At 38.8% G+C, this 72,089-nt stretch overlaps 1 protein-coding gene across 1 annotated transcript; it reads left to right on the top strand.

Moving 5' to 3' along the window:
• Nucleotides 1–12,599: 12,599 nt before the first annotated feature.
• On the top strand, nucleotides 12,600–70,657 carry LOC139711365 (arf-GAP with coiled-coil, ANK repeat and PH domain-containing protein 2-like). The gene is made up of 25 exons (XM_071623256.1): nucleotides 12,600–12,697; nucleotides 15,146–15,203; nucleotides 16,715–16,773; nucleotides 17,917–17,977; nucleotides 19,089–19,142; nucleotides 20,529–20,587; nucleotides 21,200–21,383; nucleotides 26,968–27,012; nucleotides 28,590–28,685; nucleotides 44,486–44,560; nucleotides 46,671–46,768; nucleotides 50,552–50,603; nucleotides 52,263–52,363; nucleotides 54,005–54,133; nucleotides 56,897–57,027; nucleotides 57,858–57,991; nucleotides 58,741–58,835; nucleotides 60,628–60,845; nucleotides 62,363–62,446; nucleotides 62,969–63,063; nucleotides 63,921–64,037; nucleotides 67,302–67,411; nucleotides 68,435–68,495; nucleotides 69,536–69,585; nucleotides 70,135–70,657. Exons 1-25 carry the CDS (start codon nucleotides 12,600–12,602, stop codon nucleotides 70,289–70,291), a joined length of 2,421 nt encoding a protein of 806 aa, XP_071479357.1. The 3' UTR covers nucleotides 70,292–70,657.
• The last annotated feature ends 1,432 nt before the right edge of the window (nucleotides 70,658–72,089 follow it).

Below are 72,089 nucleotides of genomic sequence, written 5' to 3'. Positions count from 1 at the left end.
AACTGAGGCATGAAAAATTGATGAAGTGAGTGAAACTGTAATCCACAACCTTTTCTCCCCTTCATCTGCAATACTTCTCTTTTGTGTGTGTGTGGAATAAAAGAAGATTGACATGCACAGTCATATCAGTATGTACTGTAGGTTGTACAGCTGCAATCATGAAAGTATGTATTTAGACAAAAAGAAGAGGAGGAAAGCTCAGTTGCTCAAACAGCGAACCTTAATATGGTGGGATATATAGTTCATCAGTTGTAATACAGAGTAGGGATGGCAGTGTCAAAGTCTTTGCAAGCGATTCAAAGCTACATGTACACTGTATACATTGTACATACGGTACGTCATATATTTAGCGAGTCTAAATTTTCGCGAATCGGGACGTCCCAATGATTTTGCGAGTGGTTAAATTCGCGATCGTGGAGTACTGTACTGAACGGAGAAATGTATACGTGTGCGTCACATGATCATATCGGGATCAGAGTCATTATTTTTCTTGTCTTTAATTTCGCGAATAGCACCTGACTCGCGAAATTCGGGAAAATAAAAACCTCGTGAAATATTCGGCGTATACAGTACTCCATATGAGTCTAGATAAAGATGCAGTGAATATGTGTGTACAAATTGCAGTGTGTGTGTTCTCACAAATAGCTTCAGTCAAGGGTATTGTACCATACATTTCACACCAGGCATATGCCCATTCTGCATACTAATACCGAGGACCTGTATGTACATGATGTAGGTGAAAAGTTTGCACACTACATCATATAAGGGGAAATTTGAAAATTTTTGTAACACATATCATCGATTGTGGTGTATGCACAGGTGTACTGCAGGTACACTACATGAAACCTGATTTTTTGTACTTTATGTCTCAACTGAATTTAGGTATTTTTATGCCTCCGCCACGAAATGGTGCCGGAGGCATTATGTTTTCGGGTTGTCCGTCCGTCCTTCCGTCCGTCCGTCCGTCCATCCTTCCGTCTGTCCGTCCGTCCGTCTTTCCGTCCGTCCGTAATGAATTTTGTAGACAAGGTAATTATCAAAACCTGTTGAGGTATCCTAATGAAACTTAGCATGTATGTGTATTAGGGGGTGAAGTTGTGCCTACCATTTTTTGGGTGCACGTGCTCAAGGTCAAAGGTCAAAAGGTCAAGGTCAAATACATAAAATTTCACTATTTCCACCATATCTATGCCATGCCTGAAGATATTTTCTTGAAACTTAGTGTATACATGTATTACCCAATTTAGATTCTCTGGTGAAAGTTTGGGTCATGAGGTCAAAGGTCAAAGGTCAAAAGGTCGAGTAAAAGTATTGAAACTTCTTTTTTTTCTCCGTAAATATGGAAATTGTTCAAGGTATCTTCATGGAACATAGTATGTACATGTACTGACTGGCAGTGATTATCTAGAGAATGTAGGGTTCATGGGGTCAAAGGTCAGGGGTCAAAGGTCAAGTGCAACACTTCAAAATTTTACTATTTCCCTCATGTTCATGCAATGCCAGCAGGATTATTATTTTTTTTTTACACTTGGTGTATGCATGTGTAACCTAATAGAAATTCTCTGGAGAGTTTTTTTTTTCTTTTTCTTTTTTTTTTTGCCTCAAAGGTCAAAAGGTTAAAGATCAAGTGAAAGTGCTGAACTAACTTTTTCCTCCATATCTCGGAAGTGGCTCAATTTATCGTGGAACTTACTGCATATTTATGCATGTTCTACCTGAACGTGATTATCTTATGAATTTTAGGGTCAAAGGCCAGATGAACATGGTAACAATTTACTATTCAGTACAGAAATTGCACTTTTTCTCCATACCGGTACCTTGAAAATTACTGAATGCATAAATGTATGAATGGGTCAAAGTCAAGTTAAAGTCCTTAAATCCCCAAATACAATGTACATGCTCTCCTATTCATCCAATTAAACCAAGGTCAAGGAAGGTGAACATTCAACACATTTGTGACAAACTTGTCATTTCATTATTTTGCCAGTTTTGTAAAAATGTAATCACACATTGTCCACATGTACTATCTAGACCTATTAGGAGAATCATGCATTATGGCAGAGGCATATCAGTCGCCATAGCGACATTTCTAGTTTAAAATGTTTTTCAAATTCAATTCCTCAATTTATCGGAAAAAGAAAGTTTTTTTTTTTTTTTTCAGAGACAAATAATAGAAAGTATGCCCGTTTACTTTGAGTGAACGTTCATATCTCCAGTTGAGGCCCCAATATGAGTGTGTTTGTACTTGCGTATGGTACAAGGGTCTGAGAATTACAATGAGGTAATTTATGTCATCACTTCAGCTGTCACTCACTGGCCTGCACTCAAATTTTCACTCCCTGACACATGTTCCCTTTTTAATAAAAAAAAAAACAAATCAGGAATACAAATTTGTATCTTCTGTCGGAGCACATTACTGTGTGATAATTAAGCATTGATGACATTGAAAGGTAAAGCAGACTGAAATTCCTAAATCTTGTCACAAAAATACAACATTTTCATGTATTTTTACAAGAACTTTGTGCAATATGAATTAATTACATCATCACCATGTCTAATTTGCATATTTGCATGGATTGCGATCAATATCTCTGTTCTGTGAAATGCGAGAAACTTTAAATGAAATGTTCTTCGTTTCATATCTGAATAATGACTTGGACACTTCATCAATGTAGTGCTCACTCTGTTTGTTCAAGTTTGTGCTGTTAGTTGTAATCCAGACTGTTGACTGCCACATATGGAAATGGCACCATGCACTTTGAATATGGGGCACAGGAACAACCAACCGTCTCATGATATCCTTCCTCTTTGCATACATAGGTAGTTTTTAAAGGTTCTGAAGCTAAAGCTGTCTGCCGGTAGTGCTTGTGCACTTTTTTTCAATGGTCTACTTGAGGGATCCAGTGCAGAAGGCTACTGGATCTGTAACCAAGGAGGTACTAGTACCTCCTTGCTGTAACTACACATTTTATGCAGAGCTTTACAGATGTACAATTATGTACATTGTACAGGGTGTACACTACAAAGCACTTCACATAGTAGATTATAAAAAAGTTACTTTTTTGGCAGTATGTCATAATTTACCATGTTCTTTGCTAAAAGGAAGTCACTGCAAGTTTCATTGAAAATATCATTTTTCACAAACTGGATGTGGGTGCATAATACAACGTATACTGTCTATAGATTGCTTTTTTTTTTGTCCTTAAAGTATGCCTTTTTAGCCTTGCTCTGGATATATTGCAATGCTGCTGTGTAAGGGTGGCATCTCTGACTTGAGTACCAGGGGTATACAATGTTAACATTTTAAACTGTTGGTTTGTATGATGATTTTTGTGTCCTCTGATCCCAGAAGCAAACTTAAAATGTAAATGCAATGCCACACCATGGTCAAATTAACTTGAGAAAATACTGAATGAAGTAAAATCAAAGATTAAGGAAGGCAGAAATTCTATCCAAATTGAAACATAAATTGTCAAAGAAGATGGAAATGTGTGCAGAGTTTCTCATTAATAGTATAGAGGATGTTACTGGGTAATCATTGTGGTGAGTGGATGAAAGAAAATCAAGGCAGTCAACTTGACTTTCTTTCAAAGTTTCTCATGCTTGACCAAGACATTGACATTCATTGTACCTACACATGTGTATCCTTCAAGCACTAATGCAAATTAGTACAACTGATGGTGTCATCACCTTTTGATACATGTAGGCTTACAGCATGTATTTTAAGTATTTAAAAAATACAGTACATAAAGTTTACACCACTTTCCCACTTGAAAGTCACCATTTAGATGTTCTTAAAGTTAGAACAACGTGACTGTAATTTGATGCAAAGAGTACAACTCAGCCTGCTTGATTTGTGTACAGATCAATTATCAGTGATCCCATTCTTATATGGTCTACAACATCAGACTTGCAAAGTGATTTCATGCCATCAAAGTTGACATAAACGTATGGAGTGGATTTTATTGGTCGAAAGCAAGACCTGAAACCTTGTTCCTGCATACCAAAAAATAAATATCACTTACACGCTGTATGGAGCATTCGTGGAACTTTCCAGTTTTGGTTCCTTTAATCTATCTTCAATTTTAGTGCAGATAGCAACTTGATTCACAACATTGTGCATTCAAATTCTAACACCAAGCTTTTTATGAACTCTCTTCAAGTATTGTGTGAAATATGTGCTGTGGTACAGTTCTATCATGTGTTGATACTGTGCTGTGCTGTAACATGATATCGTCTGAGAGGCATACATAATGTACTGTAGGCCTTTGTTAACATAACAGTTTAAATCCTTGTGGCTCGGGATGACAACATCTCACACATGATGAGGATGCCACGCTTGGTGCAGCTTGATAAATGGTTCTGGCATCAGCTTTATGTCCTGTCGAGACTGCGCTGGCACTCCAACAAATATTATCCGCTTTAAAGGGGTACTTTCTTCTCTCTCCTTATTTTTTAATGATAAAGTACATGACTGTTGTCTTGCCTTGCTGCTGAAATATTTTTTTAAACTGAAATGTTCTCCATGCCTTCTGGAGGAGCTATGTCTGTAGATCAAATTCTCTAGCAATATCCTAGAAATATTACAGTAATTTTTATGCAGTGCTCTTTATATTTTATGTAGATGTTGTTCTACTTTCTCACTATGACATCACAAATTGTGGTGCAGTAGGTTTCTCACCTAAAGAGGGCATCACATGGAATCATTACAAAATTCTAAAACTTGCACAATAACGCTTTGAATTAGATGCTTCATTTACAAAATGTACTTTTGTATCTTTCTGCTTGCACTTTAGGAAATCCATGATAGGTCTTACGAAACTTTCCGTTGAATATCATTGAGAATTAAGTTTCTGGGATGAACACTGCACTAGGGCTCTCTATAGCTCAGTTGGTAGAGCACAGAGCTAGCATCCGGAGGTCACTGGTTCAAATCCTGATGGCATCCCATTATCTTCGCTCATTTTTCCACTTTAAATGAATATTAAACATCACAAAGTAACCACAATCAGGTATGCTCTGAGATGGCTATACTTTTTGTGTACCTTTTGAGGTAATATTTTTGCACTTTTGTTTGGTACTTAATTTGAATCGTGCTATCACAATGTTATAATAATTCAATCATTTCTTATATGTCTGCATATTATATGCATACAATGTCTCTATTTTAGAGCAAAAATCAAAAGTTTCTGCAGTATGTCCTACCGTTAAGATTTCTATCTCGGGGATCTCCTCATTGGTTGTTGTTTTTGTTGTAAGGAATATGTTATCTAAACAGATGCACACACTCATACATTTTACACAAAGGAAACATACAGCTGTACTGTAAAACAATATTTTCGCGGCATGAAATTTTCGCGAGTTGCCTCTAACATGCAATGCATTAGTGTAGACAAGAACTTTCGCGTGCATTTTGATTTTTAATAGCGAATCTTGCCTCTTGAAATTTGTGAAATTAAAATGCACACGAATATTCTTCATTTTTAATACAGTACATTGTTCAGAGCAGGAACAGTATCGACATTAAAATCATAGAGATCTAAAAAGGGTGTGCCATGCTTGAAGTCATATCCAAAGGGTACAAGCTGTATGTATGCAATGCATCTAAAAATCCCTCCAGTGTATACATTAACACTAAAAACTAACAGTAGCGTGGAAACACTTAAAGTCAGTAGTCATTGATTTGAAACAGCTGTATACACTAAATCATCTCACTCTAAAAAAAACAATTTAGTGCCCAAGCTATTTTGACCCTTCCAGGCCTAAGGGGGGGGGGGGGGGGGGGGTGCTACATTGAACCCCCTGTATAAACTTATAAACTTGTTTATTATTTCATCTATCACTGTCATATTGGCACATGGGTAGAGCAACTTTTAATACTCTACATACTCAAGATTTTAACTTTCTCAAGGTTACCCATTGAGGGCACTATTCACCCAAATATAAAGAAATACATAGGAAATATAATAAAATTATGGTTTTTCTTTGTAAATATTTCTGTATCCCCAGTATTGTCTTTATTTTAGACCAATCATTTTCATAGGTGCCCTTTTTATATGCAGGTTTAAGAGGCTACAGTACTACATGTCCATTCTTTCCATTTTTTGAACACATCAGTGCCAGATAAACCGTGTGTTCAAATGAAGAAAAAAAAAAAAAAAAAAAGCACAAGAAGATAAAGGAGAACAGGAAGTCCGTGGAATTCCAGTACTTGGGCCGAAAGCTGGAGATGGCTGGGACTTCCCGCCACAAGCACAAACATACGACGTGCCCCCTCGGGAAGCCTGGCCCATCTGTCAGCAGCGAGGACAGCAATGGGCACGCGAGTATTTCCAGAATGACGAGAATTTCGATCCCATGGCTGCCGGTCCCTAGCGCACACAGTCACCCTCTGTTACCGTCGTAAAAAAATTGCCTCAGCGATGATTACGAATGTGTCCCTGTGACGTCAATGAACTGTACAATATTGTATACTGCGGTAATGATAATATTTTAAAGGTCTGTATTAACAGTGTTGGGAGGGGGGGGGGGGCAGACAGAGAAACAAAGTTGCACAACCAAAGGATTTTATCAATTAGAAGATGCACAAACAGAATTCCGTTTTGCAATAGCTGTATACAATTTTGAAAGTTTAGAAAGTTTAATTACCAACCTCCATGAATCTAAACCAGTATTTTGATGTTCTTGAATTTCCTGCAAGGAAAAAAAGAGTCAAAGCGCAGATGTACTGTACGTACAATAGATTCTGTTACTTGCACGCTAAGAAATGAAAAAAAAAAATGTCTGTGCGTCGCTTAGCAGCCTCTTCGGATCAAGTGGCAGTCTTCGTTAAAACAAAAACAAAAACAGAGGAATTGAAACAATGAATCAGTGCAAGTTTTGAGAGAAAATACGATAGAAAGTGCGTCAATAACATTAGATGTGAATACCTGTACTTTATAAGCAATCATATTGCTCATCAGCATCTTCTGCCAGGCTTTTAACAAGATCTTGATATTGTTATATTTACAAGTACTTGTATGCTGAGATGCAAAGAAGGTCTTTTTCCCATGCTTTGCCTTTGGATAAATGTTTCTCTTGTATTCATTTCATACAATTTTTCTGTCCATGCTGATTGAATGATTTGATTTGAATGCAACATATGCTGCCAAAAACAGCTCTTCTTCATGACAACAAATTATATAAAGATATACATTATATATCATGTTAAAGGGGTTGACAGTGACAAGATCAATTATCTCGATACTCAGATAACGTAACACTGTTTGGAATGGAGAGCCAAATGCAATTGGATGCATACTGTATAACTGGCTGAGAGGGTTGAGAGTAAAATCTATTCTTTCCCATAAAAACTGTGAGGTTAAGTTGAGAGTACATATATTTGCTTTTCATTGACAGCGGGATCACTTTTAAAGTTGCGTAGACTTACATTGTCCTGATATTACTTCAGTGTTCTGAAAAAGTGTTGTACATTGGCACTTTAATGTGATTTGGAAAGGTTTCATTCACATTATGATACACCATGTCTAACTTTGTGAGATACATTATGCGTGGGTGATAATTAATTCTGACTATTAAAATGGATTCTTGTTGTGATTCGCTCGGGCTGCTATCATTTTCATGTGAGTAGTCACTTGGCAGATTTTAATGAGATGATTGATAAATACCTGGGTAGTATGTTTTCATAAACTGGTCTTTGGAAGCAACAATTAATGATGTGTGTAATTAATGCTGGAAGGAAGCAGGTAAAGTGTGAATCTCTCTCTCTCTCTCTCTCTTACAGCACTTCCCATATCAATGCAGAGTTTGATTGCAAAACGGGCTAAGTGCCCATTCTAAACATTTTAAAGTATTAGTCTATCATCAGATAGAACAAAATAAAACCTTTCCAATGATACTGTGCCTCACTTGTTAAATTACAAGGAGTATTTTAAAATTATGATTCAAAACATCCTATATTGGTATGTATAACTTTCTGTGTTTTTAGCAGCTTTAATCACAAATATCAAATTAACACGAGTGGAATTACCTCGTTTTGCAATCAAACTTTTCATATGTTTTCTGCCATTATAATGTATTTACTGTCTGACCCATTGAAGGTGGACATATGACTGTTCAATCAAATGGTGCCGTTTTTTGTAGTCTGTCTGCCATCCATCATTACGTCCTGTTGTCTGTCACTAATGTTGACATTTGCTACCAAACTGTGGTTCCAGATGCACTTGTATGAGAGCTCTTTATGTTTGGAAGCTACAGTACAATGTTGTGTGCTGTGGTCAAAAATACAGATATCCACATAAAGGTCACAAAATACCAGGTATATGAAAGTCTCTTTTATTTTGTTTGTCTTGTCCAGAATTGTTTAATGCTGTGGTAAAGGAGTTGCCTGCACAATGTGTGCATGCCGAATGTACAGGAAGAAAGTATAGGGTAGATTACAAATGTATACTGTAGTGTATCTTGTGCTTGATATGAACCAGCAGTGGAGCCTACAAAATTGTGTGTAATGAGTCTGGCCGTACAATCTGCTACAGACACTGATATCTCCCATTGCTCAAGATTGTTTCAGTCACAGTGATAGGCTCACAAGGTCACCAGTGGGATAGGAGTATATTGTATTAAGCAGCAGTGAAAACCTGTATCCATCAATTGTCAATGTAAACGATGTGTCCCAGTTTTCATCCGATAAGATTCGACTCAGAAGCCCTACATACACTGTACTTTAAGTACAATTCCATATCATGTTCCAGTGGGCTTTTGATATAAAAAGTGAGTAAAAAAAAAAATCAGATGACCAGAACAGTTTGATTTGAATTGATTTGTTATGGCATCTTCTGTAAAATCAGGAATATTCGCGGCATGAAACTTTCGTGAATGGCCACAGGTATTCAATGCATTTTGTAGACAAGAACTTTAGAGTGCATTTTACTCTGAATCTTTGCAAATTTGCAAAAGTTCTTGTAGTACTCCTAGCAACATCAATTTCTTACTGGGGAAGAGAGGTTGCAGTCACTATATTTCCCCAAAAAGTGATTCCGATAATACTTGTGTACAAACCAGAGATTATCAGGGAAACAGCAAAAAGAATAATCTCTGTCATTACTTCAGGCTTCAGGGCGACATCCACTTTAATAAAAGACAAAAGTTAACCGGTTCCAGACTAAGTCCAAAATCATTGCACATTAATTTTTGTAACCTGTCGAAGATGATTGACACATTCATTATGGACCCCTCAGGATAACTCCTGCTGTAATGAAACTGAAAGTGCAATTTTCATCCCATGTTTAAATTGGCCTCCGTCTTTTAAATGTGCCCAGGCCTAGGCACTTACAACTTGTCAAAGCCATTTTCATTTAATAGCATTCAGTAATTCAGCCAAATTTGACCTGATTGCAAAGTTTAGAAAGCTCACTGATCAGGTGTAGCAAGCTCACTGATCTGATAGCAAGCTCGCTGATCAGGTGTAGCAAGCTCGCTGATCAGGTGTAGCAAGCTCGCTGATCAGGTGTAGCAAGCTCACTGATCAGGTGTAGCAAGCTCACTGATCAGGTGTGGCAAGCTCACTGATCAGGTGTGGCAAGCTCACTGATCAAGTATAACAAGCTCACTAATCAGGTGTAGCAAGCTCACTGATCAGGTGCAGCAAGCTCGCTGATCAGGTGTAGCAAGCTCGCTGATCAGGTGTAGCAATGTGCATTAGTCCAACAGGGAGATCATGGTGCCAGTAGTGACACATTAAAGGATTCTGGAGATATAAAGGTAAACTTCTTTTCATTGAAAGTTATCATTTGCCACTAATAAATTATTATTTTCCATACATCTGCTCCAGTCAGCCAGAAAGCACAGTAAAGGATTAATGAATGGAATACGAGACCAAATTGCTTACAGCAAACAAACTTGACCATGGTGTGGGATGGTTTGAAAATTGTTTTTAAAACCTTCATCACCACTAGCAGCATTGTTTCTTGTACATTATTGGGGATCGTATTACACTTTAATACAGAGAGGAGCTTTCGAATACTTTTACATGGTATTGTAACAGTACGTATAGACAGGTACTGTATACAGGATAGGCCTACAAAATGTAATTGTACATGTACAAGTGTACATATGTGCATAACAGGGAGGGCCATATATAGGCCTACCATGTAAAATTTGATGGATGGTCTAAAATTTCCTCATGAAACATGATGCCACTTATTAATTCCTACGTATATTAAACTGAACCAAAACAAAGAAATTTTTTATAGCTTGATATCTGTGTGCAGTTTTATAGTCTAGTGCCTACTTGATACTGTAATAATATACACAGCAATACAAACATAAAATGATATGCATTAACTTCATGAGCAGCACAATAATATTATTCTTCAGGGTTGAACATTAACAGTCTAGTATTAATGCGCACCAATGCAGATATCTGTAGTATTGATGGTCATTTCGTCACAAAATTCAGTGTACATTGTAGTTTAGTCATTTTTCGTGCAGTTTAAAAAGAAAAATATGAAGTTTCATTGTGTGTGACACAACTGTGTTTCCATTCTAAGGTACAGGGAAGTGGTTTTCTATCCAAAGTCAGCTGTCTCTGATACTGTAGAATGTGTGACAGGAAGTGGGGGGGGGGGGGGGGGGGGGGGGGGGGGGGGCGATGAATTCATTAGACACGGGATTCGCAGGTTTGCAGCAGATGGCTCTAAGAGCAGTGAAAACAGAAGAAATTGATTCGCTTTCACTGTAATTCATGGTTGACAGTCATCACTCTATATAGGCAGTGACCTTGAACTGTCTGAATGGTTAGCCCACAATGGCTATAACATGCATTGTAAACTGCCATTAACATACGAGATTTGCCTGGCAAGCTTGCAGAACATGAATGTGTGCATTCTCTTTCTAAAATAAAAGGCATTTCCTGCCCATGCAAAATGCATGAGTTCATGCCAAGATTTATTGAATCTGTGCATTTTGATACACTTGTAACTTTCATCCAGCCCAAATTACATACAATAATACAAACGTGTGTACGATATTGAATGTGAAGTAATACAAAAATTGAAGCATAATGATATTCAAGTGTACATTGTAATTATTGTAAATACCCATATTTTGTAGCATATATTTTTATACCATGTATTATTATTTTTGTATCATTTGTTTTTGTTTGTTAGTTCGTTATTCTTTTTGCTGCTGCTGTTACAATATACTCTGAAATACACCGTACAAGTGTAGATACTAAATATTCTTTAGTCTCAATGCAAAGTACAATGATTTATATTCACAAGACAATGTAGGTCAACTCTCTTTTGTTTTTATCATTTGTGTTTGTAATGCAGGTATGTGTTTCAAGTGTTAATCTTTTTTATGCAGTCCATGTTCCCTATTAAAAGGAACTCTCTTTCTCGTGGTGCCTAACACTTTCATGTAATTTATGTTGTGCACCAAATGCCTTTCATTCATAGTCAGGGTGCAATGTTAGTGGTGGCCCAGGGCCACTAAAAGTTGATGTAGGGCCGCCAAATTCCCTAAAAGGTTATCTTGAATATGGTGGCCCAATTGGGCATCTGAAATTCAAAATGAATTTCCATACTTCCTTTTTATTTTGAGCCACTATTTCTTTTTTGGGCCACCAAAATCTCATGTATATTTCAAAGCTTTTTGTGGCCCGAACAAGCCACCAGAGAAACAAGTTTGTGTTGAGCCCTGTCATAGTGAATGATGTCTCATGCATTTGTTTGAATTTCATCTTTTACTGTTTTTCGTTATGTTTTAACTGAAGTGCTATTTAAAATAAAATGGAAAAAAAAAACAGGCTAAAACAATATTTAGGTCTGGAACTGAGACTAATGTAGAACACATACAGTAACTCTAATAATGGGAGGAACCGATGGATGTAGAATGAGCTTATCAATTGCAGATTGCTCATTGATCTTATGTCATCAGACTAAAGGTTTTCATGCTGTTGTGTTGGTAGAAGCAGGTGGGTGTGTTGCCTTTGATCCTATCAGAGGGACTGATTACATGTACACTGAGTTCATGATAAATGAGTGTGATCGTACACCGTGTGTAAATTTTACACCCCGTTCTGCGTCTGATTTGGCAAGGTATTTCTGTAGCATGGGAAAACCCACAGTGTAAGAAGAGCAAATAAGGTACGGAAGGTATTTTTAATCAATCAGCTTTCATTCTCTGAAATGATTAAAAAGAAAAAAGTATACACTATACATCTCTCAGCTCAGATTTTGCATTGTATACGGTGTATAAAGTCAGAATCACTGGTATTCTATACTAAGTGTAGATGTTCTGTATGGCAGATGTGTATTTTGTGGAGTATAATCACTTTTTTAATATTCTTGCATATATACACATGTATATATATATACTTGATTAAATGTAGAATATGTGTCATTCTAGATACAGATTAAAATACAATGTACGCGCTACTGATTAAAAGATTAATGAATGCTTTGAAAAGCCATGGTTGAGAGGTTGTTGCAGACCATTGCTAAACTCTGGAGTGGCTTACAAGTTGTATATACTTTCTGCATGCCAGTTTGGCTACGTAAGTCCCATTTCCGCTGAAATGCTACCACCGCTGGGTGATAATGGCTCTGACACACAGAAGTAGCAAAAGTCTGTGGAAGGCCCTGACTGAGCTGGAGACCGGATACACCCTATGCCAATGCCTACTGGGGGATTATGAGTATTATGATATCCTATCCTGAGTTGCTGGTCCTTTTCCCCTTTCATATCAAAGTCCAAAATAGACATACACTGTACACACACACACACACACACCAGGGAGGTCTCTTCCCACCTCCCTGCACACACACATGCACATATATACACATCCATCCACACCCCGACACACACATACACACACACACACACACACACACACACACACACACACACACACACACACGCACACCATATTGTACATATCTGTAGGTAGGGGGCATACTTGTGTATGCATGGAAGAAACTTTTAAAGGTCGTACATGATCCTTTCGTTAACATCACAAAATTTTTCAGGGTCAGAAAATGATGTCTCCCAACATCATGTATTAAACCTTACTGTAATACAACTCCGAGTTTTTACAAAAGAAATAAAACTATTACTGTACTAACCCCATGTCATTCAAGAATACACCTCCGTGTCATAGTGAGGATAACCAATGGAATTTTTTTCAGGGTCTGGCTAAATTCACTCGAAATCCATAGCATTCCCCCTCTATCATAAGGCGTGTCTTCATCAGCCCGAAGTTTCAAAATAGCGCGCTATCTTGCGGTTACCAAACTAGTCCGATGTCAAAATAGCGCGCTATCTGTGTAGTGAAGACGCAGATAGCGCGCTATTTGATCGGGAAAATTTCCCCCAAAATCTTGGTCTACTATATGTAGTTCGTCAACTAGAGCGCTAATTCGTGAAATAGCGCGCTATCTTGGGTGCGTCTCCATCAGCCCGAAATTTTCTCGATCCCTCCACGCTTCTGGTTAGCCAGCTGGCAATGGAAAGCGCATGTACAAGCAGCTAGCGATTGTGTATAGTACATTACATGCACGGTGTATTCAAGGATCACATGTGTGTACTATAGGCCTACTGTTGTTGTCATCTTTAAAACCAGGGAGGTGATTTCTCTCACCTCCCTATTAAAACTCAGTGCCGTGCATGCTAGCTGTTTTTTTGTAAACTTCTTCTTCTGGTCCACTCTACCTTAGCTGAAGATTCTTGCAGATTGTGTGCATTTTGGATTTGTTTAAACATTGCAATCCGTTAATTTCATTAAGATGCCTCACTGGACAGAAGAAAGAGTAGCGTTATTCATATCCCTTTGGAGAGAATTTGCTGTACTGCTCACCTCCCTGGTTGTAGAATCGTACATACGGTGATATAGGAGATTTTGAGCGGGGAAATCCACTTTCGAACCGCGAGCCAGGCAGAGTAATATTGCAAAGTGCGCATGCGTCAATTTTCGGACTAATTTCCCGAAGCAGGCTGTTCGAACTGATGAAGATGCACATTCGCTGTATCGGGCTATTTTCTAAGACCGCAAAATGTCCCGCTAGTTTGAACTTCGGGCTGATGAAGACACGCCTAGATAAAGAAGTTTCCAGTTTTATAATTCTGAGTCAACGTCTGAATTACCTACCTCTACAACATACCAGCTAATGAAAGGAGTCTACAAGTAATTTTAAGGATGTACAGTTGCAACTGAGACACACTAACTTTAACATTAAAATGTCTTTCAAATGCTGTGAATGCAGAGACTCCAACCCCAAGCACCTTCTGATTTGAAAATTTTCCCGGCAGTGCCGCCCTAAACCCCAAGCAAATGGGAGACTCCAAGTTGATGTGTGTGAACCGCGAAGTTCCTAGGTTCTAGATGTTCTCTGTTGCTATCTAAGGCTAAGTTTTTCAACATACGATAGCAATTAAAGAAATCCTTTCCACCAGGAGACACAGAGCCAGGGCGGGAGAAATTAAATCTCAAGCAGGAGAACGGGAGATTCTGCAAAAATGGGCTTTCGGCGGGAGATCTCCTGTCGTCGACAACGGGAAAGTTGGAGTCTCTGTGAATGTGCAGCATTTGACCTGTCCTTGATACTGTTTGATTGTTGTTTTCATCTCCATTGCATGAAGTACATGTTACAAAAATTGTAGTATATCCAAAGAGCTACAACCCCACAGCAGTAGTAGCTCTTTGGTATATCTTATACTGCTGTATATGTATCGTAAAACTCACACCATAGGCAAAGTCACTTTGTACACCGCAGATACAATTTATATGTACTTGCAGGAAATGGATATTTTTAGCATTACCAGCAGCCAAACTTTTCTTTGTACACTGTGCTGAATTTGACCCCTCTTTCGTCTAGACAAAGTCTCTGTTCTGATACTGTAGTTTTCTAATGTTTTGTATTGAACAAATAGATTTCTGTATTAAAAATGCAGTTACTTTTTCATGTTGGCTAGTGACAAAAATTTGGGAATATTTGATGCACACTATGATGCATACTTCATATATTTAAGTGATGGCAACACAAGCAGACTTTTCAGACAAGGTTTTAGAAGGTTTTTGTTTTTTTCAAAGGATATGAAATTCAAAATATGTTTATATTTCCTGTTTTTCTCTTTATATTCTTTTCAGAGCTTCTCTGGAAGATGCAGAGACAGATATTGCTGATCTGGAGCACAAGCTGGAAAAGGTGCGTACCAGACTCGACAATGGGAATTCACACTTTAGAGAGTAAAATACCATGGTATTTTGTTTGGTAATTCATAATGTCATTAACCCACTGGGGACGAGTCCCGAGTATACTCGGGCAAGCGTCGTGGGAAATGCTTGTTGTAGCAAAATCTCTTTCCACCTCCCTGATCAAACCGTCCTCAACACTAAGGTTAATATGCAAATGCACCATAGAATACACCACAAAATACACCGCAATATGTCATGTTATTTAGGGTGGTAAATTTAATGCAGATACACATGTGAAATTTGAGCATGAACGGTGTCACGAAATACACGGTGTACTATCCATCACATAGCAGTGTATTTTTTTCAAGTGGTCCAACATACTTCCTACTTTGTGCTTACCTCTGAGAGATGTACTTTCAGGCTAGAAATATAAAAAAAAAATATGAAAATATCCACTTTTACAGTAGTGTAATATTTAAGGGCTATGAACATAATGTATTTTTTTTTTTTTTTTTTTTTTTTTAGGGAGGGGGGTATCTTGTGGAAGTTTCATAGTGTTTGATAGTTTATCTGGTATCCCAACTTAAACATGTTGTTTGATACAGATCAAAACATACTTTGGGAAGTGTGCAAGTTTTGCAGTGACATACATGTACATGACACATTGTACATTCCTGTTTCATCTACCAGTAAATGTTTTACAACAATGAGCACTGCTACCTCGTATTATCACTTTACTAAAGTTATCTCAGAAAAAAAAATGCTTAACTTGTTGATATTTCTCTGTATGAAATTCCCTGAAATTACCCAAGATTATCAACTAGCTACACTGTAGCATATCATTCTGTGGTATCAGTAGCTATAGTGTAATAGCTATTAGATGGGCTACAGTGGCAGTTGTGTGCAAATGAGGAAATAGAACAACGATCTCCTCTTATCCTTTTCCCACAAAGTTCCCCCCCCCCCCAAAGAAACAGTTGTGGTTAAAGATGATCTTAATGTGCTCTGTGTTATTGTAGCAGGAAATGTACTGTTTGGTTGTGTGTGTATGTGTATAGATGAAGAAGTTTGATGGATACAGGTACATGCACAAAGTATAGAATATACTGGGATGTGTTTGTTTAAAATAGTTGAGCACTTTATAAAAATTTTATGGCGATGGGTTGTGTCGACTTGTGGGTAGTGCAGTTACACAATTTGCTGCAAAATGATTGTGTGTGTATACTTGATTTTTGCCTTATAAACTTTATCAAGAGTTAGGCTGGCCTCTGTGGATCAGCAGCATGAATATATTGAATAAACTTGTGCCCATTTTCCAGTGGAGAGAGAGAAAAAGAAATCTGAAATACATGTACGTCTTGCTCGAGGTAATAGCAGAAAGCAAGCAGTGTGCTCCCTAATTTGAAAATGTGACTGTAATATCAATTCAACTAATATCCATCTGTCTACACTGTATCTATTAATCTGTCTTGTTATGCTCTCTTGCTCTGTTCTGTTCTTCCCTCATGTGTCAACCAACAGCTTGTAAAGTTGTGCAATGCCATGGTGGAAGCAGGAAAGGCCTACAACAATGCATTCGGGTGAGTTGGAAAAAACTAGAGGTAAAGTGTTCAGCTTTTTGCACCTCACACCTCATGCCCCGCCCCCCACCCGACCCCTCCCTGAAAGGAGGGGGTATATTCAGAAGAAAATCCAGATGTAAAAACTGACCAGATGGGATTATTCAAATATACAAAGTTGCCAAGTCTAGTCCTTTATTCTGTCTGAAGGAGGCCTACTGAAAACATTGACATGACATTTACTCCGGTCTTATTTTCTCTAAGGACTTGGGGTTTAAATAGGGTTAGGGTTGTGATAGGGTTTTAGGTTTAGTTTAATGTGAGGATTATTATAAGGGTTAGGGTTATGATGTTGGTAGGTACAATTTATGTTTGGCTTAGCATGCAGGTGTTTCATGAGAGCAATTGTTGTAGGAGCAAATGTCATGGAGCCACTGAAAACATCAACGTCTCTTTGTGTCTAGATAAGAGAATATTGGAGTCTCCCTGATTTGGAAATTAGTTTTGCCCATTGAAATGAATGTGACACTCAGGACTCCAGAACCTGATCACTCTGAGAAATCTCCGTGAGTTATAGATGTGTAAATTTTGGATGCCCTATGTACATTGCATATACAAGTGTATGTCCCCTTTTAGTCATGACTATGGTAGTACCACAGAAAAAAAAAAAGGATAACATGATTCTCAGAGACTCCAACCCTAAGCACCTTCTGATCTGGAGATTCTCCCGCCTGAAACTCGTGGCAAACGGGAGACTCCAACTTGATGTGCGTGAAGCGCGTATCACGAGCGCAAAGTTCCTTGCAGCCGGGGTCCAGGGCCCGCTTGGGCCCAGCGGAAGCTCTAATAATTAGGGTTCTTGATGCTCTCTCGTGCTATCTAAGGCTTATTTTTCAACATACAAAGACAAAAAGTAAGACATCATTTCAAACGGGAGACATTAGAGCCAGGGCGGGAGAAATTTAATCTCAAGCGGGAGAACGGGAGATTTTTCGGTGGGAGATCTCCCGTCGAAAGCGGGAGAGTTGGAGTCTCTGGATGCTTGCATGCATGTAAAGCTCTCTCACACCACTGACAACTCGAGAACTGTGACAATCTTTTATAATAAAGGACTTTACAGTGTGATTCTAATCGAGTGTTTGCTGATCGCTGTCTGTCACACAGGTCATTCATCACTGGTACCAATGAGGTAACAAAGTACTTCAAAGGAGATGATCTTGTCCAGGTGAGCGCAGCAACCTTTGAAGATGATTAAGAACTGCTTACTCGAGCCCAGATGGGTCATTGTTTCAAAGGGACTGGGGTTTCTTTGAAAGAAGAAATCAGCCTGTCATCTTTAATAGCTTGTATGGGGTTTTCCACACTGTGATTGAGGAACCATTTGGCTTCTTGTACAAAGGATGGGCAGGGCCCTGTTTTATCAAAAGACACAATCAATTTTAAATTTCCTTACCACACAGGCTGCCATATACTTACAGTTGAAATCAACTATATAATCAATTCTTAACTCTTCATAAAACAGGGCCCAGGTGATATAGTACAGTATATGGCCCTTGAGAGAAGCTCAAGTTGGTAAAATGCTATCGGGGGAAAAATGCACAGGTACATGTATGTGAGATTGTATAGGTTCATGTACATGTACTGTATTTATCTCTTGTGAAGATAAGAATATTCTTTGGAGAGAGGGTGTTGCTTAAGTTGGGTTTATTTTCATGTCCATTTCTTGGAAACTGCTCCTTAGATCACTACAATGTAGAAAGTTTATGGAGTTCCATTTATTAGAGTTTGATTATGAGAAGAACAAGTATCAATAGATTCCAGCACTTGAGAGTAAGAGATATTAAGTATAAAGTGTACAAAAGTATGTTTGATATCAAAGTACCATTTTGAGCTCTCAAAATGACGGGAAGTCATTATTTTCAGAGCAAAGTACAGAGTAGCAGTTTAATATTATCTCTCTCGTAATCTGTACAATTGTTGTCAGTTAGATGTACACTGTGTACGCCCTGCCACATTCGTCACTGCTTTAGTGACCTCAATTCAAGCATATCAAAGGTTATGTTTTTATCTGCATAACACTGTGTCAAGCCAGGAGCATTAGCTTGGGAAATTGTACTACCAGTGTGAGCTTTATTATTCATCATCATTAATAGCGGGGAGGAACAATTCTACAAACACGTGTAATGAAGATTTTTTTTTTCTTTTTTTTAAAATCTGCTGCTCTTGTTCCATTTTCATTACCAGCAAGTATAGATTACATAACGTAATGTTGCCCTTTTTTTTCTCTCTCTTTCTTTTCTCAAATTCCTGGCCCAATGTTGTCTTTACATACTCAGGACTACCTTTTGAAATTTATGGGTGCAATGAACGAATCCAGGAACTACCAAGCAGTAAGTTATTTCTTGTGTTTCAGCCTGTCCATTGCATCTTGTGTTCCTGATTTTTGTTGGGTGAAATGTCACTTCTATATATACAAGTAATTTGTGGTCCTCAGGATGCTATTCTGTATATTGTTCAGTTTGGTGATGACGATGGTGAATATGGCAATGATGATAATGGGTTTGAAAATTATGATGTGGTCTTGTTCACTCAAGGTAGCCTCTTCATTTGCAGACTTCATTGCTCTTAGAGCCGTGTTAATTTCATTGCCCCATTAACCCATGGAGGACGGGCTGATTTTGTTACAACATGCATTTCCCATAGACTCTTGCCTGAGTACACACAGGACTCATCCTCAACGTATTAATGCTAGGTATCCATTTATATACCTGGGCTATTAAGAGGGACACTGTTGTGAAAACATCTTGTCGAAGATGCACATGCTGAGCAGGGATTTGAACACAGGTTCTGGTGTTTTGTGACCAGAGCTTTGTCCAAAGGACTACAGCATTTTCATGTGGTAGTTATGGCAACAGTGAAGATGGTAGTGATGAAATCCATGAAATTATAGGTGATGAGGGATAGAGGGATGATGAAAGAAGGAGAAAACATAGGAGGAGGACCAGTAAATGGAAGAAGAGGAGGAGGAGGAGGAGGAGGAGGAGGAGGAGTAAGAAGAGGAGAATGAGATATAAGAGGATGTAGAAGAGTCAAATGAGGATGGGATGGATGAAGAACAAGATGATGAAGAAGAAAAGAAGATGAAGGTAAAAGAGGATGAAGAAAAGGAGGTTAAGATTATGGAGGATGAAGAAATGATATATGGTGTGACTACGGGTGCGTTCGAGCGCTCTAAAGCGAACTGTACCGAACTGAACTAAAGTGTACTGTGCCGTACTGTGCTAGTTTTTGAGCGTTCGAGTGCTCTGTTGAGAAAGCGTACCTTGTGAGCTACTTTTAGAAGAGGCCAAGCATTTTGTAGCCAAAGGGTCATTCACCTGGTGCGCTTGAACTACTTACAGCTGTCCCGAACAAAGAAACTGATGTCTTTGCATTGTGACGTATGCGCATGATCTGCGCATGCTTTACAGCAAACTTTTGGTACGCTTTTGGTACGCTTTTGGAGCACATCGGGAAGTGGTCCACTTTTGGCTCGGTACAGTACGGTACGGTACACTTTAGGAGCATTCGAGCGCTCCTCTGGCGCAGGCACGGTACAGTGCGGTACGGTTCACTTTAGGAGAGGGCTCAAACGCACCTAAAGAGGAGGAAAATATTTATAGTAATATGCATCATGATGATGATATGATATGAGAGTGTATTTGAAAAACTCTTTGTAATTTTCTTTTGTTATTCTAATTCATTGTGTCCAATCAATTCTTCTCTCAATTTTATAGATCCTCGAAGACCAAGCGCTGAGAGCAGTTTCCAAAAGCTTGAGTGCTTTTATCAAAGGGTGAGCACAGTGTTGGGTTATTCTGTAATCTACCAGTCGTGCATGTCATTTCACAGAGCATGATTTTGGGTCTCAATAGATTGTTCAGAGTATGTGGCATTGCTGGATGACTGCTTCTGTAGCAGCAAATGTAGAATGGTAGTGAAAATTAGACCGTACATGTAGGTGTAAATATGCGCATCAGTTGACAGGGAACTGTCATATAGCCTACTTAATCTTTGTAGTGCATTCAATATATGCATGGCCTGTCACAGCTTCGAGACCTAAATGGCCAAGATAATTATGCTGTGTAAAGAAAATTGCTCAAATCTTTATTTTGCCAGTTTTGTGAAGTGTACAATCAATTACCACTTCGTAGATTGTACTTCATATTCAAGGACCTATAATACATTATTTGAAAATACAAACACACATACAACGTGTATTTTTATCTATGTGTACATAATGGCAACAGAAAAGGCCTAAAGGATATTTATAGAATGGAATGGAGCACTGCTGCTTCTCAAATTAAATGTCTTTTTTTTTTTCTTGAGGGTAATACAGAGTAAGCAATACCTTCATATTTTTTTCTTGTTTATTCCAAATTTTCTGTTGTGTTCATTCACTTAACAGAGATCTAAAAAAGGTAAAAGAGGCCAAGCGTGTCTTCTACCGTATCAGTGACGACTACGACAACGCCCTGAACAAGAATGCGCAGACTGTTCGCACCAAACCCCAGGAGGCGGAAGAAGCCGTCAATGTTCTCACAGCAACCAGGTCTGCCTTCGGCCACACCGCTCTCGACTACGTGTTCCAGGTATCACAAAAGTACTTCCAATCAAAAGTGGCAGATGCTGACCCTCATTGTACTCTCTCTCTTTTTTTCTGCCTATTCCTTGAGGGCTAGATATTAGCCACATTTTTAAACTCTTATTTTGATTCTTCTTTTGTGCGTCCTGGTAGCAGAAACTAAAAGATTGTAGCCTGAATTCACACACTAAAGGTAACCTGAATCTTGTCTGTGGATTTTGCAAGTTTTGATTTTGTCATTGCATCCAAGCATACAACCAATAGTGACAGTGTGTTGGTGTAAACAGTGTACATGTTGACGTGATGTAGAAAGTATTATAAGAATAAATAATATGGAAAATTTATATAGTGCTATTCAATAAGACAAACATGTTTCTTAGTGCTTTTAATACAGTTATCAAAAAAAGAACAAACATATAAATCAACTACTAATGCAATAATAACTAATAACCTAATAAACTAATACTGTAAAACATGATATATTCTCGGCACGAAATTTTCGCGAATTGGAGCTGACGGCCTTTTTCATGGCATGAAATTTTCGCGAATTGCCACTGGCGTTCAATGCATATAGTGTAGACAAAAAATTTCGCGTGCATTTTGATTTCGCGAATCTTGGCATTCGCGAAATTTGCAAAATTAAAATGCATGCGAACATTCCTCATTTTACTGTAATCCACAATACATAATAATCAGTTCTATTCTTAAAATAAATTGGTTTTGAGTTTCTTTTTGAAAATGTCAATGGAGGTGGAGGACTGAATGTGAATAGGGAGGTTGTTCCAGAGAAGGGTGTCACAAACGGAGAAAGTGCAGTCAACATTTTGGTTGTAGGTGCAAGGGCCAAGTTTGAGCTGAGCTGTATGTAGGTGATGCCCAAGTCATACATGATTTAGTTCATGGACTTAATTCAAACCATGGATTAGATTTAAACTGCCCTTGCGTCTTTTAGCCTTTATGTCTCTGGCCTTTTCAGGGCTCATCATACCAAAGTTTGCCCTAGCTTCTGTACCCCCCCCCCCCCCACCCCCGCCCCCAACTTACCCCTGCTTCCATGTGATGCCTAGTGACAGGTGGTTTGGTCAGCAGCAGTGTGGCAGTAAGGATTTCCCCCCTTACTTGTCATTTGTTTCTCGGGCTGTCGCTTGAACCCTTGACCTTTTGACCGATGGTCCTGTGATTCAGTCACCAGGTCATGTGATATCGAAAGTATGCTTCCACATGTTAAAGGGGATGGCTAGTAACTGATCAGTGGGAATCAGTGGGAATGCTTTAGGATGATTGTTCCAATCCTTGTGGGATTCATTTAAGAGTACACTATATATCTATTCTTGTGTGAAAATTATTTGCTTCAGAATGGTCTCATATTCAAGTAATGTGCAGTTTAATGTTTCCAGGTAAGCGTCCCTGGTCAGTGACGGGGCATTAATCTGCACATTACTTGAATATGAGACTGTTCTGAAGCAAATAATTTTCACACATCAGTAGATATAATGTACTCTTAAATAAATCCCACAAGGATTGGAACAATCATCCCTCAGCATTCCCACTGATTCCCACTGATCGGTTACTAGCCATCCCCTTTAATTGTGGGCTTAATTTAGCTGAATTGACTTTCATCAATTCTTCAGAATCATCACTTCCCCAGCCCCGACCCCAAAAGGTGTAACAGGCAATCAAAAACAATCAAAAGAACTATGAAAATGTTAAGGTAAGATATTATATCTAGCAAGAACGTAAACATTCACACAATGGATTTACAGACATGGAAATATCAGTTTAAACAAGACTATAGAATTTCCTGCTATCATTCACAAACGGTATGCTACGCCACTGTGACATGGCGGGTAGTGTCACAACTGTATCGTACCAGGTACATATACATTATGTAGTGGATCTTACCAACGTTAAAGCACTCTGTTCCGGGTACTGGTATATCTGACACCATTTTTTATTGTTTTTATCAGTGAGAAGGAAGTATGCCACCAATCAAATGTGAAAGGTTGTGTGTTGGAGTAGAAATGTTTTAAATCTCAAAGGGGAAATGAGTCGTCAGATTACGACGACTGTAACTGTACACTTGTATGACAGAATGAGATTGAAACTTTGGTCTAGCAAGCAAAGCAAACAGATATCACTAGTATTGCTCATGTTGATATTTCCTCAAGAAAGTAATATATATATTATGTATTTTTTATTTCACACATATTTCCAAGTAGATGTATTTATGGAGATTTGTTTGACCAGAAAGTGCCATTATTATTTCTTTTTCTTTTTTTTGGGGGGGGGGGGGGGGGTGGGATGGGAGATGAGGGAATCCTTTTGACTTCCATTTGCTTTGATTGCTCAAAGTTAGCACAAAAGATGCTGCTTTGCATTTGATCTTGTTGTTTTTGTTGATTTGCTTAATGCAGCCAAGGAGGTATCACAGTTCAGTGAAAAAACAGAGAGAAAGAATAGTGCTCACCAAATTCACTTCGGTGGATTTCTTGAAGTAAAGGAAGTATGCTAGTGTTAAACTTTCAAGGCATTATTTATCATTTGCAGATGAATCAAAAACCCAGCTTTAGTGCTTCAAAATAGTTCTAAAATGTGAGTTAGGGAGAGAAACAACCACTGAGTGTAAAAGAGGGAATTGATATAATCAGTCTTTAAAAGTATCGTTAAATATACAAAATGTGAGCAATAGTTATGATAAAGTTGTCTCCAGACTAAACCATCTACAGTTACGGTTTAGTGAGAAAAATGGTGATATCTCCTTTAATATATCTTAGGCTTTATTGCAAATTTTTTATTTTGTGGGTTGTTTTGTGATACAAGTGACCTACAACTTTCCCATGCATCGAATGTGATAACTCGAACATTTTTAAAATCACAGCTCCCAATGGTAAACAGTACCTTTAATGTTCAATCTGTTTGGAATTCTTTCCCCATGTTTGTCTGTGATAGACTGCTAGCAACTAGTTTTGATACTGAGATCAACTTACTCATGTCTGGGCATTATTTTATCTTCCCATGTAGCCCTTAAGAAAAATGACCCTTATCTGTCATTGCTGTCCATGTATTTTTCTTTCTCAAATGTTAAAGGTACAAGGATGTACCTTTATTTAACGATACTTCCTGTTTGAGAAATCTTAGCTGCATGGTCCTGCATTATTGAGAGCAGTGATGGATCCAGAGGGGGCGCACCGGGGGTATGTGCACCCCCTTTAATGTTTAAAGGTGCCTCCCCTTTATGGAATTCCTGGATCTGCCCCTGGAGAGTATCCTTGATATTGTGTGTAAAATGAAAGCTGCAAGAAAATTGTGGTTGAAAGTGATTGTTAAAATGCTGCTAGAAAACATATTAAGATATATGACCAAGAATTCCTCAGATTATCCTCAAAGGCAATAGTGATAGAATGAACCTATTTTTTAAGGTGTGGGTAATCAAGCATGCTGGTATTTTCTTTCATCCATTTTATAGATATTTTGTAATGGACAGCTTTCTCAGCTTTTAAATTGTACTTGAAGGTTTTTTGGGGTACTTTTTAAATCGATGTAAACATGATTAACAACTCGGTTAGGCGAGTATGTACAAGTTGAAAATTGAGCCACCAACATACGACACCGCAGTATCTTTAAGATTGACTCACACGATAGTTTCTTAAGTAGACAAACACTTACTTTGGTTTCGCTTTTCGGTAGCTTTTTGCTCGCTGCTATGACATGCTGTAGCTGACACCGATCGATAAGGTGGTGTGATGATAATTTCGGTCTTACCTTATCATCGCCTAGAGTGATAAATGTAGTTTCACTGCAGCATTTGGCGATGTTAACCCTCTTGCGTCCGAGATCCTAGCATCCCTGTAGATTTTGCATAGAAGTCAAAAGGCTCTCATAGGGAGTGGGATTGAATATTACAGCTTATTGCATTACTAGCATGGGAGGGAGACATAAAGTTTATTCCCCTCAAAGGGTTTGAAATGCTTTTTGAGGGTAGGCCTATCAAAAGTGCCAATCTATATCACAATTTTTTCTTTCTTTCGTAAACGACCTGTTCTCGGCATGATTCTACTTCATGTGTCAAGGATGTACAATTAAGTTTTAAGCAGAACACTTTCCATCTGTGTTTGCAAAATCACAAATCATTTCTGCTATTTTCTGATATTGCAGTGAATTACGCTATTAAACACTATGCTGTGCTATGCTAGATACTACAATACTATACTGTACTATACTATATCATACTACATTTTACTCTATTACTATACAGTACTGTAATATGCTACAGTATATAGCTGTATTCTATCTTCAATAAACAATGTACTTCCTCAAAATATGAGATTCGTTTTCTTTTGCATTAAAACTATACCCTAACTAAAAATCACATTTTCAAGTCATTTTACATAAAAATGAAGAAAATTATTCTATGGAAATAGTACCATAGAATGTGTGTCTACGGGAACTACTTTCAGATGTTAAAGGATGCCATACTAAAATTTACTAGGTAATGAATTAAAATTATACTTGCTCACAACCCTCTTTTATTGCATATGTATACCATAGCTTTGCCAGATTTTCCACGTTAGGTTCACTTTAATAGTTTGAATCAAGTTTCCCCCTTAAACTCCCCTGGTAATACTGTACTTGTATGTGTGTACAGCCAGCAAGATACTCACTGTGGAGTTCAGTTTGATTTTGTCAGTAGGGAGCTTGAATTTTCAATGCTTCTATATTTTGTGTGGTTTGGATGCCTGGAAAGGAAGCTATGAGTCAGTACGCAAACAACTCTTCCACGGCGTATTAAAGAAAATGAAAGCTCATTGTTCTATTATAATCCCCTCTTTTCTCCTCCTTTTTTCCGGTGGCACAATTTGCGTCAAGTTCTTTCCTGTGCTCTACAGTTTACGTTGTAACCAAAGTCATTAGCGCTCTTTGAAAGAGGAAACCCTCTTGTATGTTTTTGATGTTACTATGTTTAGCTCTAGAAAAACCACACTGAAAGGTTGGGAGGCCAAAGAAATTAGCGTCATTCACTCAGTGACAATAATGGGGAATTTGAAGCATGATTTGTATGTCATATTTCATATTCTAAATGAAATCAGACATGCTCTGTCCTGTGCAATCATTAAGTACAAGTGTTGCTAAATTTGCAGAATCAAAATGTATGAAATATGTAAATGGCGATGGCTTTAAGGAAGCTAAACTTGTAACATTTTAGACTGCTATATCATGTGTCATGCCTAGTGCAAATATTATTTCAGTTAAATTTCAGTTTAGTTTGTATAATGAACCACTCTTTGAACTCATAATGAGGTGCTCAATTTTCTAATTGCACAAGGTTTCACTTTGAAAGGCATTCATGTACGTTGTTATACTGTAAGTACATGTACATTTTAATAAGTGCAAGGTCACCCAGTAGTACTGGCCCCATGTCATTGACTTTGATACAGACATGTACAGGGTTGGTAAATGACTCTGTATACCAATGTGGTATGAGAACGATGTGCCGTTTGTTCTCATAGTGTATGAATTTCTGTACATATATATGTACAAAAGCATGTATGCTCATAGTTGACATTTTTTTTTCGCTCTGTCTCTTCTTCCAGATCAACGTTGTTCAGTCAAAGGAGAGACATGAAGTGCTCAACACAGTAAGTGAACAAATACCTGCTAGATTGCAATATCTTATTATAGTGCAATGAATAGTATAATATTAAATGATTTGATATCTCTCTCACATTTTGTTGCTTTCAAAGACAAAGTGCTAAAAGTTAATGTTCAAGTAGCATACAGTGTATGTACCGGTGCATTCAATTCTAGTTTGCATCAAAAAGATATTTTCTCATTTCTTCTTCTATTCTATGTGAACGTAGAGACAGAAACCATTCTCAAATCTGATATGCAATTCTTGTGGTCACTTTGAATATCTTGTGCTTTAACCTGTTGCTTTCCAGAACTGTGTGTGTTATCCACTAACCCTATAGGGATTTACTCAGGGTGTGTGAGGTAGTGGCTTATGAATGTACAATGTACATATTATTAGGTGTCACACTATCCAGAAATAGAGAAAATATGGACACATGATAAAGGAATTGTTCAAATTCGGCTCTGATTGTATAAACCTCCTGTCATTTGCTAGGGTACCTTTATAAGCCATCATATAACTGCCGATGGAGTTTCTCACACTCCGGAAGCACCCTTGATAGTAGTAGCAAAATCTTGGCAAGCCCCCCCCCCCCCCCCCCCCCCCCCCCCCAAGGAAAATAAGAAAACTCAAAGATCTATTGAAGGTTCACTTTATAATCAAGATTCACATCTTCCTGAAGCCTATTTAAATGTGATTCGGATGTCATCGTGTGACCTTCTGTAGGCATTGTATTTGCTTCAATTCTTGATTGGCTTTTAACCAAGTTTGGGGCCAACTTCATACAAAATTGGCCATCTTTGGTAAATTTTGAGACAGTGTGATGCCACAAATGTATCTTGTATCCCTCATGTCCCCACAACACACACACATTTACACTAATTCCTTCCCAATCGACTATTTCTGTAATGTATTCAAATTCTATGCATACTTTGTTCACAAAAGATTGCGTTGAAAGACAACATAGAACTTTGCTGGAGGCTTGCCCTACCTAGCAATAACCGATGATTGCTAAAGTGAATTTCCGCCTTAAAAACTTAATTGGAGGGAGCAGGTGAATGAAATGGCTATAAACTTGGTTTAAAAAAAACAGGAACATTCATGGATTTTTATACAGTACAGACATGGTCTGTTGAAAAGGTACATGTATGTTGTACCAGCAGTTGCTGTAAAACCAGAAATGTTCGCAGCATGAAACTTTGCAAGTGGGAGCCAACGATTAAGCTTTTTCGTGACGTGAAACTTTTGTGAGTTATATTACTGGTGTTCTATACCTCATTGCACGCAAAAACTTGTGCATGCGTTTAATTTTCTTGAATCTTGGCCCCTAGAAAAATTCACACAAATTTCATGCACACAAAAGTTTCAGGTTGTACAGTATCCATAATTGACTTTAGGTACATGTAAACAGACAGACAGACAGACAGACAGACAGACAGACAGACACACTCGGAGAGAAATACAAACACACGCAGACATATTATGCCTTTCTATGTAATAGACTGTCATGCAAATTTTCTGCGTCTGCTTTGATCATTTCTCTCTCGTAATGTTTGTCTCCTCTCCTTTTCCTCATCACCACAGCTGCTGGCCTTCATGCATGCTCAGCAAACCTTCTTTCACCAGGGTTACGACTTGCTGAAGGACCTCACGCCAACCTTCAAGGAACTTGGAACAAAGGTATGCCTCCTGTCTGTTTGCTGGTTTGTTTGTTTGTGTGGGTGAATGTAATTTTCATGATTATAATCTATACACATTACAACACACACACACAAACACGCAGACACACTGCACACACATGCATTTTGTTCTGTGGTCACTGTAATAAGCTTATTTTGGTCCAGGGTATCAAAATGTTGACTGCTTTGATCACATGGGTTGACAATGCTTGTTCCGTCTTGTGTAATCTTACCAGGTACAGTGTGTGTGACTTGTTTATCATTAGTATATTGATAAGTGAAGGAGAAGAAGAAGAAGAAGAAGAAGAAGAAGAAGAAGAAGAAGAAGAAGAAGAAGAAGAAGAAGAAGAAGAAAACAAGAGAACATTCAAGAAAAAGAAGTTCAAGCATACGCAGCCAAGGAGAAGTGTAAGGAGAGGGAGAAGGATGAAGGAGAGGAGAAGATGAAAGGACAAGAGAAGGGAGAGCAGGTAAAGATCTTTTTTAAGTCAGACCTAGAGAATATATTTTTCATTAAAGAATCCCCCAGTTAGCTTTATGATGGACATACAGTATATTTGTGTGACTTATATGTAAGATTTATGGTAAAAAAGTCTTAGGCAAAACCAAAAACCAAACCGAAACATGAACAACCGTGATTATCTTTTCAAAGGTCTCCTGCTTTGGTATTAGATCCCAATCTGTTCAGTGAGCTCTTTTTGAATAGTGCCCTCTGTTGGTGAATGAGATAGCCATGGATTGGTAAAAGCAAAGGAAGAAGAAGCTAGTACATTCAAATCTGTATTGCTAGCCCCATGTGAGGACTATAGTATCAGTTCATTGTAGCACACAATACATGGCTTGGATTATATTAGTTTCAATTGGTAATGTGCATTTTAATCCTGCCTGTTTTGAAAGCATAGACCTTGAGTTAAAGATAAAAAAAAAAGTACTGTGCATTATGAAGACAACATTCCCAGTGGACAGAGAGACAATAATATGCATGTTTCCCATCACAGATAGTGCTAGTACCTTGATTCAGCCACAGACATGATAGTGAAGAAAATTGCAAAATGAGGTGAATTGTGGAAAATGCAAGAAATTTGACGTCTGTGTGTGTCTGTGTGTGTGTGTGTGTGAAAATAGAGAGTTGGTTTTCCTCCCCATTTTCTGTCAAAATTTCAAACCTTCAAAATGTTTTGAATAGTTATAACAAAGTGGTATGTGGTGCTCAGGTTTTAACTCAACAAAATCTGTTCAGCATGTCCAGGGGGTGCTTTATTGTGTGAGCTTTAAACATTCTGGTACATATTTGTAATTTGTATATTTGTCAATATGTGTCATCAGGCCAAGTCTTGGCAATCAAAGCTGTTTGACCAACAGGCGGTTTCATTGGTGAGATTATGAAAGGTGCAAAGAAAACTCATTCTTCCTGTGGAAATCAAATTGCAGTTTTCCTTTCATAGCAAAGATGCTAGATGGTTCCATTTCCTTCAATTATGCAATGGCAAAACTGGTAAGAAGCAGATATTGTGACGAATACACACTGTTCTTTACATCAATCTATCCACATTAGTGTATGTTGCTGTCCATCATTGAATAAATAAGAGGGGGCACTCTTAGTGGTTACAGCAATGAACCACCACGACAGGTGCATAGGCCTATTCTTGGGATAGAACCAATTTAGTGGTAGGACAACACAAATTCCTTCTAGTGGTCAATAATGAACTTATTGCATGTGTGATCACCCACATGTCAAGATAGATTAAATTTTTTGTTCTAAGGGGGGGGGGGGGCAAATCATTGTTTACAATGCAGAGGATCACTTTGTTTTACTTTGTTTTTGGATATCTCGGCCATCTCAAAACTGATTTTCTCTTGAAATTGTATGCTCTTTAACATTTCATAAAGTGGTTTCAGAATATCTCTCATAAGTGACCGTGCACCTCAAAACGAACATAAAGTCGCACACACTGATTTTGCGTGAGGACTGAAAATAAGTCAAATGGGTCAACCTAGCCGAACTTGACTTTTTCATATTTTCTGAAAGAGCGGGTCTTCTTTTACATTGTGCTAAAATTTGGTATCATAAAACGGGCAGGAAAGTGTTTTTTTAGCAGTTCATCTCGAACATTTTTTTGTAGAATAGTGTGATTAGGTGTGTCTTTAGAATCCCTTTTTCATTTTTGAAAAACCTTGACCACACTCTTCACTCTCAACTCTAATAACTTTTGAAAGGATAGTGCTACTGCTTTGAAAGGTGGCATTAATTATGGATAGAATGTGTTAATGAGGCATGCTTAATTTCTGTTTAATCTGATAATCCGTTCATTGTTGTTACTCTGTTGGTTTACTTCCTGATTTTTGTCCCATTCATCGCACAGCCAGCACGGTTTGGTAAAGATTAAGCGCTTGAATAGAGACTGTACTTCAGAGCCTCTTTTCTCAGTTCACACTTTTCCTGAGTTTGTGCTTTCTTTCCAATATTTAGATAGGTTATGAGAGTCCATTTGATTTGAGTTATACATCATTTTAAAGCTTAAAGTCTGCTCTTTCAGAATATGGTCTTAACTAAAAATTCATGTCTGCGACTTTTTGTTTGTTTTGAGGTGCAGGGTCACATAAAGTTAAAAGCTGAATCCTCACCTCAGCCAATACTATACCATCTCTTTAACCCTTACTGTGCTGTCTTCATGGACTGACGTGGGCACTGGAGTGCTTTCTTTGCTGATTGGAGCAGATGTCTGGAAATGGATTGTCAATGAGTACAGATTACCTAATCCCCCTAATCCCTATTGTGTTACCATGGCCTTCCTATTGGAATGAGGCACTTTGCTACTCCTGTGTGGGCTTGATATTAACCCATTGAGGATGGGCTGATTTTGCTGCAACAAGTATTTCCCATAGACACTTTCCCGAATATACTCGGGACGCGTCCTCAACGGGTTAACTTCACAATCACCCCACTGCCTGTAGGACAGGTTTGGATGAATTACTGAATGCTGATGATGAGAAGAAAAAAAAGAGAAAAATTGGCAAATTAAGCTTGGGGCACTTAAAGAGTTGAAATCAAAACCACTGACATCACTGGCATTATGCATGCGTCATGCTGCCTTCAAGTAGAACGCCACTTTGTATTCATGCTGACTTCCATGGGTGGAATACTATTGAAACAACAGAACAACAGTGAAAGTTCAAGTCATTTATATTCATTGGACATGCACCATGTGGGAAAGAATTGGAGTATTTGAAGTTTCAAGTCTATTCATGAAACAATGAGCTTGGTCACAATCATGCATGAGGGTGATGATGTCATTGCCTCGCAAGTGTCTGATTGGATCGTGATAAAAGCAAAAAGAAAAGAAAGTTATGAAAGCTGACAATGGGCTAGTCATCAAAGTGTGTCATTATGCAGTCAGAAACTTTACATAATTCTGTGATTAACACACAACTGTTGATATCCCTGATGCATTGACAAGCAGCTATTCCACAGTTGGTGCATACCTATAATATGCACTTACTGTAGGCAGGTTGAGTTCAAAGTTACCGTGGGCTCTTTCCCCCGAGAATGAGTTAACCTGCTAGTTCAAGTTGCTTGTTACTACAGTGAAATCTTGTCATAGATACTGTGGGTCAGATGTAACAAAACCTTTTATCACAAGGTAATTTTGCAGGGCCAAACTTTTTTTTTTTTTCATGTTTCTTTATTTTTGTACCCTGAAACAGTGAGAAACCTGATAAAGCAAAGTGTTAGTCATGGTTCTTAGGTCCTCGTCATTATGAGGTTTCGCTGGATTAGCAAATTGGAATTGGAACATTTGCAGATATGTTTATAATTGTATTAAAACATTTTTCTATGTTACAGGAATATTAAATACTATTTCTACAGTTTGCACAGGGCATTACCAAAGACATTTCACCTACTTTGATTTGACAGCGAGATGTACTTGAGAAAAAAAATACTATTAAACTTCAGTCATTTTTCAATCTATCAAGTAAATGCAGTTGTAGTCATTTCAAAAGTAATTAAATAAGATGAGAGTGAAAAAGGGAACTGGGTAAATATCTGATCTCTTATATGTTTCTCTTTTCATTTTATTCTTCATTGTGTTGTCATTATGTTCTTCCCTTGAAGTACATATTGTATTGTTTGCTTCAGAGGAGGGACATAAAATCACCGTGTACATATGATATAATTGCATGACACATATCTCGTCTCGTTAGTTGCGATTAACGCTTTGTAAAGATGTACTCACCTTTTTGACTGCTAACTGTGGCCAAAAATAGCAGATACAGTAACTGTCCATTGTAAAGCATGGTACAAAGGGGTGGGGGTGGGGGTCGGTCGGGAGGAAGGGGACGGGGTGACGAGTACCCCTATATTCATCATTGCAGTGGCAAGGGCCCCTCTGTGAACTTCCACTCCACCTCCGACAAGCAGACAAAAGTGTGTCAAAGTGCGTGTGCCTGGGAACACAAAAAATGCTTTCTATTTCGTCTTAACCCTTACCATGCTTTGTGAAGCCAATGGCCACGTACTGTGGTTACACGGTTTTTCGGCTGCAGTGGGTAAAGATGCTCTGAGACTTATTTTCTGTCAAAGTACTGGAAACATGCAGTCTTGCTAATCTGTGTTTTATCTTGGTAGCCTTGTTGGGGCTATTACAGTGTCATGTACCTTTTCTAGTGGGTTTGTCCAACTGTTACTATGGCCAAGTTTAGGGGGCATTAGCCATTCACAACATAGATTATGAGTGTTTAATCAGGAATAGACGTGTTGGCAAACAAAAGGGGTTAATGCAAACTTTGTTGTGACGAGGGTCTGAGTCTAAGGACTGATCTCAGTGTGTTCAGCAGTCGTGATGTTAAAGGTGCATTGCGTTAGAATTAATCTCTACTTTAAAATAGGGCTTCTCTCTCTTTCATTCTCTGCCATGTGCTGATGAAACATTGGTAATACATATGGGTTTTCAAACTTTGCTCTACCTTGGTGATGATGAAGTGATAGCTTGTGGGGATGAAGCTTGTATATATCCAAACTCTTAAACTCTGGACCCGTTTAACATTTTGTGAAGATTCTAAAAGAAAAAGAAAAAAAAAAACACTCTAAAAGTTTCACTCATAAATTCAAGAGAGAGCATCAGGATAGTTGGGTTTTTGCTTCATTTGCATGTTTGTTTTAAAATAGAGTAATAAGTACTCAAAACATGTCATCCTTTATATAATACTTGTCTCTGTATGAGCTCAGAAATGTGGGTTCTTTAGGCACTTCCATGCCTTTTTGAAGGAGTTTCTCAACATGGTGCACAAGTATTTGCTTATCATGTGTATTTTTAAAAGTACTACATAACATGGGTAAAACTACTGGTCCAGAGGAAAGAAAGAAATAATGGTACTATGTAAATAATTCCCCCAAACTGCTTTGAACTCTTGGCCAAAACATGCACTGCAGCTTTAATATGGAGTCCTCGTCATACACACTCAGGATGTGTTTGTTGTTTCATCACAACGGCAGGGGGGACAGGGAGTGAAGTTTTTAGGCCTTTGGGACAGTTGTTTACAGGAAGGTGATGAAGAGTGATCGCAACCAGAAGGAAAAGTATCCCCGGGGGTCGAAGAGGATAATCCCGCGGCCGTTTTTGAGGACATCGCGGGGAGAAAGTGTCTTCGCCCTCAATGTTTTTACTTTTATCAGCTGCAAGAAATTGATCGAACAAGAGAAAGGCAATTCTCTGCAGCATGTGGGCATTTGTGACCTGCTGCGAGTCGTATCTGGAATTTCTGGCAGGACATGATTTTTTTTTCTTTGTACGTACAAAGCTCCCTTTTCAAGGGCCCTTTACATACAGTTATCGCTGTTTGCAGTAACAATCGGGAGTGAAGATAACTGAAGCCAAGTGCATCAGTGCGATGGCAGGTTTTGATTGAAGAATAGAGTCAGAAAAGAAAAACAGACAAACAAACTTTAGTGGCACAACACTTCTGCCAAGTATAAGTCACCAGTGGATAACTTAATTATTTTGACCAATGAAATTGCAAGGTTGCCTATCCATGGTCAGTTCAAAATCAGTATGCATTATAACCTTCTTCGAATAGGCCTACAGCTGTATTATTGGTTGTGAGTCTAGTTGCCTAACACTAGTAGAAAAATATGGTATTTCATATCCATGAGTTGAGGGATTCAGACAGGTTTTCCAAAGGCTCTGTTGCTAGAGATTGCCTTATGCTGGATATTTGATTCCATCTTGTTCGATAATCCTTCACTCTCTTTAAATGGTTGCTATGACTACAAGATGAGGGTCTTTGACAAAGACTACTTTCCACACTCCCAAGGGCACCACTGCAACACCTGCAGCTTAAGCTGACCACATGTCCTACAGCTGAAAGAAATGTTCCAACACATTACGAGACGATACAAGGCTTTGTATGCTTGTTTGCTTTTCATTTTCCATCAGACAAGATATCTGTATAGCCCATATTCTGGGGGACATTTCATGAAGCATTTTGTTCGACAAGTTTGCTCTCAGCCAATCAGATGCAAGGATTTTAGTAGCTTTTAACAGTTTGTCAGACAAAATATCTGACAAAATGTTTCTTGAAATGCCTCCAGGTGCTCTAGCTGGTCTTCCATGAGGGTCCAGGGGTGTTGTGGGCACTTGGGGTAGACCTGTTTTTGCCACTTTATGCACCCTGTACTTTGCAATATTAAAGTGAACGAACAATCAAAGATCTCTTACGTGCTTGCAATATTTACATGCACGGGACTTCAATTGTATAGTCCTATTGGAGGGACAGAGTGTTTTGTCTCTACTAGAGGGGACGGTATGATAACACACAACATTGCTCAGTAAAACTCACTTGGGTTTGAACCTGCGCCAGAACCTGAACCATTCAATAGAAGGGTAGACATGCTACTGACTGAGCACCTTGCTGCCCCTTCATGATGTCATATGATGATGTAAACAATGGCCATGATGTATGCGGCATACTTTCACCAGTTCTCATGTTCTTGCATCTTTCCTTTCATTTGTATTCGGCCCCTTGTGCGACCCGACCCTGTGAAAAGGAAGAGCGAAACCGCAGACTTGCCCATTTTACTGTAATTTCATTTCCATTTCCTGGAAGATAGGAAGGAAATAATATTTTGGATGACATATAAAAGACATCACAGTCTGTATATCTACACTTCCTCTTTTCTCCGGTACCACCTACATGAAGTTGACAATCCCGAATCCTGTTCTAATTGGAGTTGTCAGAAAATTGTTCTCGTTAAATTGTTGCATTAGCGAGTGGCTCAAAGTTGGCAGCCAGCCCGGAGGAGCACTCTATGTACATGCCAGACGGGCCGTCCCGGTCCGCAACTGGTCAGATTTCCCCCCATATCCCCTCCTACTCATTTGCTTGCCTGCAAGCGAGCGAGCAAGCGAACGAGTCATCCCGTCGGTGGAAGTCGTCCCTGCGTGGACGTACCGGTCTGCCCACGTACGTCAGTCCAGCCTAAGAAGGAAATCCCTTCTATTAAAGTGTTTATGTCGTCCTTCATTCCTTTGATCACTCCGCCAAGCCGTGCTGCTGGGAGGAGGGAGAGGATCAAACCTGTGCCACTCCTTGTAATCGGGGAAACTTGCATTTTGACGCAGCATCCTCGGTAGAATGACCGCCCTCAACCAAGTGCCATTGTTGTACGTTCTGTCAGCCTTTGCATCATCTGCCTTGTTGCCTCGTGACACGCCGGCAAAACTTTCACTCTGCCCCCGTCCGGGCACACCTAAAAAATCTGCTCTTTAATTTGCAATGCCTAGTCTTTCACTTTCTGTCCACACCCTTCCAAAGCTGTTTGTGGACAAATTGTGTAAAAAAAGGTGCAGAAAGTTCATGCTTCATAGAGTTCTGATGTTGGGAAGTCCACAAAAGTGTTTGAGGGCATGTAACATCAGTTTGTGGAGATAATATTAATACTCTTTCATTGTTTTCAAGTTTGTTCATGCTCACAGATGTTGAAGAATTCAGCCAGCAATGACAATTTCAAGCCAGCAGGATTTGTCGCTTTCTTGATGAACGATGATAGAGCTCACTCCGATGCTTTGTTCAGGAATAAAGTGCTCCCCATGCTGCATGATCTGTATAGCTGTCAACCCCTCAGAGCAGCTCTTTGAAATCGTTTGACAAGTTTCGCCTGCTGACGGAGCCCCAGTGAATAAGTCGGATTAATACTTGGGAGTTATACTGGTGTATCGTGATGCAATGTGACTCATTTTGTCAAAATTCCAGAGTTTAGACACACGAGAAACCACACAGCTAATCTTGCCTGGATTTCAAGAAGCCTTCCATCCAGCTCAAGCTGTTACTTGTCAAAAATTTCTTCAGATTTTCTACATTATCCCCCTCTCATTCTGTAGTTTTGTTGTGACAACTGTGCCAATCCTTTGCTCCGTATGATCATGACAGTTCTCTGCTAGGAGCCCCTCCCACCCTTTCACTGTGGATTTAGTTTGGATGTGTAGAAGGCAAGGACCTCAACTTGTTTTGCGCGATGACATTTCGAGGGTCGCATTTGTGTTGAAACCTGCCTGAGGGCCTTGGAATTGCTTTAAGGCGCTTACGACTGTCACTGACGAGAGGTCATACAGGATTAATGTTGTTGTGTTTTTTTCAGTTGTGTAGCATATTCTGTCTCCCACGCACAGTACTTGTACATGTGCACATGTTTTGGAGATCCTGTACATGTACATCAGCTGTGGTGCGTTGAGATTTTTGACCACGTTTTCTTTCCCATCCCCCGCAGTGAATCAGTGCTGAACAGGCTTAGCACTGTTGCATCTCTGTGGTACGATCACTTTGTTTCCATTGCAACGAGGAATCCCCCAGAAGCAGGATCCCCTTCTCAAAATTTCTAGAAGGGATCCATGCCTTTTTAAAGTGCCAGGCATTGTTTCAGTGATCAAGAGACTTGTGTTTCTGGATGATATCGTAATTGCATGAAACGGAATATTTCCAAGACTAAAGTAACAGTTAAAGTGGAAGAGAAAGGTAATTGTTTTGGTGCAAAGTGCAAGTACCTTCTTTGAAGAGCTACAGTATTTCACAAGTCGGACTCACAAGACGTTGAAAAGGTTGGCACGCTTCTCGCGAACCCGCCCCAATCCTTTCGCAAACAGCTGATATCTCTGTCTTCGGCTGCTCTTGAGGCGCGAGGTGTCGATGATGCTCGCTACATGGGGATGGATGCCAGCAGAAATTAGTTCCAGACAGATTATCGTGTAAAAGAATGTGTGAGTATACAATATTTTTCTCGCACCGCTTGGCCAGAGATTGAGCTCACAGCTGTTTCAAGCCCATCTATTTCACATACCTTGACTCTGCTGCTGTCGTCGTCGCTTCACATTCACACATGTTGCCGCGACGACAGATGTCCTCGCATTGTACCGTGTCAGGTTTTGTAGCAGCAGTCTGAATTGTGTTTGGAGTGCTCGGCAAAAGAGATAGACGACTCCCGCAGAGAAGACTCCTTTGGACTAATTTTCCAGCTTCCGAAATTGGGAACCACACCACTTTGAGTATATGGTACATGGAGCGCTGCCAGCCAGCAAGTAATCAGTCTTCAGTCTGTAGTGCACACATCAACACTGGAGGAATGTGATTAATGGTATTGGATTACTTGATCTTGATCCGTGGAGCATCCATTGCAGATACTTAATAGAGGATAGCATCCTTTACAGAAACTTGAGAGGATACTCCAGCTTCCTTCTCATTTGTTGATGCTGTTTTTTTTCTTTTTCTTTTTGCAATCAAAAAGACATCTTAAATGCTGGATTTGGAAAAGAATTTGATGTGCTGTTTACCAAGTCCCTGTTCTTGTGTCGGTATGTTTCGGATTCTTGGACTAGCGCTCTCTCCACAAGTAAGTGTATCCCCCTGTTCTGTTTTGTTTGTTATATGTGTGGAGTAAAAGAGTGTTTTAGTTTGTATATTTTATGAAATGATACATCATTGGCATTACAAACTAAGTGCACAATACTGTAAAGAGAAAACATATTGATTTTGCAAAAGAGAGACAAATAAAAATGGAAGGAACTGATTTAATAGACTTGACAACTAAAATCAGTCAAATAATGCATATGTACAGAGCATGTAAAAATGAGATAACTCTTTTTGCTTCAATAAGCATGAATGTATTTATTTATTCTGTTATCCTAAGTATTCCTTGAGGAGTTTTAACATCAACATCTTTTTAACGCAAGGACACAAAGGCAAACTTTCCATTATGAGTCCTTCCAGTAGATATTGATGAGAAACTTCCTGCTTTCTTTTCGCGTTTCCTTTTTTAGCTGCAAGATGCAGTTTTAATTCCTCGTTATGTAATCAGATAATTTGGAATAGATTGGGGTGCAGATAAAATCGAGGGTGTGAGGGCGCCTGCTTCAGTGTCTTTGTTAAAGCTTCTCTGTCGTACACTTGTGGTTGGTTGTCACAGAATTTTCCCATCAGATGGAACTTGTCATCTTTAAAGGGATGTTATAGTTTTGGTTGAGACAGGGATTTAGGTTTTAACGTTTTGCAAGATTACTAGACAGCACTTATGCAATCCTAGGAGGAAGTAAAAGTTCATTTGATGAAAAATGGCCTTGAAATGGCTGAGATATCCAAACACATGAGATCATAATAAAAGTTGGATCCCACCCTTTATTAGGGCCTCTTTGTTTTACTGTGTTTTTGGACATCTCAGCCATTTCAAAACCAATTTTCATCAAATGACTTTGAATTACTCTTAGATTTGTATGCTCTTAAATATTTCATATACTGTAAGTGGTTACTGATAATCTCGCAGACGATTAAAATCTGAATTCCCATCTCAGCGAAAGCTATATCATCCCTTTAAATCTGTTATAAATTACCAAGCAAAGATCTTTTCACAGCGAAGACTTGACAGTTGATTCTGGAGATGTCAGAAAAAACAAAAACAACTGTTGTTACAAACAGAATCAAACAAGTGCAGATCCATACATGATGATCTTTGATGCAAACATACACACGTACCTCAAAAAGTATAATATTTCTAATGTCTGCTGAAGAGTCAGTCTGTGAATATCAACCAAAAGGCAGCTCAAGGTTGATGTTTTTAAAGTTTTAGACTGTCTTTGATGGCAGTTACCAAATGCAACCAGCTGATGTCTGAAGAGCCGCTGAGTGGCAGAAAATTACTAGAAGTATAAAGTGGCACCATAGAGTATGAGTGTTGTACAGTACTTCTATCTTTGTTTGTTTTTTTCCAAATATCAACCACTGTATTAAAGGTTGTGCTACACTTTTGTTTTGGGTATTAACAGTGCCAATGGGACAAAAATTAGAACAAGAGCAAGATATGCGTGCACACAAATTCAAATATGAAACATCCATGGTAGAGCAATACAGCTGGGTAGTATTTGATGCACACATTGTATAGATTCTCCCTAGCAACCACAAAGCATTCCCCAAACATGCCAAACATAGCAAGAACCTGTTACATGCATACTTTATTGGTCGGTAATATTGCAAATCCTTTAAAAACCAGGAGAGTTTTATACAATACTCATCATCTCATCACCAGTTCCTGTTATAGGGATAGTGTATCTATTAACCCATTGAGGACAAGTACCGAGTATACTCAGACAAGTGCCTATGGGAAATGCGTGTTGTAGCAAAATCGGTTTCAATGGGTTAATTTTCATAATTCATGCCAATGAGGCCTCCTTGTGTTTACAATTATATGAAATTGTTTCACTCCTCAGGTTTGAATGCTTTGATGGATAGGCCTATTGCATGCATCCAATTCTCTGGCAGGAAGTTCTGTTAGATGGTAGTTGAGTAGTTGAGAAGTCTGGTAGTAGTCCCTAGATTAAATGGGGAATGAAACCCCAATACATGTACACTGTACATGTGGATTGAGTGAATGCAGCAATATTAGTTGAACACAGCAGCAAAGTTTGAGGAAAATTGGACAATTTGTTGAAAAGTGATGAATGTTTGATATTTCAGTGCCTCCACCTCTGGATGGGAAGACTACTGTACTACAGTTTTGATATCACTGCAGGACAACAGTGCAGAAATGTTAAAAATTTCATTTTTTGATAAAAAGCACACATTTCCTCAACTTGTTTATACTGACTATACATTATTCTCCCTGTTTTCAAAAAGAGAAGCAGTGTATCACCCAGTCAAGTGCTCTTTAATTACACCAGAAAAGTGAAAATAGTTTGATTTTTTTAAATTTTTTAAATATATTATTGTCTGTGAGTGACGTCACCGAATATTGTAGTCTTTACATCTGATGATGACAGCACTGCAACTTTAAAACTTTATAACTTTTCAATGAATTTTCTGATTTTCCTCAAACTGTCGCAGACATGCTGTATAGTACGAAAGCTACTGCTGCATTAACTCAATTCACATGTATATTTGGGTAACATTCTCCTTTAAAGTAGGAAGGGCATGTCTTGTTGAAGTCAGGAGGTAAAGACTTGATGAGTAGGAGCAAGTTACGAAAGAGCTACAAGAAATTGGGCTCAAGGACTTCGAGTGAGTAAGATTAGAGGAGGCGCTTCGTCAAACGCGATGCAGCGGATCGACGATTTGCAGCCGAAGGTGCAGGGTTCCGAGACGCGAACAAAAGTGCACAGCCGTGGTTGGTCTATAATGCTGTTCCTCGTGGGATGATAGCCGGGGAGATCTGGGAAATGAATCACTGTATCGTGAGCTTTAAGACCTCTGTCTGTGATTTCTCATTTTAGATGTCTGCCAGACATGGTCTAGATGGACATGACAGCGCACTTTCACACCTTGTTTTCACATTGACGCTTTCATGTACGCACATTGTACTTCTGTAGATGGATAGACACATGAGCGTAGGTAGTGCATAGATGCTCATTGCATCTTGGAAGAAGGAATGTGCTCTGCTTGTTCGCTTGCTTGACTGCTTATTTTAATCTTTCACTTCCCGGCTCAGTCAATGGGAAATGTATCAACAACTAATAATCAAACGTGATCAGTAAACGAAACATTTCCAGGGCAGCCTGAAACATTGTATATGATGTCTCTGCCCTTCCACTCTAGTGCAATTGTTTATACTTGTACCACATTGATGCTGTGATGACAGATATCTGTCATCTGCTACAACTTCTCTTCAAATGGTAACAAGAGCACTCCTCCCTTTAATACAGTATTATACACGTAGTCGCTTTCTCTTCCAACTTTCCCAGGGGCCATTTGTTATTAGATAGTCTTACAGTCGAACCTATGGTCCATTCGTTCGTGGTTAAATGTTTGAATGCCATTATAGTGTATATCATTTTACGCTCTTGAATGTAATCATGTAATATTGCATCATGTTATGTAACATTTAATAATGTTAATGTAGGTTATGTCACATTAATTCTCTAAAAATGTAATTACCTGTTCTGTTATGTTAATTGTTATGTTTAAATGTTAGTTAAATTGAAGGTCAACTGCTCTTGTATTGTCACAGAAAATACAATGAATTGTAGCAGGACAGATTTTAAAGGTGGTCTTTAGGATTTTGTACTATGAATGCCTGGGTAGCTTATAGTAATGTAATGAATAATGTGTGTAAATCTCCTACATGTAAAACTGCATTTAGATTTAAATTCAGCAAGTGGCATTATACTTCATAGTTCGTGGAAACCTTGGGTTATATCGTAGAAAACTAGCCATAAAACACAATGACAGACTGTACACAATCTTCATCTATCCCCGACTAACAGGACGTATCCAATTTTAAACGGGTTTGTTGGCAAGTTTTCACCTGGACAAGAACCAGAGGGCATCACAGCAAGTCAACAACAAATTCTTACAACAGCAACAGCAACACCAGCAACGACCGTGATAGAAAAATTATGCATTTTTTTTTTTAATTGAGTAGATTTTTCTCATTCTTCGACCGAGGTTATTCGCACCAAATGAATACATTCAGTTCAGGGGGGCATTTCAGGAAGCATTTTGTCAGATATTTCGTCTGACAAAATGTTAAAAGCTACTGAAATCCTTGCGTCTGATTGGCTGAGAGCAAATTTGTCCGACAAAGTTGTCGGACAAAATGTTTCATGAAATGCCCCCCAGAAGGCCCATTCGCACACAAGAGATACCAGTTTTGGGATTGCGATTGAAAAATTGAAATAGTGTTCGTTTCTGTTCGCACATGCCCCCCCCCCCCCCCCCGAAAAAAGCCACTCCACCCACCCAACCCCCTCCCCTTTTTTTTCCAGTTTTTTGTTTTGTTTTGTTTTTGTTTGTTTTTAAGAGCTCCAATAAAGAATCCATGCATTTAAAGCATTACATACCATATTTGCACATGCTTTTAATCCAAATCATGGCCCTACAATGATCATAAGTGTGCGCATCAGTTACTGTAAAAGTGGATATTTTCGCGCGACTAATTTTTCGCGCTTCGCCAGGTAAGAAGAGTTACGCGTGTTTTTAATTCCGCGGAATCAAGACATCGCGCACAGGAGCATATGGTAAGCAAAAATATTTGCGTGCTTTTATTTTTGGCGCAAGTTTCTGGTTGCGCGAAATGCGCGAAAATTTCAATATAATGTTTGTTATCACACATTAGTATGCAAGTGTCAAGATTCAAGATCGTCAGTGGATTTTGTTAATGAATGCTGGTATGCACTATTATTTCTTTTGGACATCTGAGTGACCTTTTTAATATACTTACAGTTTACTTTTAGCTATTTAAGAGTTTAGAATTTCTCATCTATTGACATCTATCTACATTTTCACATCCCAAGATCACTATCTTAAAACTTGATGGAGTGGGGGGAGGGGAGGAGGGGGGAGGGGGGAGGGGAGGGGGAGATGCACTGTATTGGGGATTGACCAATGGCCTCTGTTTGAAGAACGTCTCGTGTCGGCACTTGTGCGTTGTGACAGCCTGACTTACTTCCAGCTCCCAGGTCCGTGAAAGCAATACCTGTATCGTTCACCTTCCAGGCAATGAGTCATGTTGTTTTTGAGTGTGTGTACGTGTGTGTGTGTGTGTGTGTGTGTGTGTGTGTGTGTGTGTGTGTGTATGTGTGTGTTGTGTGTGTGTGTGTGTGTGCTCTCTCTCTCTCTCTCTCTCTCTCTCTTTCTCTCGTGTTCTGCTCTCCGTGTATCCTCATCAATTGATTCTTGTAATTGACGGCACCTGCCCGATAACACTATTCTGACGGAACAATGAATTTTTAAAGTTGCTCTTAGGAATTTTTTTCAGCTCTGCTTGGAAGTTTTTCACTGAAATATTTTGCTGTGTACAAGTAAAAATGGAAGTTTTCTCATTATTATGATAGTGGTAAATATGATATTGATACCAATTGTAGTAATCATTGCATTGATGAGAGTGATGATTGTTATTAAATTTTTAGTATAAAAGTAGTATCTGTTTGTACTGGTGGTAGTAGTAGTAGTAGTAGTAGTATAGTTGGATGCCAGACAAACTAAGGATGCATAGCAAGTATTTGAATTATACAGGCACCTTCAATTTCAATGTTTTAATAGTGACAGGTGTTCTGATTTATAGGGGAACACTGAAAGTGCCCTCAATGCTCTACAATGTATAAGGTTTGATAAACAGTCCCCATTCACATGCAAAAATTAGAACTACCAGGGTATGCCAAAACTAAAACTATGCTCTGTATTGATCAAAATCTGATAAAAGTTATCAAAGTTATACATCAATGATATCTTACCTTCTCTCTCTCTCTCCTTGTCTCTCTCCTCTTTCTCTCTCTCTTGCTTTTGCTTTCGTTGTCTTTCTGTCTCTCTTTCTCGCTTTTACGCCAACAGCTGCAGGGTCTGAATGCGAAGGCCAAAGTGGAGAAGAGACAGATGGAAGAAAGACACAATCTCGTTCAGGAGCTGGTGAGTTTTGAAATACACTGTGCAGTGTGTCCCCACAAAAAATTACAATCAGATTTTCGCATTGATAACACCCAATATGATTAAACTGTGACAATGCTACTTCAGGGTCTTAAAATATACATTGTACCATCTGTAATAGCTCTATTTTGCAGAAAACCCCATTCAATTTGGTTAAGTGGTCACAGAGAAATGTGGATTATTGTAAAGCATGTCATGGGTCTGATTCTTCCAAGTTTAGCACTTGGATGCTCTCGGAACTGCATATTAATGTGTGCACACAGTGGACAGAACTTGGAAGGAAGGGATTCGTGACATGTTCTACAAAACTCCTCATTTCTCTTTGACCACTGAACCAAATCAGATGGGGTTTTCTGTAAAATGTGAGTAATGAGTTATAGTTTCATACCCTGAAATTGTATTTGGATTGATTCACTATTTTTAAAGCTATCATTGCAGAGGGTACCATTGTATTTTTTGGGGGGGACATACGGTATTATTATATGCAGACCACGTCTTGATTTCTCTTTGAAAACTATAAAACTGGAAATATTCACAGCATGAAGCTTCCACCAATTAGAGCCAAAGGCCTTTTTAGCAGCTTGAAACTTTTGCAAATTTCCAACCATGACAACAATTACAAGTATACATGTACTACTTGTACTGGATAGGAAACAGTGAATGAAAGGATGTTAACATTGAAGAAACTGACAAATTATATGTGCAATAAATACCTTTTTTTTTTTTCTCAATGCTGAAGGAGAAAAAAATCCACAGGACAATGTATTTGGTCATGTCTGTGATATATGGTAGAAATATTTGACCATAAACTTATTGCCATCTTTGTACATGCCCCCCCCCCCCCCCCCCCTTAACCAAGCTCGGCAATAATGTATAAATTAATATACTTGAGTACAATTAATGGTGATCAGGATCAATGTTTTTTCACTATCTGTACAAGGAAACTTTATATAAAGGATATACACTGTACTCATTATGGCATCTCACATAAATCTGTGCAAAGGATCTTCAACAGGCTAGTCGGCAATGTAGCTTCGTCACCAGCCAAGCATGGGCGTAATTTAGCACGCATTAGGTGTAAGAAACTGAAACTGTGCGGAGACAAAGCGTGTGAAAACAGCGCTGGAAGGCTCAGTGATGTGTCATTGAGCACATTATGAAGAGAAAAATACAAACTAAAACTCATAACTCACATTGATTGGAGCTTTAGAGAGTAGCGAGTTGCCATTGAAGTATTAAATAATAAGTAGGTTATCTAATTAAAACCCACACACACACACACACACACACACACACACACAAGGAAACAAGGAAACACATAGGAAATTTTCCCTGAAGTACGAAAAGAGATACTGTGTACAAATCAGGACACCCACACCAGCTGCTCGTATGAAATATGCTGCAATTGTCCATTCGATACTGGAATATTCAAAGCGTGTCTTCTCAAAAGTGCAGTATTTTTGTGAAACTAGGGCTGACGTGTACGAGCTGATATGATTTTTCATCATCAGATCATCATTCAAAATGGCACAGATTACTCTTTTTGCCATACGTTTCATGGAAGTCTCATTACCAATAGTAAAGGGAAATTAGCAACATGTAGAAATATTGGCTATCATGTCCGAGGTGGCAAATCGCGAGCTTCGCTTCTTGAAATGTGACAATACCTAGCTTTCATTTTGTTTGCTGCAGTTCTCGATCGCGAATTCCACCACTTGTAACATCACTCAAGTCAGGATCCACGAAATGCGTTTTGAAAATCCATGGCTTATACAGTGAACCGCTAAGAGTGAGTTGTGGAAGAGGTGTTCCCTTGACACTGGCAAGGCGTATTTCCTGCTGAGAAGCATTCAGAATACACGGATAAAAGGCGACGCAAGTGTTCGTGGCAGTTGATTGATTTGAGCCTGTGAATTTTCTTCAAGAGGAGGACGGGCAAAATGAACAAAGGTTCAGCTGAGGACAATTTTTTTTTGCTTGTTTTTAAGAAAAAAATGTATGATAATTGTTACTTTCTAGGAGTTGAAACTCTGTGAAAAACATTTCAATTTTTTTTTCGACCGATTCTCCCCAATTTTTTGTGGTGTCGCAGGACAGTTTATGGAACGTGACCTTTGACCCTGCCAAGTCACCGTTCATGGAGGGCTACCTCTTCAAACGAGCCACCAATGCCTTCAAGACGTGGCACAGGTGAGTCTGCTGCGACTGGAATGATTACTCCCCTATGATGAATTACTGTAGAAGTGGAAATTTTTCGTGGTGTGGAAATATTCATGCGTTTGGCGCGACCAGAAACTAGTGCGAAAATTAAAGCATGCGAATATGTTTGCTTGTTATGTATAACATGACGTATTGTTTTGATTCCACGGAAATTGAAATACAAGTATGTGAAATTCGTCTTACCCAGGCCAAGCAGGAAAAGTGCTCACACAAAAATGTCCACTTTTACAGTAAGCAGAAGATAATATCTGCTTTGCAAACAATTAATTGTATGTTAGAGTTTGCTACAGTTTCTTGATATTATACCTTTAATTATATGTTTGTTTGTTTTTTTGTTTGTTTGTCTGTTTACCTAAATGTCTACTTTTCTTTTTATGGGGGGGGGGGGGGCATGGAAGGGGGAAGGGGTCTTTGTGGAAGAAACATGGAGGAAATGGATTTTGTCCCCAATGAATTTGTCTTATTTGTTCAAATTTTTCACTTTTCTCGCATAATAAAAGAATGCTTGACTTGTAAGTTGATTCTCTGTGCAGAAGAATCCACTGCATGTAAACAGTTACTACTATCCCATCCCATCGTGGCTTCTGCTGTCATCAGCATGATCATTGGATGTCAGTTTTCATCTTAAAATCTTGTTCACAGTTGTTACGTCTAGCGCCATGATGGCATGGCTTCGACCCCTCACCCTTTTTGCATGCCAAGTTTTCCCTATCCTTACCACAGGACCTCATTCATCGAAATGTGTGCCACAAGTCTGTGCAAGGTTCTCCTGGCCAAAGCTGATTTTTTTTTTTTTTTTTTGCGTGGTGATTGGGTGGGGCCATATGACTCCACTCTGAGTCGATGATGGGATGTTGTTGTTGTTGTTGTTTGCTGGCCATTATATTTGACTTTCTGTCTGTTTGTATAGACATAATATATTGTATGTCATCTCTTTTTTTTTGGGGGGGGGGGGAGGCAGAATCACTGAGAAATTACTCCATGTTTGATGGAAAATTTACCAGTAAGAACATCTGGTGTTAGAATCAAAAGGGATTTTTCCTGTATTTAATTCCATCGAGAATGAACTGATTTTGCTGCAATACACGTTTCCCATAGACACCTGCTCGAGTGTACTCGGGACTCGTCCTCAACGAGTTACAGAGAAGTTGGACCTACTCAGACTTAAGTCTCGCTGAAATATGCCTATAGACATGGCTCGACACCAACTTTTTTGTTTGGTGGCTTGATGGGGCCACCAAAATCCTAAATTTCAAATTTTTGGTGGCCCGAGAGAAAAATTTGGTGTCCCCCCCAAAAAAACAATAAAAAACATTAAAAGTCCTTATTCTTTAATGAGTCAAATATTTAAGATTTATGATAGTAAGAATTAGAAGTTGGACATATCTACTCATAAATAAACTTCAACAAACTTGCAACACTCACTCTCAGGCATTCATTCAGTCCTTTTCATCCATCCTTTGAACAAATTTAACTGCTAATTTCCGGCGCAAAAAGTTACGAATTTATTGACATACTTTTCAAAAAATTTTGGTGGCCCGAGGCGGGCCACCAAATTTGCCCTTTTTTAAATTTTGGTGGCCCGACTTTCATTTTTGGTGGCCCCGGGCCACTGAGCCACTGTTAGTGTCGAGCCCTGCTATAGATATCTACCAGCTATTGCACAGAATGCACTTGCCCCCTAGCGTGATGCACATTGAAACAAATAGAACAGCACTTCGAACGTCACCACTTGCACTGCACGAGCATCTGCAGGATACAGTGTACATGCAGCACTAGAAGCAGAGACTCCAACTCTCCCGTTTTTGACGGGAGATCTCCTACCGAAAACCCATTTTTGCAAAATCACCCGTTCTCCCGCTTGAGATTTAATTTCTCCCACCCTGGCTCTGTGTCTCCCGTCGGAAAGGATTTCTTACTTTGGATCGCTATTGTATGTTGAAAAAATAAGCCTTAGATAGCACCAGAGAGCATCTAGAACCCTAGGAACTTCGTGCTTTGCATACATCAACTTGGAGTCTCCCGTTTGCTAGGGGTTTCAGGCGGGAGAATCTCCAGATCAGAAGGTGCTTTGGGTTGGAGTCTCTGTAGAAGGAACGTAATGGGAGAGTCATCAAGTATTAATTACCTTGTGTGTGTGTTTGTGCTGGGTTGTTGTTTTTTGTGTGTGTGTTGAATGTGCAAGTAGCACTGCTTTGTGGCTGTCAGCAGAAGGGTACGAGGACTTCCCTTGAAAGCGAGACTCTTGTCATTCCGCAAGAAACAGGCCGGGTTGAGCTGTTTGGTTTCGTCGAAACTGGAGAACAGAGGGGGGAAGAGTAGAAGGGGGAAGGAGGGGGGGCCAACATTTTAAGCAAAAACAGGAAATTTGCGTTGGACCAAATCCAGTACCGCCGAGGCAGACTCTACGTGTGGTTACTCAACCTTGCATGGGTGGAGAATACCAGACGGGATCTTTTGGATGGCTGCAAGCTGTTGGATTCACCGACGACTGTTATGTGCAAATGTTTGATGATACAAACCATACAATGATTCCCCCCCCCCCCCCCACACACACACACACAATAAACAAATGAATACCTAGATAAATGAACAAATTTAGGGGTTCAGCATGTAAATGGCCTTGTAGAGAATGGCACATACAGTACAAGTCTTGTAACTTAATTTTGTAAATTGTGCATCATACGACTAAATTCAGTTTTTGTGGTATTTAAGGTTTATCAGCATGATGAGTCAGTACTCATTCAGGAAATTAGGCATATTAAAGAAAAACCTGTTCTGAATGAAATCACTGGAATAAAAACAGCTGACATTGGTTTGAATATGGTGTGGTAATGACAGGACCTTTTCTACGTACTGTACGTAGCGGCCAAGTCTGTGTGATTCTGTAGGAAACTCCTTGAAAATTTTTGACTTTATCTTCACGTCCTGTCGGGATGATGTAGTACAATGTAGCCTTCCTGATTGTCTGTTTGTTTGTCCGTCTTGAATTTGTGTAGACAAACCCTTTTTTTTCCAATGTCTTGTAGGGTCTCCATATGAAATCTTATGAGAAGAAAAGGTCATGAACCCTAGCAAAGCTCTGAAAGTTATGACAAAATTTTGGCTCAGATACAAGTGTTTTGAATCTTGGAATCAGAGTTATCATACTAAGTCACCCACCATGTGACACATGATGACTGGACAGAATTCTAATCTAGACACCAGCTTTTTGATTTGATGGAAAGTCCATGGTTATGTTCAAGCTTAAGCTAATCAGCTTCGTTTTTGCAAGTTCGTGGGAGTCTGGTTGATACGGCCAAGACGTACATTTTCCTTCAAGCTCTTCAGCCGATTTTGATCATCTTGATCCCATTCCACAGGCAGACTTCCTTTTTTTAGAAAGGAAATGAAATGTATGATATGTGATAGTGATTAAGTGAAAGGAAATGGGTTGATGTATGATTTGTGATAGTGATGGTTAAATGCACAAATTGGTGACACAAGAAGAAGAGGAAGAAGAAGAAGAAGAAGAAGAAGAAGAAGAAGAAGAAGAAGAAGAAGAAGAAGAAGAAGAAGAAGAAGAAGAAGAAGAAGAAGAAGAAGAGAGGAGGAGGAGGAGGAGGAGGAGGAGGAGGAGGAGGAGGAGGAGGAGGAGGAGAAGAAGGAGAAGAACCGACAACAGTAAAAGCTTTGTATTCATAAGATTTGTGAAACTTTTGTCTGTTTCAGATTTTATGTGCTAATATTATGCTAATACTCTTTCTCTTGCAGACGGTGGTTTACCATCAAAGACAACCAGCTCATTTACCAGAAGAGGTCAAAGGTGAGAAGAAATCGTCTACACCTATGTAAGATTATGAAATAAATTTGTAGGAAGCTTGATATGGCATTGCCAAGTGGACGGACAATGTGTGTTTATAATAGATACATATAAGTTCAAGACATAAGAAAATGATGAACTGCATATGTCATAATATCACCACAGTAGCAATTGACACAAGCTATTTATAGAGACAACTTGTCACAAATTATATTTAAGGAGAAAGTTTAGGGAGAAAGTTTAGGGAGAAGATTAAAAACACAGGACCCATGTAGATGCTTAGAATCATGAAAGGAAAAATCCCTGGGTGCAAAAAAAATGACAGGGTCAGAACGGTGCACATACGGAACTCTGACAGCATGATTTATGTGTTGTGACATCACTTTGCTTCTTGTAATATTGAATTTGAAGTATTTGAGGAAAGGAAATTGAGAGTCAGGGGAAACTTTACTTTCAGGAAATCTCATTCTTCAAAAGAAAAAGGACTCTCCAGAGATTGTCATTTAGAGTTTTAGTGCTGCTGAAAGAGCTATTGTAACAATAGCTCTTTCAGCAGCACTGAAACTCAGCAAGTTGTGTTTGCATGCCAGGATCTTTATTGAAGCATAGTGGGAGTTAGGTCAGTATATGATTATAAGCTGTGATCCTGTCCCCTATGTGGTGGTTGGGGGGGGGGGGGGGGGGAGGGGTGGTTTTCACTGTCAATAATATGAGTGTCAAATATTCAGTGAAAGTGAATGTCCAAGGTAGAGATAGAGATCAATCAAATGTTCAGAGATGACACATGTATGGTCAGCACTCAGTATTGCACCATGCTCAACAGTGTGCATTTTGTCTTGGTTTTGTTTTGTTTTGGTTTTATTTGTGTGCTTTTTCCTCTGAGTACAATGTGCATGCTGAAAATTGCCCGATTTCACAATATACAGTACTGTAAAAGCCTTTTGTTACGTCATCAACTTCCAGCTACGTGGCACGTCTTTCCCTGGCAGAAACTAGAGCACGCACTTTATAGTGCTCGTACGCAAACCTCAAAAAATGTGCAGCTTGAACTCTCATGTTCATTATGACCCTACCTTCCAAAATATCGAAAATCCTTCATAAAATCCATAAAAATTCCTGGATCACTACCAAAATTTAATCATCTGTTCCTTGTATCATTCTCAACATTTCCTGTAAGTTTCATCCAAATCTGTTCACAACTTTCTGAGTTAATTTGCACACGGACAAACAAACAAACATACCAACAACCGCCGATGAAAACATAACCCCCTCCCTTTGCGGAGGTAATAAGTGAAGTTTATTGATGATTGTGGTCCACCACAACAACAACAACAGCAACAGCGACAGCAGCAGCAACAACAACAACAGCAAATAACAAACAACAAACAACAACATCAACAACAACAACTGTAACAACAACAATGCCACCACCAGCAACAATAACAACAACAGCAAATAGAGGAAGTGAAAGTTTACATCTTTACAGAATATCACCAAAGCGATCTGCAATATTTGACCCTTTCCCATGTCAGCGTGCGCAACACTATGGGGTCTTCTAAATCGGCACACAAAGGTTAAAATTTTGTCTGTACCCTTCAGCATTCACACAAACATTAGTTGTTTTGTCTCATATCGTGTGCTTTGATTACCTCTATTAACCAGGGCCAAGTGAGTGTGGCAGCTGAGGACTTGAGGTTGTGCAACGTGAAGCCAATGGACGAGATTGACAGGAGGTTCTGCTTCGAGGTCGTCTCACCCGGAAAGTGAGTGGGACAACATCAACTGCAAGAGATACTTTGAAATGCCAGGTTTATGGGCAAAATCATTTGTAATTCAGGCTATGCCGTGTTCAGTTTATGTTGGGGCACAATATTCTGTGTGAAGTACTTTACATCTTTGTAGGTGACTTTTGACGTTTCTCATTCATTCACTGAGAATTTAGAGGAGCTCATTATCCTAGGGATAAGGGCCTAAGGCTTGCACGTTTGAAATATCACAAAAAAACAGAATGATGATTACATCTTCTGAAATAGTTTTCAAAACTCTATCGAATTAATGTTATAAACCAAAATTCAATTATTGGTAGAGATTTCATGCTAGGGCCCTTTTGCCAGTCAAGCAAAGATTGTTATGATGGCTCTCACACTCATATCTATGGGAACTCAAATTTGTTCATGCTGCAGAGTTTTTTTCCATGGAAAGTACAGATGAGATGATGTGATTACATTTTTTTTTGCATCAGTTTCAGCATTTAGATAAAGAAATTACAGATAAAACTAGAAAAGCACTCTGAGAGCACAGACCTCCGCCAAGCATGCAGCTCATTTCCACCACTGATCTTGTTCTTCCATAGAGATATCAGTGATTTCCACCCATACGTACTTATAGCATTGTGTGCTGAAAGTCGCCCGATTTCCCAATATAGAAGCCCTTGTTACGTCATAAACCCTCAGCTGCACGGCGCGCCTCGCCCTAGCAGAAACTAGAGCACGCACTTTAGTGCGCGCATGCAAACCTCAAATACGCGAAGCCTGAACTCCTAAGTTCATTGACCCTACCTGCCAAAATACCTAAAATCCTTCATAAATTCCCCCAAAATTCTCGGATCACTACCAAAAGTTAATCGTTTGTTACTTGTGTCATTCTCAACCTTTCCTGCAAATTTCATCCCAATCCGTTCACTAATTTTTGAGTTATTTTGCACATGGACAAACGAACGAACCAACTAACAAACAAACCAACGGTAACGAAAACATAACCTCCTCCCTTGGCGGAGGTAATGAGAGAAAAACATTATGGATTATAGATTAATGCATCCATTTGAGGAGCTGTTGTGATGTAGTGGATGAGACCAATAGACTTTAAAATCACAAGGTCCCAGGTTCAAGTCCCTGGCTGTGATGGTCTTGCCCCTAGGCAAGGCACTCTATCCTTGTTGTGTATTCCTTCGCAGGGGACTTGAAGCTATGGATCCTGTGGTTTCTTACAAGCATTAAATACTTCTTCAGTGACCGCATAAAAAGAAATCATAGTACACACTCAAATCCAATTCGTTTAACTGCAAAATGGGCTAAGCACCATTTTTAAACATTCTGAAGTAGCCTATCATCAGATAAAGCAAAATAAAACCTTTCTGTGATATTTCACTTGTTGTTATAACAAGGAATATTTGTGAAGTCATGATTAAAAATATCCAATATTTTCCTATCATTTGTGTGTGTGTAGGTTTTTTTAGCAGCTTTGATCACAAATATCTCAACTTTAAAATTAGAATGGAGTTAACTCATTTTCTGTGTTTTTTTAGCAGCTGGGATCACAAATATCTCAACTATACAAGAATGGAATCAACTCATTTTGTGATCAAAGTCTTCACTTCCTTTGTTTTTTCTCCCCATTTACTCCAGGACCATTGTACTGCAGGCAGACAATGATAACATTCGCCTAGCCTGGATCCAGGCCCTTCAGGCTGGTATTAACTCCGCCTTCAACAGCCCCATGGTGTCTCCCACCAGTCCCAATGAGGTCAGTATGAGGTCAGCGTGAGAGATCGCAGTCCTGCTTTGGTTTTTAGCTGACTGCTGTGAAGCAGTCGATAATGATGTGTGCCGGCTCTGATCTTTTACGTGTAGTTATATTCAAAGGGACGTGGGTTGCGCAGAAGCATTTATAGATTTGTTATACAAATATGTAAATTAACGATTACCAGAAGTGGTAGTGGAAGTAGTAGTAGTAGCAGTAGTAGTAGTAGCAGTAGTAGTAGTAGTAGTAGTAGTGGTAGCAGTAGTAATAGTAGTAGTAGTAGTAGTAGTAGTAGTAGTAGTAGTAGTAGTAGTAGTAATAGTAGTAGTAGTAGTAGTAGTAGTAGTAATAGTAGTAGTAGTAGTAATAGTAGTAGTAGTAGTAGTAGTAGTAATAGTAGTAGTAGTAGTAGTAGCAGTAGTAGTAGTAATAGTAGTAGTAGTAGTAGTAGCAGTAGTAGTAGTAATAGTAGTAGTAGCAGTAGTAGTAGTAATAGTAGTAGTAGTACTAGTGGTAAAAACAGTAATGGTTGGAGTAGTATTAGTAGTATAGTGGCATGCTTGTCTGCCTGTCTGTTTGTCTGCGTGTGTGTATGTGTGTATCCTATACAGAGTGTATGTGAGTATGACTGTCTGTCAGTCTGCTTAATGTACGTATGTGTGGTATGTAATGTGTGTCTGTACAAAGTATGTATTTGTGTATGTATGACTTATTTTACAATTTGCCCATGAAGTGATCTCCACCAAATGCAGAGCCAAAAAGACCCAGAGAAGTCCCAGATAATTGTTTGTCGGTGTACATGTGAGCGTGTGTCATAAATCCTTAAAATAATTTGAGGAAGTGCCTTGACATTTTAAACTGTCCCTTTACAGCTGTATTTCAGATTGTAAAGACATCATGCCAATACACATGCTTAAATTGTCACAAAATATGAAATATTATATTATAAGAACTGTGTGTTTTGATAGTCCCAACAAAAAACAAAAACAAATAAAGTTATTCAAAAAACATTGTCATACAAGTACCCTACCATTATCTGTGTCAACCGCCCTTTGAGTATATGCTATTCAGCACTGTTTTTTTGTTTCAGTTTCATTAACTCTGGCCTATTTTGCAGAAAATGGATTACATATATGGTTATATTCTATACATCATCTCAGTCAATTGGGCAGACGTTATCAAAATGTAAAAATTTTATGCAAATACTGAAACTGTACGAGACATTTAAAGCCAATCAGTGGGCTAGACTTGAAGTGTTCATGAACAGGAGTGAGAATACAAAGAATTTCTATGTGTGTAGTGTCCTATTGTTAAAAAGCAAACCAGAATTATCCATTTCAGAATTAAAGGGGAAGTCCGGACGATTATCAGCCGTTTCGTGTGTAAAGAACAATATTTCATGAACCTATTACCCTTTTCCCGACGAGAAAAGACCATCAGATACATTTACTATGATTTTTTTTTAAAATAAGGTAATTCTTCATGTTCGAATCCGTCGCGAGCTGCCCTTCGTACTATCTGTCCCAGGATGCATTGCGCGTGACGTATCGGGCGCAGTTTCCTCAGCTGAGAGCACCGCGAGCGAAGCCCAGCTACGCATCGATCTCCCATTGCACTGCTGACTGCGGGCGGTATTAATATGTGTGCCTTGTCGGCGCTACTGCAGGAGACCGTACACCGATTTAGGAGTGCTGTTGCCAAACGCTGTATTCCTTTATTCAAATAATCTTCGTTATATATCTATATAAAATCTTCAAAGATTAATGTAAAATAGTTGCAATGCTATAACATTTTCATTTAAATTGAAATATGTATGTATTATAATACTGCCGTACTTATTAGTGTCCACCCCATCACTTACAATGCATTAGCTGTTGTCGGGCTGTGCAGGCATACATTTACCGTACGTCTGCTGCTGCCAAGTGCTATCACAATCCGCGATCGTTTTTTCGACTTCTGAGTGTGAACAATCTGAAATCAGTCTGTCAATGTCAGAATTATTGCCTCTTTTGTTGTCCGAGACTGTTGAAAAGTGTGTCTGATGGTGATAAAATACGACAGTATACATGTAACTTGAACCGAGGAAGAAACGCCAGCGCCAGCTTGGTACCGCCGCCGCGCCGCGCCGGTAACTACGACCAGCAGCCCAATACACACAGCGTAATCGGGCTGCGTGTTGTAGCATTCAGGATCATGTAAAGGTAGTATCGTGGATAGATATCAATTTAAAATCGAAATATTTCTTCAATTTGAAGACTTACTAGTAAAGTTGAAGTATTGACAACACCCTAACACTTGACACATCGGCATTTTTTTAATGAAGCAATAGATCATGCCGCGTGCATCCGCTGTGTGGTCAGAGACTGTTGAGCGGTACGCTACTACCGCTTGCTTGGCCCGTATCACCGTTGCTCAAGCAGGGCTCCCCCGAGCCAGCTGACGCTCCAAGCAAAAAGCAATGTGAGGAGGAAACGTCACGCTGTCACGTGATCTTTCTCGCCGGCGTACAGAAATCGAACGGTTACGATTCAAAATTAGTGATGCTAAAAAATCGATTGTGGCGAGTTGGGAGGGTCTTTTTCAATGAAACTTAGTCATTATGGTCCTTTATTTATGTAGATTTTGGTTAATTTTTTTCAAAATCGTCCGGACTTCTCCTTTAAGATTCCAATACCTGGAAGGTAATACAGATAGGTAGCAGAGAGAGCAAAATGTCATTTTTGTCCTGTAATCATTTAATAAGATGTAACCTTTTTTTTGTCTTGGCAGGATTCCAGCGTGTTCGACAACGCATCTCCCTCGCCGTCCGCAAACAGCAACCTCTCCAACGAGCTGAAGAAAGACAGCTTCAAGGCGGAGGTCATGTCATTACCGGGCAATGAGAAATGCTGCGACTGCAAAGCAGACAGTAAGGATGAGATTTTTTGTCTTGTCATTGATATGTGAAAATGAAATCACAGTTGCAAAAGTAATGCAGAAGAATTTGTGACAACAGCTCACATTTTTGTCACTGTATGAAAGGACATCAAAGCATATTGGTACAAGTATCGTATTAACACCATTAATTTGAAAAAAAAACACTTTTGTTAGTGTGTATTAAAGTAAATCTATTGCTCTTGTGAAAATGTAGTCCCACAGTCCAATATCTCTCCTGGAAATATGATGTTTATGAAAAATGATTTGCATATGAGTTGTTGATTTTTTTTTCTTTTTTAAAGAAATGGCATTGCCATTGTCTATACAGCCAAAAATTTGTTAGCATTTGTTCAAGCAACTAGCAAGGGCAGAGCTATAGCAGTGTCTGTCAAAATACTGTTTCCATGTTGAAACACAAAAATGTAGTTGGTTGTCTGCTGATTTTATGGTGTTGGTGATGACAATATGATAATGATGACGTAGACCACTAGACTTTGATAGAGATGTTCAGAGTGCATGACTATCGTATGATGCAGTTGTGAGAAAGAGGAGGCATTATTTCTTTCACAAAATTTGTAATATCACGAGAAAAAGCTTTGATCATTCATCATGAAAGACAGAACACTTTTGTTTTATACCAAGGTTCACATTTTGATTCATGTCTCTGCTGCAGTTCTGTGCCAGGAATTTTGTAAGCAATTGTTGGCGATACGTAGTCTTGTTGTCTAGTACCTGAATAATATTGTTGCTGTTGTTCTTATCTTTGTTTATATTATCCTTGATCATTGTTGTTCTTTTTGTCCTCATTGTTGTCCCTCTCAGATCCCAAGTGGGCGAGTATCAACCTGGGAATCACTCTGTGTATCGAGTGCTCCGGAGTGCACAGAAGTCTTGGGGTGCACATATCAAAGGTCAGGTCGTTAACCTTGGACCAATGGGAGCCAGAGACTTACCAGGTGTGTGAGTGGCTCACTTCAAAGAGTCTGCTTCATTATGTATGCAAATTCATGGATGTTTCCTTCCATAAGAGGCACTTTATACCAAAGTTGTACAATTTCTGTTGTTTTGTTGTTTGTTTGTATGTTTCTTTGTTGTTGTTGTGTTTGGGGGTGGGGTCCACCTTTTTTTGTGGTGATGAGCTTTTCAGTTCACTAGCCTCTGCTATACAATTTGCCTGTCAATAGCTGGAAATTGGTTTGCGTGCAGCAGTTGTTGCTATATCAGTCAAGTCTTTTTGAGTTTGAACAATACTTAAGTTTTCAAGAACTTGTTGAGTTGTGATTGTAGCACATATTAAATTGCATACATAAAAAAAAAAAACACAGACTATATCAGCCACTTTACAATGTATGGTTGAAATGGTCAAAAAACAAATCAAACAATAAATGAGTAGTAGTGATAAAAAATCTCAGATTAGGATTGATAGTTGAACTGCATTCCAAGGGAAGCCATCTAATTGTATTCTGAATATCATTGGTAAAAGGTCCCATCGGTAGTAAAGTTCCCCTGTGAACACTGTCATTTGGAAAGCAGGTTATAAATACATTGCCCATTGTGTGAACATTGTTCCCCTCATTCTGTTCAGTTTTTAACAAGTGCAGGTTGCCCAGCTCTGAATTAAGGACTTGAGCAATGTCCCCTGACTGCAGCGTTTGTACATGTATAATTTTTTGATTGGTCACTGCTTTCATGGCTTTGACTACAGGTCATGCTGAAACTTGGAAACAACATTGTGAACAAGATCTACGAAGCAGACCTCAGCGATATGTCACTGGTTCATCCTTCGCCTGGATGCCCCAGGTAAGAATGCATGTAGTATTTTCTTAGTTGATTTTTTGAATGACATCTTTTCCCCCACTGAGTGCTCAAAGCACTTTACAGAATATGATTGCCCTGGTCAGTGTTGCCCTGGTCAGTGAAATCAGCTCCATGCATACACTGTTTGTAATGATGACAATGATTATTGTAATCGTCTTTAGCATTAACATCATGCTGTCATTATCATCATCTCTGTGATCATTGTCATCATCATCACCATTATCATGGGTCATTCATCATCATCACCATCATTCATCATCATCATCATCATGATCATTTTCTTCATCATCATGTTCATCATTATCATCGTCATCATCATTATCGTCATCATCATCATCATCGTCATCATTGTCATTCATCATCATCATCATCATCATTCATCATTATCATCATCGTCATTTTCTTCATCATCATGTTCATCATTATCGTCATCATCATCATGATCATTCATCATCGTCATCATCATCATCATCATCTTCATCATTTCCATTATCTTCGTCCTTATCATCACTGTCATCACCTCTATTGTACTCATGCAGTGATTGTGCCGAGGGCGTAATGATTTTGAATATGCCTTCCAATCACGCGTCTGTCCACAAAATAATAAGGCAAAGGCTTCTTTTTGTCTTTGAAAAAAGTCAGGGGCCGTATTCTGAGAGCTAATTAAGTGTCCGATTAGCACTTAATTACCGAATTGGTATTCTGAGAGCATGATTAAGTAGGGGGTATATTAACTACCATAGCAACAAGCGTTTTGGCGGGAAGGACCTACGCGTTTGCGCGTATCAATGCGCGTGCACCTCTGAGAGGACTTAATCACAGAGTTAATTACGAATCGGTATTCTGAGGGTGTAATTAAGTATGAAAGTTAATGGAAAACTTAATGATACCAAAGAGTGTCATTAACTACTCCGATATCACGCATTACATCGTGTTTTCTCTGCCACAATGATGCTTACCGTCTTCAGTAACCGAGGAGCGGTTTAATCTTGTTATCATGGTATCCGTAGAATTCAGAGAAAAAAAGAAATGTAGCCGATCTTCAAGGAATTTTGTCATTTTATGTGAGCAAAGAGGTTGAGATCTTCGCATGCGTAGGTGAGGGGTCGTAATCAAATACCGGAGTGTGCGCACGGAGCTCTTGGGTTGTAATTACAGGGGGCGTGCAGGAGCGCGCATTGAGGGCATATTTGCGCGTGTAATCATCATTTTGGCTTCTAACAACGCGTCTGATTGGATGGAATAACAATTAGATGGGAGGGACCTAAGATAATTACAGGGGACTTATTATCATACCTTAATTACGTCCTCAGAATACAAATTTTGCCCATGATTAAGGACCTATTAACTTCACGACTCAATCACGAAGTTAATTACAGACTTAATTACGACCTCACAATACCACCCCAGATTCTCTCCTGACCTACAAGACCAATTACTTTTCCAGGGGCGGATCCAGAAATTCCGTTTCTTTTGTTTTAACTTTTGTTTTAACCCAAAATAAAGAGGGGGCGCGCACCCGGTGCGCCCCCCTCTGGATCCGCCACTGTTTCCTAAATGCTTTCAGTGTTTGTTTTTTGTAGACAAAGATTAAAACTTGTATCAGTGGTAAACAGGGAGGCATTTCATCAGGCATTTTGTCAGTGATTTTTTCTGACGACCTGTTTTTAGTATGCTACTGCAATCCCTGAATCACAAATTTGTCGGAAAAAATATGTGACAAAACGTTTGATGAAATGCCCCCCCCCCTTTTGTCATACCTTTTCTGACCCAGCCCCGTGAGAGAGAATTGGATCAGAGCGAAATACCTCCACCACCGCTTCATCTCCAAGACCCTCACCAAGCCCATCGTCAAGCGGCGGCGGAGGAGGCGGGGCAAGCGGCAGAGCCAGCTGGGGTCAGCCGACAAGATGTCGCTAGGCAGTCGCAGCAGTGACGGTGCCCTCGGTGACGACGAGGAGAACGGGGAGGTCCGGAACGGAGTGGCGAGAGGTAGCAAAAACCTATCAAATAATACCCTCCTAAACCTGCCAGAAATTGTTTTATTATTCCAGATAACTGCACAATATGTAAATTCTCTGTTTGCATGTTGTACAATTTGTACTTCTATTGCTTAAAGTTCAACCTCTTTCCGAATCATATGAGTATATGAATATACATGTAAGAACGACCCAAGTCCATGGAAGATCATTTCGAGTAAACCAAAAAAAACTTCATATCTTTTTTATTTGTCCAATAATATTCTATTTAACTGTGATGGGAAGGCAACATTGTATATACAAATTAGAACATATATTATTATGACAATTAACATTTATATTAATTGTGGAGAGGCCATTTTGTGTGGTGGACTTGGGTCGTTCTTTGATTCATATTGACTTGGGTCGTTCTTTGATTCATATACATGATATTCTGCTATAGAGATGTGAGAAGGATGAGAGAGGGCGCTATTATATGAATGTAAGAATGACCCAAGTCCTTCATTCTTACATTAATATAAGATTTAACTCATTCATTTCAGGCACTTCCGGGGGTAATTAGGATTTATCATTTACACACAAGATGAGTCCATGCATAAGCTACAATTTCCCATGTCAAACTAAATTTGGCCAAAAATTGGACTTGGGTCGTTCTTATATTCATATACTCATATGTTAAGTATGAATGATTGTGTTTTTGTCAATCATTGGAATTTTAGTGTAGTTTCCATAGATGAAACACCATATTTGTTGAAATGTAAAAGATAAGAACTCAAAGAAAAACAAACTGGCCATTTTAATCCTCTTCAGTTTATGCCTATTTTTAGAATATTGCCACTTTGCAAATTCATGATTCTTTCAGGACAGATATTCACTATTTTTGAAGTGCAAGATAATTCAATGCCTATCCTAAATGTTTTCAATGTACAATATCACAGATAGTCTATCATTTCATTTCATGAAGTAAAGATTGCTATGCATATGGTAAAAGAAGGCCCCGGTGGGTTTTGTTGAGGCTCAAAATTTGTAGTAAATTGGAGATAAAGAAGCGGATTGTGAGAGTTACTGTAAATTTCTGTGTATTGTACGGCTCGCTGGGGAAGAAAGCTTATCAGATCTTGAAGTCAGTTGTGGCATTCGCCTTGATTGTAAAAAAAGCTTACTTATGGACAGTTCCAAACTTGTGTACGAGCAATGCGATTGCCACAACCGACCTCAAGATCTGATAAGATCACCATGAGTACTCCACGATTAAGACCACAGTTTCAATCGTGGTACAAAGTGTGATAGACATAAACAAAAATTCCACTATCAGCTACTAATGGCCAGTCCTGGTGTGCGTGGCAGATCATATGACAGTGGGAAGCCAGCATAAGATACACACCCAACTTTTGATATTTACCATGGTGAAAAAATGGGCCACAATGTACAGGGAACTTTATGGTAATTTCAAATAAAAGCACACAAATTTTGGAATCAAGAAAACATGGGAAAAATCCTCGTCAGGTGACTTTGTGTACTTCTCTCCAGTAGGGGTCTCCAACGACAGCGGACTTGGCGGGAGCACCGACAAGATACCCGGGGCATCCGACGTTCCATCCAACTTTGAAGAAGGTTTGTGTCTGCATGAATGCAGCTGTTTGTTCCAGGTCCTTTAACTCAATGTTGATCACAATGTCAGAATGCAAAACATTCATATTATTTGTAGTTTGTAACTTTACAGTTGGTTATATATCCGTGGCAGAACATGTTTACAATTCTCTAGTAAAAATTGTAAGAGAGCAAGCAAGAGAAAAAAAGAGATGAAATAAAAAGATAATTTTGGAAACATATACAAACTTTTTGATGCATTAAGATAATTGCTGTAAGGTCTCTACCTTTTACGTGCTGTAGTCCTGCAATGTTCTTGATATGAGTATTAGAAGTACAAGGCAGTCTTGATCTTTATAGGAAGGGGATGTTAGAATTTTTCTTTCACAAACGTGCCAGGTACTGTTTATATTGTATTGAAAATTGAGCCAAATCTTTGGTGAAAGTGACACATAACCTCTTCATTTAGTGCATGCATGGGTGTAATAGACCCTTTGTAATCAAGATTTGAACTGCAGTCGGCATTCCTTCCCGTGTCTCCCACAGGTCTGGTCACGAGTGACAGTTCAGAGGGAGAGCTGGAGGTCCCGAGCTCGCCCCTGAGTGGTGACCCCATCTCACCGCAAGAGCTGCTGTATCTGGTAGGTGCACGAATCCTCCATGAATGATTACTACCAGTCTCCGAAATCAAATACAGCCTATTTGAGCATGGATAATGTATTGAGAGGATGATTTGACTTTTTTTATTGCCATAGTATAAAAGTTGTTTAGCAATGTACCATTGATCATGCTTTTAATACTTCTTCACTGTACAGTGTTGTACCTTGGGGCAAGGTTAAGTTTGTAGCATTCTCAAGTCATTTTCCTTTTTCTATTTCTTGGGAAGAGACTTAATATCATAATGAAGAGGCCTGGTAAATCATTTACCATTCTGTGATGTTGTCTTGTTAATCTCAGGATGATTGTAATGTTGGTATTAAAGTGCATAATGTAGTCAGGGGGCTGTGAGTAAAGAATACAACTTTTCTCAGGGTTACATAAGTACTCTCAAGGTAGGCATGTGAGAATAGAGTACCGATATACATTGTATGACACAATGCAGTGTGTTTTGATTGGGGGGGGGGGGGGGGGGGGGAGTCTCAGTGTCCTAAAAGCATTTTCCCCACCTTTAGTTCTCAGTCATTGTGCAATGTTAGTAATGGTAATAACAACAGCGAAGTGAGCATTCCTAATGCACTATCTCCTATGAGGGAGATGTTTTAGAAATAGTGAGAAATTATCTTCCAAAAAGCTGAAGAAAATTAGTAATGATATATGATCTATGAGTTGTTTTTTTGTTGTTGTGCATTACTTCTCCTGAATGTTGTTGAAATCACATGGAATATTTGTGGTATTGTCGCAGTAATGTCATAAAGATATGACGACATTCCTGGTTTGAAGAACAAATGCTGATGAGGGTAGCGATCTATGATGTCTGCATTTTTATATCCTGACGTAGGGTGCATCAAACAACAGCGAGCAGGTCATGATGAACGCGCTGGCCCACGGAGCAAACCTGAACAGGCCGGACGAGTCTGACTTGATGAGGACCGCACTTCACAAAGCAGTCTCGCTGGTGAGTCCGTTCACCCCTTGTCATTTTGTGAGCACAAGCGAGACTAAAGTTTGCCTTGAGGAAGAGAAAAAACCACTCTACTCTGAAGTGGTTTCTAGTTTTGATATTTGCTTGGGATTTATGTGCCGAACCACCAGTGTACACAATATGAAGTGCATACATACTTTATATTGTACGTAGGAAAGAAAACATCATGTCAAAAGATGAAGTGGCCTAGTCGTAAAACAGCACTAATTTATTTTGTGTCATCTCGTCTGGTGCATTTGTGGTATGATGTTACGGAAGACAGTGGTTTTCTCTCATACACCAGTGTCTTAAAATGACATGAAGTACATAGTACTGTAGAATTGAGATCGCAGATGCACAATCAAGATTTGATAACAATACTACCTTACACATGAAATCTTATGATACATGCTTCTTTATAACCTGTTGAAGATGAGTCTCGAGCATGCTCGGGCAGGTGTCATCGGGAAATGCGTGTTACAGCAAAATCAGCCCGTCCTCAACAGGTTAAGTGTAGTCTACCGAGTATGCCAGAAATCTTTCAATATATGTGTGAATCATACGTGTGTATGTTTGTTTTTTTGAGTAGTACTGTAAAACCCCAAATGTTTGCATGCATTTTGATTTCGCGAATTTTGTGAGAGTCAAGATTCACAAAATTAGAATATGTGCAAAAGTTCTTGTCTACACTGTCTGCATTAAATGCCAATGGCAATTCATGAAAATATCATGCCGCAAAAATATCTTGCGTTATAGTAAATTGTGTGTACATAACCACAACAGCATGTCATGATAATGTGTTAATTGTGTTCTCTGTGTGCAATATACATGTACACTGTACATGTAACTTGTAGTGTTGGGACAAAGATGGTGTAAGGTTTGTGTTGTATGATTTTTATGCCCCTTGCAGAAGCCCACCAGAGTTAAGGTCAGTCAAAATTTGATTTATTGGTACTCTCCATGCACAGCTAGGGTTTGGAGGTTGGGCACCATAAGATTAGGATGAGAGGGAATGAGGTTAAAGGGGAAATTACCCTTCTCATAAAAATTCACTTTAATAGTAGACTTCATTAAGTCAAACAGACATAACAGCAAATGTTTCCTTGAAGCTAGTCAAAAGCTTGTGAGTGGAAAATTGCATGAAAACTCACATTTTTCTCTTACGGTGTAGTTTAGCAACTAAACCTCCTCCTTTTAAACAAGCAGTGTCACTATGATTAAAGTCAGCACACCACTGAAATAGATTGATGTCAAATACAATTTTTGAATTGGAATTCAATCCAGTGGGAAATGTTAAGGTGTAATATATGGTCATCTCATCTAATTTGCATACCTACAACCTTTTTTTTTCTTTTTTTTTGAGGGGGCAAATATATGAGAAATTTGAAGATTCCAAAAATACCCTGGCTTTCATTGAGTTTACAAAACTTTTACAGTTCCATTTGTTTCAATTTATTCATACTCTTCCCACTCACCTGAGTATGCAGACTTTGACCTCCATACATTTTGCATCATCATCGGCAGAGTGCACTTTCCAGCTCATCCATACCATATAACCTGGAATGGCAGAAAGGGAATATCACCTTTAGATTAACATCATGTGGACATTATAGAGTTTAATATTAACTTCTAGGTAGAACAAGTTGGTGAACAAGATTTCACCTATGTGCATATGAATTGTTATTATTATTTTTTTTTTTTTTTTAGCTCACTTTCATTTAATGTAGAGAAGAATCTATGGGATTCATTGTACATGCTGGCATTTAGTGCTTTGTAATACATCTCTTGCTTTTAGATTGGTAATATTTATTTTTGCAGCATCATATATGGGCACAGCAAACATAGCATAATATATATTTGAAAATCATTTGATGAGCAGTAGGCACTGTGTTAATGTTTGGCATATGCATCAACACATTTTCATAGGATAAACAGGGTGAACAAAGCACCTTCAGATAAAGAAAAAAAGAAAGTACTTTTTAGACTAAGATTGTTTAACCCTTTATTGCCTGAATTGCCTCTCTCAAAATTTGCTGAACAGCCGGCAGTTACTATATGTGCGTATGTGTGTTTGTGTGTTTGTGTGTTTGTGTGCATGTCTGTGCGTGTGTGGCCTTTGCTATAGTGGATAAGGGTATGTGTTCAGCCATGGGTCTGGTGTATAGGGCCATCTGTTTCTGTATCACCCCAAACAGCAGTGTTAATCTCGTCAGATACACACTCAGTCTGTCTGAACCCATGTAAAATAGTTTAAAATTCGCCACTTCCTTTTAAAGGGACTAGAAGTTTACAGCGTAAGAGAGCTCTGGGTGCTGAAGAATGAATGAGCATAGTAGGGCACACATAGTTTGTAGAGCTATGTCATAGCTGTTGGGGTTGAAACCTAGGAATCACTGAAGACATATTAAGTATTCTTCTCTAATCAAAGGCACCTACTGGGGGACATTCCATGAAGCATTTTGTCCGACAAACTGTCGGACAAATATGCTCTCAACCAAACAGATGCAAGTATTTCAGGAGCTTTTAATTGTTTGTCAGACCAAATATCTGACAAAAATTAATGCTTCATGTACACAACACATTTGGAAAATGAATGTACATCATCGAGATATGAGGCAGACTTCAGGGATATACAAATGTACCCTTTACCTTTAGAGTGACTAAGTCTCCCTGATTATTTAAGAGGCTTTTTGAAAATTTGAATATCCCTTCTGACAGCAGAATCTATCTGAAAGTCTTCCTAATTTTGAATTTTTTCAAAATGTTCTATCTTGTAGCATTTAGATGCATGTATGTAGCATGCAAGGATCTCTTTTGATTGCTCTGTAGAATATCCCTAATTTGATTAATGTGTATGTTACAAGCCCAGACCAGTGGACTATTATCCTACGTACTATATATACTACACTGTATATCCCTGCTGCACATTCCATACTCCTGCACAGATGACTTGCACAGATGCATATTAACCACATGTATTATCGCTGAAACATTAATGCATTCTTTCCGTGGTAAACGTCATATTTCTCTTCAGATTTTTTGTGTATATTTCCCTTCTTATTGACAAGCTGAAAGTGGGGAGGGGGTTCATCATTTCATCTTCAAAGAAAGGAGTTTTGTTATGGTGCTGTCTGAAATGGCTGGCTGGAGAAAGAGGAAAATTGTCAATCTTTGAAGAACTCTTCACACAACATTTAAAATCTCCATGGCGATTCATCATCTTTCTTCACATCTTCCTCCCTCCCTCCCACGACACAGGGAAGCATGACATCGCTGGAGTTCCTGCTGCTGAACGGAGCCAAAGTCAACTTGCCCGACGCCGAGGGGAGAACGATACTCCACTTGGCAACCATGCTGGGAAACACAGGGTGAGGAAACTGGGCCCTGCCTTTTGCAGTTGACATCATTTTCAAATACAGTGCAGTCCCGTCATAACAAAGTCTTCGGGACCCGCTGTTTTCTTTCGTTATAACGAAATTTTGTTATAGCCAAACAGTGAAGTACATAAATGTATATAGTTGATATTCTTTAGACCTGAATTTTTACTTCGTTGTAACAGGCATTTCATTGTAACCATGTTCACTACAACGGGAGTGCACTGTATCATAGAACTTGCACTCGATTTCCTTTTGCAATCAATTGCAAATATCCATCTTGATATAAGGATCAAATTGAGATTGCGATCAATCTGCATGAATTGAATTTTACAAATTACACTGACACACAAAGTATTTCTACCTTTAGTATCTTCGTGCTACTGTAGTAATCTACATTCTTAGTGATTTTTAAGTTATGTTCATGGTAGAATGTTATATCTCCTTGTTAATATCAAATGATATCCCTTTCATACTTTTGATGTTAAGACTGATTGTTTGCAAATTCCATGGCAACCAAAAATTTGTGATTGATTGTTTTTTTCATATTCTATGATTATTGCTTTAGAATCATTCACAGCTTTTAACAAATTTGCCATGAGTTTAGTCTGAAAATGTGTGATTGGTATCAATCACCAAGATTGATTTAAAATCAGTGGCAAAGTTTGGCTTGGCTGGGGGACTTACAACTGTTCATGATCAATCGCAACTCTCTGAAGATGGCCTGATTTGGTTCTGCAGACAATATCATGATGATAATGATCAATCATGAGTGCAGTTGGGTGATGCAGTGTACGTGTTAGGGCATTCACATTGATGCAAAATCTATGAGACACACAGCATCAAGTGTGCTATGCATACTTGACTTGAAAAGCAGATGTCGACATATAAAGGGCAGTCATGATTGGGGGAGGGGAATTACTTTGCATTTTGCATTGCAGGTTGATATTTTCGTGAGTGTTTGCGATTATCTTTAATTTCTGCATGTTTGGTTTCCTTCCGTTTGTCTTCATTCAGGCTCGTGTGTTTGTGTCTGAAACGGGGTGCGGATCAGAGGGCCAAAGATAGAGACAAACAGGTAAGCAGTTGTTCGATTTAGTTTTATTCACAGTAAATGTCGTCATTGTTGACGTCATTGTCGTAAAAGTAGTAGTGATGGTAGTGTCCTCATCATATTGTCATTGTAGTTTAGCAGTAGAATATTTGCAGAGTACAGTTGTTTGTCTGTTTGTTTACTGTATACGCCATTTATTTAGCGATTCTAAATTTTCGCGAATCAAGACTTCCAACGATTTCGCGAGTGGTTAAATTTGCGATTGTTGAGTACTGTACTGAACAGAGAAATGAAGACGTGTGCGTCACATTCACTCGGGATCAGAGTCATTATCTTTGCGTGTCTTTAATTTCGCGCATATCACCTGACTGGCAAAATTGCAAAAATAAAACCTCACGAAATATTGGCGTACACAGTATTCATTGGGCCAGAGTGAGTAAGTTAAAACATGAATAGAGCGGTGCTGTGTCAGAGTATGTAATAAATGAAACAATTCAAAAGCGAAAAATGTATCTTGAAGAAGGAAAGAGAGCAGCATGGCAAGGTGTTTGTCAGAGTGTATGCCGTCAAATCAACAGGGAGTATTTTGTAAACAAGCATATGCCATGTTCGTACCCCTAATGGTCAATAAATAGGAGAATATGAAGACTCTGCAAGTGGGATTTTTATCCCATTACAGTTAGTCAGCAACAGGTAGTTCCCTGTTTTCCTGTCTCTGGTATAATGCATGTTGTATGGTTTTCCGTGGTCATGGTAACTAGCAGCAGCATAATATTATGATGTAGTCACAGTCACACTTCTTCTTTTCACACAGATACCACTAAGTATCTTTACAGATGTATGTGAAAGTCATCAAACATGTAGCATAGTGTCAGCATAAAAGTTTTAGATTTTATGGTGTTTCAAGGCAGGTTTTTACTTTACATCATTAGTTTTGTGCAAAGTGTGCTTGGAGATGTTTGAGTTTTGGTGATAATGTCTATGTTCACCTCAGTAGTAACATTGTGCGAACTAGTGCGACAACCGAGCGATGATCACGATTTTTTTTTAATGCTTTGTTTCAGGATCCTCTGATGATTGCGATTACGACGACAAATGCAGACATCGTCACATTGTAAGTACATGCATCAACAAGAGATTTCACTTAATCAAAATGGGATGTCGTTTAATTTTTCAGGATTTTTCTTTTTTCAGAACTATGGTCTTTTCCTCAATTTGCCTCTTGAAACCTTCATTCGGAGTGTGAGAATATTTGTTTCCCGCACCTTTGTTGTCAAGAATGTACAGATGTGTATTGGCGTAAAGATGCCTGCCTTTAATTTTTATGAGTCCATCGTGTTTTTGTTTTCCCAAACAACTGTTGCATCATAGACATTGACATAAAAAAAAAGTGTAAATATATGCATGTATAGAATAATTGTGATGATCATGATGATATTATTATAATGATAATTACAGTAAATAAATGCAAATTGCACTACGTTTTCTAAATCTGAGTTCGGCTCATTGCTAAGGTTTTGTATACTTCCTTACAGAGCAGTGCATTTAGATTGTGTTAATGGACTCTTAAACCCATACATGTATATAATCACATTCAGTGGCTCCTAGTCCCATGCATTCATTAACATGTTTGTGATGCCTCTCTCTCTCTCTCTCAAAACAGGCTCCGTCTTGCCAAACTCAATGAGGAGATGAAGGACTCGGAGCTGGGCAACCCGAATGATGAGACCTTCCAAGACGTCTTCCAAGATTTCACGAACCTTGCGTCCTACGACCCCGAGAAACTCAACAGGAATAGATCGTTTGAAGATACCTTGTAGAGGGCGTCTTCAAAGGACTACACTGTAGAGATATATAGACACTTTTCAAGGAGCACTTTGTGTAGCAAATCATATGGAAGAGAGTGATTGCTACAGGCATTGCTGGTTACCAGATGGATTTTTTTTTTTACTTGCAAAGCATTTGGATGGAAACTCTTTCACCTTTCAACAGTTCTATGGATTGCCAAGAGCTTTTACTTTCTTTGTTTTGTTAACCTTGACTTTTCCTTTTTTTCGTGTCAGGTTTGTCGTACGGCTTGCAGATGTGGTGAAGAAGAGATACAAGTTTGTTGAGAAATGTTTCTGACCAAAATTCATTTTCATTTTCCATCAAATGGTACAAGCGAACCTCAACTTCTTGCATGCACAGAGAAGGGAAGTATTATACCATACCTTCTTTTTAAAAATGTGGTGAACATCATGTCATCGATTCCATATTCTTTTTTTTTTTTTAGATTATCTGTTTTTACCTCTGATGCTGGCACATTCCCTTATAGACCCAATCCAATGACTTGTTTTTATATGATTGCTCAAGAGAGGATAAAAAAAAAAAACAGGAAAAATTTGGCACGAATCAGGATTGCAAATTTCAGAATTGTTGATAACGGACGTGCCATGAGTCTCCATGATTTTGAAGGAAACTCCCTGAATTAATTGACCATCTCTTCATATCCTGATTGAAGAGTACAAAGAAGTTTTTACTTTTTGTTCCCTTTGGGTGGTTCCATTGATGGGTTTTTGATGGTGATGGCTATAGCTTATTGGAGCATGCACTACCAAAGGTTGCCAATCTGGGTCCCATTTCATAAAACTTGTTATCAGTAACAACTGCCATATTTCTTTGACAAAGTTGCTCTCAGCCAATCAAATGCAAGGATTTTAGTAGCTTATAAGAACTATCGTAACTTGTTATTGATAATACGTTTTATGAATTGGGGGCCTGATCTGTACTCTGTGTACAAACTGTGTGTATCAATCAACAGGTGCTATGCCAGGCAAGACTCCATGAGAACACCAATCAAGCTGTACTGGTTGTCGTGGAAACTCTGCAGATTAGAAATGTGCACAGTGTACAAATTGTGAAAACATGAAAAACAATGTGTTATGAGAACATCCGCCTTTCCAGCTCCTCGTCCTTTTGTAGACAAAATTTCCTTCTGTGATCTGATGAACAGTTTTTTTTTTTTTTAATTTCATGAGATGACATTGAACTTTATAAGAAAGAACAAAAAAGTTCTTTTTTCTGCAACTTTCTTTTGTTCAAAGCACACCACATCATTATGTTTACCATTCGTCTATCAGCGGTATCACATCGAAAGATGTCTAATAAACTTTTGTCTTCACCGAAAATTTTGTTGTCATCCGCTTTCTCACCCATATCCTGACAAATCAATTTCTGACCTGAAAGCAACGCCGTCTTCAGGCAAGAAGAAGGAATGTGTAGTAAAGTCACGCTGTGGAATAAACGTGTCAAGTTTATTGTTGAAGTTTGTAAATGTCATCAAATGAGATATTATGATTTTGGTCTCTCAATTCAAATCCTTGTTTTCGCAGTGCCTTTCATAAATGAGCGGAATAAGAGATAGTTGTGTTATACATCAGTTCAGAACTTGTGTGATGATATTGTCATATGCATTTCTTCTTTCTTTTTTTCCAAACCAAAGGAATTTATGATCAATTACACTTGTTGAGATTGATCAGACTATCTTTTAGCCATGTTACTGACAGGAGTTGAGATGCTTCATGCCAAATCTGCTTGTATTACCAAGCAACAACTCATATTCTCTGTTTGCAATGT

The sequence above is a fragment of the Diadema antillarum genome, unplaced genomic scaffold, assembly GCF_040938485.1.
Source record: "Diadema antillarum isolate AM-2024a unplaced genomic scaffold, OU_Dant_1.0 seq00001649_RagTag, whole genome shotgun sequence".
NCBI lineage: Eukaryota > Metazoa > Echinodermata > Echinoidea > Diadematoida > Diadematidae > Diadema > Diadema antillarum.
The sequence above is the reverse complement of the archived record's forward strand: the minus strand, read 5'-3'. Positions and strand labels throughout refer to the sequence as shown.

Bases quoted from the DNA above. Each gene is read 5' to 3' on its own strand.
- LOC139711365 (XM_071623256.1), top strand. From the start codon at position 12,600: ATGGCTCTGACACACAGAAGTAGCAAAAGTCTGTGGAAGGCCCTGACT. The intron at 62,447-62,968 runs GTTTGTGTCTGC...TGTCTCCCACAG, and splicing joins TCCATCCAACTTTGAAGAAG to GTCTGGTCACGAGTGACAGT. The intron at 69,586-70,134 runs GTAAGTACATGC...CTCTCAAAACAG, and splicing joins AATGCAGACATCGTCACATT to GCTCCGTCTTGCCAAACTCA.